Raw genomic sequence first — 58,806 nt, 5'->3', positions numbered from 1 at the left:
GTCTCTGGATTTCCCATTTGTCACTCATCCACACAGATCCTCCACGGCACTGAAGTATTCTTTTGAGAACCTAATGAAAGCTGTGAGTTATTATTCCCAAAAACGTAAATGGAAACAACACGTAAAATTCTGCCTACAATGTCAGTGATTACTCAGACGGCCTAAAGTTCATTCACGGACCTAAAGTTAACAACCCCTCATCTAATCATTTAAATACCCACCAGCGTGGAGTGTTATACAAAATGAAGCAAATATTTAAACTGACCCAGGCTGTGTCTGAATTTTTCTAGAACTCAATAACCTTGTCTTTGGGCAAATGAGTCTCAAACACATAAAAGCTTCGAGCTTCTAAGTGTGTTTCTCTTCCTTCCAAAACAGCTCAGTACTAAAAAAGTTAACTTCTGGAGACAGTATGTGTACTAGTCAAGTGACATCAACAGACAGACTGCTGCATTTCACAAAGAGAAAGACCAAACCAGAAGTTTAGATGATTTCTTTCTTCCATAAACATTAGAGACTGGGGGTAAAGTAGAAACAGCAGCAACCACACTTCACAGAAGCCAGACATTAGAAACACACATTCCCAGCTTTGAGGAATGATTATTATAAAGCTGTTTGTCATAATAACTTTTGCTGATGCCTTCAGCTATCTCCCTTTCATCTTTCATCTTTCCCCTGGGTTCAGCAGCTTTCCACCCGGAGACCCGCCTAACAACCGGTTTGATAATTACTTAAAGATAAGCTCTAGCGAGCACAGGGAAGGAAATGACTGTGGGTTTTTGGGAGTGGATGTGGATTTGCATTCTAATTTATTCACAAACTAGAAACTTATGGGTGTTATTTAAAGATGTGTTTTGGAAAAACTGACACAAAAAAGATCAACCCTGAAGTTATATGTCTAGCACACTTTGGATATCATTTCAATGTGACTGTCTAGGGCTGTGCTCCCTCCAAGAAGCAAGGAGGACAGTTTCCCAGAAGACAGAAGCTTCAGCACTTCCATGGGTGGCTGCTGTTATTCCTCCTCCTCAGGAAACCTCCTCCTCAGGAAAAATGAAAGAAAGAAATCCTGGTAGAGACTATCTCACTGTCTTGGATCTCTAGGGCTTTCTTTCATATCCACCCAATGCCCAACTATGCCAAGTCAGCTACTTTCAAGCCAAGTTTATGAAATGTAACTTTCCCTTTTAACAGCAGATTCCAGAAGACATAGCTTTTGCTTCCGTTTGGCAGTTTAGGAATCGTCCGTGCCAAGTGTATATATTGTTGTGATAGATCCCATCCTGGTTCTAAGAGTTGTTACCTATCGCAGTTTCCCAGAGGATACATTTGTTCAGTAACAATTGAAGTGAACACACGTACCACGCACTGTTCCAGGCGTTAGGAAAACAGTAAAAAAACATCAGATCTAGTGTTCTATGGCAGGTCATAATAAGCCCTATAAAGGAACTAAAGTGAATGAAGTAAGAGAGGGAGAAGGGATGTTGCAAGGGTCAAGGAAAGCGCTCTGGGGAAGCGCCATATGAATGCAAAGATTTCAAAACTGAGAAGTTGAGAACTGCCAAACACACACATTAAAAAAAAAAAAAAAAAAAAACTGTGTGCTGAATAAGCTAAATAACTTACTCATTTGCTCAGAGGGGAATATGCAACCCACAATTAGAAGAGAACCTGATGCCTCCCTGACTGAAACATTTCCAGTCCAGTACTCCGTGCTGCTTTCTGCCACATTCTGAAGCACCTTCCTAGTCATGGTGTTAAACAGGTGGGGGTGTCGGTTCAGAGCCAGTGTCAACGAAATAAAAATAAACCAAAATTCATTAATTAATTAAACAGGTGGGTGGGGGGAAACATGTAAATTAATGTAAATTAACCTGCACTCCGTGCCTGGTTTCTTTAGAACTTGAAAACATTACTTCTTATACAAGTGCCAAACAGCAATATAGCATGGCAGTTTAAATCCCAATTCTGCCCTTTCTTGCTTGTGACCCTGTTACTTAATCTCTCTGTGCCACAGCTTCTTTATCTGAAAACAACAAGACGAAAAAAAAATAATAACCCCAGCACTCGGGGTTAAGAGAAGTAATAAAATTCAACATGTAAAACTTACAACAGTGACTCACACATTTTAAGAGCTCAGTAAATACTAGGCATTGTTGTGCTTTTTAGGCTACTGATGTATATAACATCAGCTGTCATCATAATTACTAAAAAATTAATTATTTGTGTAATATTTGTTTAAAATCTGCCTCCCTGCTAGCCTATAAGCTCTGTGATGGCAGGGATGACATTTTTCTTACTTCAGTATCTCTAGACCCCAGAACGGTGCCTGACACAGAATATGAGCTAATAAATATTTACTAAATGAGTTAATGAACTAAAAATGGTTAATTTCCATAGTCATGGAAAAGAAAACAAAGATGATGAAAATTTTGCCTATAAAAACCTCCAACGCACACTGACTTAATGAGGCTTTAATCTAGAATTTAGTGCTGCTTGTCATAAGAGAGGGCTTTACGTAGGCAGTAGCCTAACTTTACTTTGTATAACCAGCTGTGTGTATATGCTCTCCTACTACTGATTGTCCATAATCACTTATCATAAGAACCAAAGTTAGTTAAGTTGTTGTGATTGATCTTCATTCATTCAGCTAACACATTTTGGGTACCCACTAGGCCCTGGCACTGTATGGCACTGTACTAGCCGCTAGAGACAAAGTGATACCATGATGATGAGGAAACCTAGACACTGTGGTAAATGTTACCACCAGAAAAAGGGCATGCAGAGGACAGAGAAGCTGACCCTGCTGGGAAAGAAGGGGGAAGTTTCACAAGAGGAGTGGATTTTTGAGCTGGCTCATAAAAAATATAGGGGAGTATTCCAAGTGGAAGAAGTAAAGAGGGAATTCTAGGCTCAATAAACCACAAATGCCGAAGGACAAATATGTGGAAAGATTCAGAGAATTTGGAGAGGGAAACAGAACACTATGACAAGAGTATCAGCATATCAGGGAAAAATACGTGGTGTTATTTTGAGGAAAATAGGAGGAAGCTAATGGTGACCTGCATGCCAAGCTAAGAAGGTTGCATTTTGTTCTATAGCTCCCAGGGAACCATCAGGGGTGTTACAGGATTACTACTGGTTTGGGGAAAATTAATCCTGATGGTACATGGAGGACTGGAGGGTGTACTTGGATGAGCCACAGCTAGAGTTATGAATCCAGTTAGGGCTGTCTCTATCCTCTGTGTCTTTGTTCTTGTCTCTGTCTTCTCTATCTCCCTGACTCTGTGTGTGTGTGTGTGTGTGTGTGTGTGTCACACTTTTATTCTCACTCTCTATCTCACTCTCTTTCTCTCTCTCTCTCTCTCTGCTTCTCCCTCTATTATCACCTGGTGTACTGAGTCTCAAACATAGAATGTGATATGTCTTAGGAATTTCTCAAAACAAGATATCATGTGGTGAAATGAACAATAAATTGAAAGTCAACATCCCCACTAACCCTAATCAGTGGTGCATACCCTAGAGAAATTAATCTCTCTAGGCCTTCACTTCCTTATCTACACAATAAAAGGGCTGAGTTACCAGGTTTTATTTAATTCCACAAATATTTACTGAGCACCTACTGTGCTCTAAGTGCTAGGGTTACTGTAGTGAACAAAATAGACAAAACTCCCTGCCTTTATGGAGCTTATGTTGCAGTGGAAAAAGACAGACAACAAAATTTAAGCTAGAAAAATATGTGTTAATTGATGGTGAGTGCAAGGGAGAAAAATAAAGTAGGAAAAGAGATTTAAAAAGACGATGAAGCTATAATTTTCATGAGGTAAGCCCTCACTGAAAAGGTAAATTTGAGTGAAGACATGGAGGAGGCAAGGTAATGAGCCATACAGATTTTGAGAAAAAGTGTTCCAGACAAAGGGCACAGCCAGTGCAAGCATCTTGAAGCAGTTGCATGCCTGGTATGATCCAAAGTAACAAGGCCCATGTGGCTGTAGCAGAGGAGGGATGGAGAGTAGTAGGAGCTGGACATCAGAGAGGTGAGATCAGATTCCACAGGGTCTTGTGGGTACTGTAAGGACTGGCTCTAACACAGGCTAAGACAAGGAGCCACCAGAGAAGAGTCATGATCTGACTTATGTTTTTAGAATATCACTGGCTGGGGATTTGAGAATAAACTGAAGAGAGGCAAGAAGCAGAGGAACCAGGAAGGTGGTAAGATTGAACTACAATGCATGGAGATGCGCAAAGCGAGCTGATCTTGAAGGCAGAGCTAACAGGATTGCCCAGGAATGACAGTAGAAAGAAGTCAAGGATGGCCTCGAGGTTTGAAGTCTGTGGAACTGAAAGGACAAACACGGCTCTTTAGATGACCCTTACATTTTCTTCTGACTCTGAGATTCTACAATTTGGAGAAGCTTTTTCTCTTTCTTTTTGGTGGAATCTTCCACTCATTTAGATACTAGTTCTTAAAAAACGAAATGTAGCTGGGCTCTGTGGCTCATGCCTGTAATCCCAGTACTTTGGGAGGCTGAGACAGGTGGATCACTTGAGGTCAAGAGTTCAAGACCAGTCTGCGCAACATGGTGAAACCCTGTCTCTACTAAAAATACAAAAATTAGCCAGGCTTGGTGTCGTGTGCCTGTAATCCCAGCTACTTAGTAGACTGAGGTGGGGGAATTGCTTGAACCTGGGAGGTAGAGATTGCAGGGAGTTGAGATAAAAGAAAAAAAACTAAAAGTATATGTTACCTCTTTTAAATATTTTTCTCTCCTCAGATAGCTTTACAATACGGGAAAAATCTATGACAAAAACCTTAAGAAAAACCACTGAAAAAACGTGCATTTGTTTAAAAACCTAATCTTTTCCAGTTACTTATCTTTTGAATACTAAATTGTGTTCCATTCCCACATTTCTTGTGGATAAGGCAGTTATCGAATTTTTGGTGAGCTCAGAATGGTCCCATCACCAGAGAAGGCAGATGAACTGAGAGGGGCCCAAGCCCAGAAACAGGGAAACTGTCAGCCGGCTGCAGCACTCTATGGTCAAGCAGTGATCCTTGTGCTGGTGCTTGCCTAGCCCTGTGCTGAAGCTATTGTATAACAAGTGGAAAGTAGAGATAGACAGATTTTGGTACAAACCCATGCTCCATGGATCCTAAGCCCACGTTTGTTACGTCATCACCCTGAGCCTCAGTTTCCACATGTGTTAAATATCTATTATGAGGAAAAAGACAACATATCTGAAGTATGAAACCTTGGAGTCTAAGGATACATTCGCCTAACATCCTGAGAGGGACCTTATGAGGTCCACTCCCTGTGAATGGATTAACTGAGGTGATTACTAGTGGCTCGTATAGTTTGGCTCTGTGTCCCCACCCAATTCTCATCTTGAATTGTACTCCTACAATTCCCATGTATTGTGGAAGGGACCTGGTGGGAGATAATTGAATTATGGGGGCGGTTTCCCCCCCATACTGTTCTCGTGTTAGTGAATAAGTCTCACCAGATGTAACGATTTTGACTTATCAGGGGTTTCCGCTTTTGCGTCTTCCTCGTTCTCTTTTGGCCTGTGGCCATCCATAAAAGATGAGACTTGCTCCTCCTTGCCTTCCGCCATGATTGTGAGGCTTCCCCAGCCTCATGGAACTCTAAGTCCAATTAAACCTCTTTCTTTTGTAAATTGCCCAGTCTTGGGTATGTCTTTATCAGCAGTGTGAAAGTGGAATAATACAGTAAATTAATACCAGTAGACTGGGACATTGCTGAAAAGATACCCAAAAATGTGGTAGCGAGTTTGGAACTGGGTAACAGGCAGAGGTTGGAACTGTTTGGAGGGCTCAGAAGAAGACAGGAAAATGTGGGAAAGTTTGGAACTTCCTAAAGACTTGTTGAATGGCTTTGTGCAAAATGCTGATAGTAATATGGACAATAAGGTCCGGGCTGAGATGATCTCAGATGAGACTTTGAACTCTGGATTTTTTAGTTAATGATGAAATTAGTTAAGACTTTGGGGGATTGTTGGGAAGGCATAATTGGTTTTGAAATGTGAGGACATGAGATTTGGCAGGGGCCAGGGGCAGAGTAATATGGTTTGGCTGTGTCCCCACCCAAATCTCATCTTGAATTGTACTCCCATAATTCCCAGGTGTTGTGAGAGGGACCTGGTGGGAGATAACTGAATCATGGGGGCAATTTCCCCCATACTTTTCTGGTGGTAGTGAATAAGTCTCACCACGTCTGATGGTTTTACCAGAGGTTTTTGCTTTTGCGTCTTCCTTATTCTCTATTTGCCTCTTGCCATCCATGAAAGACGAGACTTGCTCCTCCTTGCCTTCCGCCATGATTGTGAGGCTTCCCCAGCCTCATGGAACTGTAAGTCCAGTTAAACCTCTTTCTTTTGTAAATTGCCCAGTCTTAGGTATGTCTTTATCAGCAGCGTGAAAATGGAATAATACAGTGGCGAAAGGACCCACACGAGGCAAAAGCCATAAACTGAGGGCTGCTCCCACTATAAATGGGCCTATTTAAGAAGAGGGGCTTGAAATGTATGCATTGTTTGAATGTAGATGTGTCAGTATAGGTGCTAACAGTTCTGGAAAAAATGATTAGATGATGTCTGGTAAGAGATGATGCAATTAACTCAACAAGCTTCAACTTACTCAATTATCTAGTCTGCTGTAACTATTTATTTAAAAGTTGATTCATCCGGCCCAGCATGCACTTCATTACCAATACCAAGAGAGTACTTTCTTGACTTCAAGACAAGCAAGGCTTTTTTTTTCTACTTTCCATGCAATTGGACTTTTAAAAAAAATCATAATTTATGTCAGTCTTCAGAACTGAAATTTCTCAAACCCATTTCATTTAAGTTCATACCACACTTGATTTTTCCAAAAAAGAACTTTACAGAATATTGGTCCTGGTGTCCTGACACCTGGAAAAACATAGATCTTGTATATGTCTACACTATTGATAGTGAAGAATGCGTATGCGGATCTGAGTTCAAATTCCCATTCTACCTCTTAGCCTTGAACAAGTCATTTAACTTCATTAAGATTCTATTTATTCAATGGCAAAATGTTGGTGGGGGATCACAGTAACTATCCCACAGGGTTTCTGTGAATTTTAAATGAGTCTTCTAGGCACTTAGCACAGTGCCTACCACATACTGAATGAAGTTATACTTGTTATGCGTTCCAAGGTGCTTTTTTATAGGACAATAGTAATTAGGAAGGGTTATTGTCACTGCTTTATTTTATTAATTAAATTATATTATACATGTATATACATAAATGCATGTACATAATGTAAGTTATATTATTAATAACATAACTTACTAATAATAGGAAGTTGAGATGGGGAGACATTTAGTTTGGGTTTAGTGGGATATATTTATGCGATTCACAGTCAACTTCTGTATATAGTTAAAATATTGCTGGACCTCCCTCATCTAGGAATGGCTTCCAGAAATATTTCTACCTCCCATGCCTAACTTTCAATGCCTGCTCATTCAACATGCATCCCGAAGGTGCAGGATCAGGGCTCATATTTCCCTATGAATGTGTCCGTTGTAGCTGGCACTAAAAACATGTGAGGTAGAGGGAAATTAAGACTTGAAATGTATAGAATCAGATGTTATTATAGAGGTGCATCAGACAGTTAGAAAAAATATTAAGCTGCTTTTCTGGATTTTGTGATATTTGTACTATTTGTCACCTTTTTAAAATCTGAAATTTGTTACTGTCGTATGAAAACAAATATTAAGACTGTACTTTCAGGGATCATTTCTATAGTTCATCAAAACAAATATTTACACTTGTACCTAATTTTGTGTTCATTTTCTTAAAGAGATCCCTTAAAATCTAATTAGCTTTGGCTCATATAACCTGGATCCACTGTTAATTAGGCATCAAATTTAGCTCTGAGTTTCCTAGTAACCGGAGTGACAGGAAAACACAGAATGTCACATACTTCTTTTTATGGCAAAGGAAGAAATAAACCATAAAATTGTTGTAAGAAATGTAATGAGATATAATGTATTATTTTCATGATGAGATGACACCTAACCCATCTGAAACACTTACTGGGTCAGGCACTGTTGTAAGCACAGTGTATATATTATTGAGTATTTCCAACCCCAACGCCTGTTTTCTTAACCATAGGGTTTTATTTTCTCCTCAAGGTGAAGAGAGAAAGAAGCTGATCTTGAGTACATATAAGAGAGTTCTTATTGCCAGAAGCCCAGGAAATAAACACCACCTCTGAGGGTGATTCAAATATTAATAATCACCACCCAACAATAGTTACTCACTGACTTCACTGAGCAACTTTCTTATTAGTAGACAAAAAGTAGAATTTAAATTAAATAAAATCTGATAAACACTGTGATCTAGTTTGCTTTTTTCTTTTCCTTTTTCTTTTTTTTTTTGAGACAGAGTTTTGCTCTTGATGCCCAGGCAACCTCAGCTCACCGCAACCTCCACCTCCCAGGTTCAAGCGATTCTCCTGCCTCAGCCTCCAGAGTAGCTGGGATTACAGGCGCCCGCCACCACGCCTGACTAATTTTTTTGTATTTTTAGTAGAGACGGGGTTTCACCATGTTGGCCAGGCTGGTCTCGAACTCCTGACTTCAGGTAATCCACCCGCCTCGGCCTCCCAAAGTGCTGGGATTACAGGTGTGAGCCTCCATGCCCAACCTAGTTTCCTTTTTTCTATACTCTATGGAGATGCTCAGTTTTTCTTTGGGAGGCTTTTTGTTTGCTGTCTTTTTTTAATGAATAAGTAAGCACAATGATGAGAAACATTCTTCAGAAATCTTTAGGAAATGTGACTGTGGGCAGATAAAACAACTATTGAGAAAGCTCTAATGATAATAATAGCTAACATTTATCAATTTATTTATATTGTTTAGTTGAAGTATATATTAAGAACTTTAAATAAGTTATCCCACTAAATTCCTTTTTTTTTTTTTTTTTTTTTTTTTTTTTTTTGAGACAGAGTCTTGCTCTGTTGCCCAGGCTGGAGTGCAATGATCTTGGCTCACTGCAACCTCTGACTCCCTGGTTCAAGCAATTCTCCTGTCTCAGCCTCCCAAGTAGCTGGGATTACAGCCACCCACCACCACGCCCAGCTAATTTTGATATTTTTAGTAGAGACAGTGTTTTACCATGTGGGCCAGGATAGTCTGGATCTCCTGACCTCATGATCTGCCTAACAAACCCATGAAGAGAATGTTATCTCCCATTTACAAATGAGGAACTGAGGTTTAAAGAGATTAAGTCGTTTGACCAAGATTCTAAAACGAGTAAGTTGTAGGAGCCAGAATTTGAACCCACCACTGAGTTCTGACTCAGAAAATTTGCTATCCTAATATTCTATGCAGGCTGGGTGGGCACTCAAGTCAGGGCTTTGCATGAAGAGAAAGCTCAGGAAATGTTTATGGAATAAAGCATTATTAACCCTTTAATTTGTGAGGGATTAAACTGCACCTCCTCTTCTCTTTTGATAGAAGGATCTCTCACATTTACAGCCTGAGAACAGGCTATAGGAATGAATGGTTTCAGAAAGAATTCAAGGTTGTGGATGCTTAGACACTATTTGGCACCAGTAATGTATCCCTAAGACACTACTTTATCTCAGGTGCTTCATTCAGTGATCCTGCAGTGTTGGAGTGCTCTGCTAATAATAATCCACATAACTTTACCTTCATAGTTGTTCTTAGAAGAGGATCTCTTTGCTCTGAGAGCTATGAGAACTATGGCTGCGTTTATTGTTCTTAAATCCTTAGTAAATAATTATAAGGTGTAATGTGGAACAATAAAGTACCTTTGTGTATTGATCAGTCACTGATAGTCAGCTACTAGGAGTCAGGCATTTCACTTTTTTTTTTTTTTGAGACAAGGTGTCTCTCTGTCTCACCCAGGCTAGGGGGCAGCGGTGCGATCATGGCTCACTGCAACCTTGACCTCCTGGGCTCCTTGAGGAGCCCTCTCAGCCTCCCGAGTAGCTGGGACTACAGGCACACACCACTGTGCCTGGTTAATATCTTTTTTTGTAGAGATGGAGTCCCACTTTGTTGCCCAAGCTATATTTATTACTTCATTCATTTCTTAGAGGAAACTTATGAGGAAGGTAATATTACCCTCATTTTACTGAACAGGAAATTGAACAGCTGGATAATTTGTGGAAGGTTTAAACTTAGATCTGGCAATTCCAAAACCCAGCCTCTTTCCTTCACATCTAGAGTATGAAATTAAAAGACTTTTCTGCTCCTGCTGGCTTAAAATCTAGAGCAATTAGAGGATCTTAAAAAGTGGAGGCAAAGAGAAGTAAGAAGTTCACAGGCCCCCTGGAGAATACGGGTTCTTTTTCAGGGGGAGAAAAAAAGGAACATTTACACACAAATGCACAAATTCTTATATGCAATTTCTTAGGTTTCAGCTCCGAGGTTAACACGTCTTGTTTTAAGACTGAGAAGGGTAATGTAGAGAAAAAATCAAAGAGATACATTTTTTAAAAATTTAAGCCAAATCGTAAACATGTTTCACAAACAGTTATAATTGTCTGAAGGGAAAAATAATTTACAGAGTAAATAGAGATAAAGTGAAGGGGAAAAAAGTCATAAAGGACTGATTTCAAAACATTTTATATGTCAGTCATGGTGGCTCATGTCTGTAATCTCAGTTACATGAGAGGCTGAGGCACGAGAATCGCTTGAACCCAGAAGGCAGAGGTTGCAGTGAGCCAAGATCACGCCACAGCACTCAAGCCTGGGTGACAGAGCCACACTCTGTCTCAAAAAAAAAAAAAAAAAAATGTATAAAGTTTGAGCACTTCTTTTTTTTTTTTTTTTTTCCATGAAAGAAAATTTGGTAATTCTCCCAATCCAATCCAACACTACTAAGAATTCACTCATTCAATAGCTTGGCTGGATTTTAGAAACATAAATTATTTCATGACAACTAATCACTCTTGTGGCCAAGAGAACAAGGGTAAATAGAGGAAAGTTATCAAAAGTGAGGTTTAGTGGCAACTCCCAATAACCTATATGGGTAAAGCCAAAATCAAAAATTACCCTCTACATGAATGGGCACAGGATAGGCCAGGTCATCCAGCATCAGAACTCCCATTTCACTTCCAAGAACACACTGTAGGCCACTGTTCCATAAGTGTCCTACCATTTGCAAATTCATCTCAATGTGCACACAGCGTGATAAATACTACTCAGTTTCTACAAAATCAGACAAAGGCAAGCAGGTACTTGAAGCACATTTAACTTTGCACGTCTTGGATACATGTAGAGTTAAAAGATAGTCCTAGCTTCATTTAAAGTCAAATATTCTAGTACATTTTTATTATTTGTGGCACTAAATACGTGGAGCAGGGAGGCACTAAGAAATACAATGTTATTTGGCCCAAAACGAATGACACAGCACTTCTCTGTCCTTGGAAGAACAGCACCATGGGCAACCACTGGATTAACATACATACACAATCATACCAGGTAGGAACCAGGTTTCGCCATCAAATCCTATCTTTCTTGGTTTTTAAATCCCAACATTAAAATAAGCAAACATCACCACAACAAATGTTTTCTCTTGTAAAGCCATAACAGAACAGGAGAATCCAAGTTAAGCAAAGATAGCAAAGCTTGCTCTTGTCAATTAAAAGTGTAATTGGCACATTTATTTGAAAGTGAAATCTTTATTATGGAAAGTCAGATTTCAGAAAAAAAAATCCATAACATAACCACTTCAGTGAATTTCTCAAGTCCTGTTTTCATTAGGTTGTATTATCATGATAGCCGAGATTTCATTTGCCATTGTACTCAACTCATCTAAAAGTCTGAGTGACTGGATTATATTTGACTTCAAAAAGAACACTATGTCCTGCTAGCTTTATGTAATACAAATTAAATCAAGTCGCTGAGTTGCCATCCATAGTTATAACATTCCAGTTCATTTTAATTACATAAAAAATGTATATTAAGTAAATATATATATTAGTCTGCCTTTTGATGAAGGCAACTGACTTATGTAAATAGCATACAGATAATATTCGCCTTTGTTCCCAAAATATCTTTGTTATAAACAAAGTTTCTATACCTCAAAGCCCAAATTCACCAAGGGAAGCATCTTCTAAATCTCACTGCTGTAAGCTCATTTTCCTGGACTGTTATTATACATAATAAGAGACTTGACAGCTCCTATAATAACACATTCTAAATTTTAAATTTGATGTGTGTTTTTTACTTTAAACTCTTGTGATGGCAAAACCATTTTCCTCAAAGCTGATTGGTTATGCAGGTCTACAACAGTGCTTAAATGGAACCTTGCTGGGCCAAGCTTTCTGCCAAGGAGGAATCTTTTTATTTTGAGCCTTTTTGATGCTGCACATGATATCTGACTGAAGAATTTTTGTTTTATCATTAAGAAATAAACGTGTCTTGCTTCTTGAGATCTCCCTGGCTTCAGCAATTTGTAGTCATTTCCACTATAGACCATTAAGAATATATTTCAAAGGCAAGCTAACAAAGTTCAAGTAAAAATTATTTTTTATATATTACAGCTTCTAATTGGCATTGGGTAAGTATTAGAGATTATCAACATAAATTACATATAGTGTCAAATAATGAATTTAATTCCTAGATGTTGGTTAATTCTCCTTATTTCATTCATTGTTGTTGGTTGTGTAGTCATTGTATGCAGACTAATCTTCTGATAAAACTTTAAACTCCTCAGTTTATTTGGTGCATTTATTTTTCTTATAAGTTTTTTCCAGCCTTCTTAGACCTCCTTTAATACTGTGACTTTGTACATTTCCCCATAGTGAAGTCTAGTTTTGTCACCATTGCCCTAGAAGTATCTCAAAATACAGTGCCTGTGTCATTTCCTCTCTGATTTAGCTTTCATCCTACTTTTAAAGCAACAGGAGATTAAACTTGATTTTGTGGCCCCCTAATACAGGTATGACTGGATAAAATAATTAACATGACATGTGCTGCCTTAGAACTGAAGCTTTGCTATTCATTTCATTTATTTGTTCCATTTCTATAATTTAGTTTCTTCTCATGCTAAAGCTGTATTTTTCTTAAAGGCTTATAAAAATTTTGCTGAAAAAAAAATGTTGGTGCTTCGGTGCAGGCATGGAACCTCTTTTCCTAAACTAGACAACTTGGTGAGTACTTTCATTTATTTTTGCCAATACATATAGGTTCTCAAACTAGATACTGTCAGAAATACACTTGACAGGGCCAAACACTACTGAAATATATCAGAAGAATTAAAGAGCGTCTGCTTTCACAGATGGAATGGAAGAAGAACTTACAAAGTCATTGTACTTTGTGGCAATCATTATGAGTGTTACTTTCAACTCAAAAAATAACTGATTATAGATTTTAATCATGAACTTTTAGAGATGGAAGGGATCTCAGTCATCCAATATAATACATTAATTTTACAGAAGAGAAAATGAGTTTTCTATTTGCAAATATAAAGGCTATATATATTGTCAAGAATCACTGTGACAGCTACTAGAGAGATGAGATGAATGATTAAGCAAGGCAGAAATTAACCATCCAAAAGCACCCTTAAATCTTGGGCCATAATCTTAGAAACATTTAGCAAAGGAAACTTTCATCAGTATTCTCTTTATTAGTTTCCACATATTGTTGTATCCTATACCAAGCACACTAGTTTCAGCTGTTGTTTTTCATTCTCTATGATATTCTAACTCTGAAAATCTTTAAACAGTAGGAAAGGTATTTACATACCACTGCTTCCTTTGTTTAATTACATTCTACCATTTTTTCTAATATATGAAAGAAAACTCATTACACCCACAATTTAGGAAAATGTCCATTATAAAAATGCTAAAGCATCATTTACGTTGCTCCTATAGGAAGTAAACAGAAGGGTAAGCATCGGCTCCAATTATGCTAGATGCATTTTATGTCCAGAAAAGGAAGAAAGAACGAAAGGAATGAATAACAACTGGGTGTCTACATGTTGGTTACTATGCTAGGAAATGGGCTATATCTGATATACAATGAAAATGAATCATTCTGATTAAAATCTTTTATTTTCCTCTCTTGTATATGCAAATAGAAAGTTTTCTTAAGAAATTACTCAAGTAAGTGTTTCAGAATAAACCTTGTTCAAAGATGTAAATACAAGACTTAATTTTACAAGTCTTTCATAATTAACTAGAGTGGGATAAATGAATGAACCCCGTTAAAAACAATCTCCAAACTTCATACATAAGTCTATATGTTTAATCAAGGTATCTAATAAAGAGATAAATTTACTATTCTGGCTATTTCCTATTTCTTCCTATTTTCCTAACCACTTTAGAACATAAGTGAATTTTTTTTTTTTTTTTTTTTTTTTTTTGAGACAGAGTCTCCCTCTGTTGCTCAGGCTGGAGTGCAATGCCACAATCTCGGCTCACTGCAACCTCCGCCTCCTGGGTTCAAGTGATTCTCCTGCCTCAGCCTCCTGTGTGGCTGGTATTGCAGGTGTGAGATACCATGCCTGGCTAATTTGTGTATTTTTAGTAGAGACAAGGTTGTTCACCATGATGGCTGGGCTGGTCTCAGGCTCCTGACCTCAGGTGATTCGTCCCCCTCAGCCTCCCAAAGTACTGGGATTAAGGTGTGAGCCACCGTACCTGGTCACATAAGTGATTTTTAAACGAAGTGATGATGATGATAATAATAATAACAATAGGAACAATAGAGGAAGCCAGGAAAAAAAATAATTCTGAATATTCCAGTTTACTTAGTCTCTATGTAACAGAATATTATCTACAACGTCTTAGAAAGTAGCACAAAGTTTTGATTTTGTAGTGCGCCCTCCTTGAAACTAAGATTATTCGGTACAATGAATGTAGTTGGACATCACTATTCCTTTACAAATCAACTAGTAACTAGAAACTCAACTCCATCAATATTCCTATTTGGGGGATAACCTCCTAATTTCCAATTTTCACATTCTGGTGCTATGAAATCTCTCTCTTTCTCTCTCTCTCTCTCTCTCTGTTTCCCTGTCTCTCTGTCTCTCTCTCTCTCACACACACACTTTTATATTTCCTTTTAATCTGACTCTTTTGGCAGCTGATAACTATCTAATAGTTTCTTGACATAAAATAAAAATGGCAGCAGGGACCTTATCTATTTCCATACTCTCCTTGACAGACAAGTAGGCTAGTAGCTAGGTAAGTGCAGAGTGCCCTAAGCATACTTATTTCACAGACCAAAAATAAAAATCAGTTTTTTATTCTAGGTACCAAAAGGAAAAATGAAGATTCTCCTGGTCTTTCTAGGGCTTCTTGGTAATTCTGTTGCTATGCCAGTGAGTATTTTTTAAATGTTAGCTCTTCTCTTTGTGTTCTATCATTGTATAGCTTAGGAACATTGTTGAACTTATTTCAGCTGATGTTCTGCATTTGTCACTGGCATTCTCTTACTTCCAGATGCACATGCCCCGAATGCCTGGATTTAGCAGTAAAAGTGAGGAGGTATGTATGTTCAGTCTCAGGGGAGACGTTATCCAGAGTCCTATCTCACAAGTTTATTAAAAAGGAGAACATTGGAAAATTGTCTGATATATAATATTTCTTATGAAAGAGGTAAAAAGAGGGAGAGTTGGAAGTCTTAAACTCTCAAATCAAGGCAAAGTAGTAATTTCCCCAGCCATCAGCCTACCTATGTACTTCAATGTTCCTTTTCAAAGTAAATGTGGATTTGTGTTAAAATCTAGTTGATGTTACCTTATTTGCTAAGTTTTTTAGCTAGCAAAAGTGACCAATAGTATCAAGGGTTATTAGAAGGTAGATGCTTAAAAATATAAATATCTTTTACATGACTCATAGCCCAGATCATTAATCAAATTCAATACATATCAGAAAGATGAATCATCTTGTCACATAATTCTCATGTTCTCAAATCCTGAACTCTCAAAGGATAGAACAGAACATTCAAAAACTTTAGAGTAGACCAGATTTTTATTTGCTGTGATTCTTTATTGATTCTTCTCAAAATAAAAATCTGACTTAAAAGTTAAAGTGCCTGAGAAGCTTCTTAAAATTTAATTGTACACTTACTTAAAATTCAAGCATAAGTAGTAAAAGGTAATATGACTGTTGTGCATTAAAATCGGAAATTTTTACACTGGGAAGTTCTCAGGTTGAAAAAGAAATTTTACTTATTTTTTTATGATTTGTGCACTGATTTAATAAAAGTTTTACTTTGTATCATATTAATGGATTCCTTTGGTTGCAGATGATGCGGTATAATCAATTCAACTTTATGACCCTCCCACATGTAAGTTTTTCTTTATGTTATTTCTGATGATTTCTTGTTTATCTAGATAACTCCATTATAAAGTTTGCCTTAGCCAATAGAGACACCAATCCAAATGTTTTAAGTATAATGCAATCATTACAAAAGTTTCAAGATGGAAAAAGTATTGCCCCATCCTCTCACACCAAATTTTCTTCTTATTCATTACTATTGTTCTTTCATGTAAATCCAAATAATTACTAATTAGAAATGTTATTTATTTGAGACTGAGTCTCAAATGGATAGTCAAGAAAAAATAGTTCTGTGAAAATATCACATAAGATGTCACAAATAATGACAATAAAAATAACAGAGTAAGTACTGGTGGGGGGTAAATTTTACTTGGATTATCTTGAAAGATAACACTACAGTTACAAAGCAAATTTTATGTTCTTTAAATAAATATAGGTTATTCTTGTCACTGTATGCTAATTATCAGAACAAACTAATAAATCAAGTATCAGGTGGTTTCTGACATAGAATTTTTCTGATAAAATTCTATGTTAGCACAATAACACTACACATCACTTTTGATTTCTGTGAAATGATCATGAGGGCCATTTTGAGGGGAAAATCAAGGACTACATCCATTTTTTTGTAATCCTTTTTATTCAAGTCATTCTCTTTTAAAGTTCTTTGATTAAAATAATCATTGTAAATTTCCTCTTCCTCAGCTTTTGATTGGCTCAACTTTTTCATACCCTTGTTTTTAGTTTTAGTGACTTTGCCTGTGTTTTGAAATTTTTACCAACTTAGTTGTTTGCAATTTTGAATTTCATCAATCCACAAAGCATGGGTACATCATCCAAGAGATAGCAAGAAACTAATTAATGAAGACTGGGGATAGAGACAGGTGTTAAACCAGGGAGGAAATATTTTGATGAGAACTGATGTTGCAAGACTGACCATACATAAATTATCATAAATTTAGAAATTAGCATTTTTATAAATTATCATAAATTTATAAATTAACATTTTTAGATTATAACTACTTTTGCTTCCCTGCCCAACCTTGTAATTGTGGCGATTTTGATAACAAAAATGGATTTAATGAGGATCCACCTGTAACCAAGAAACGCAGACACCATATAAATGTGTTTACACAGACTGAATTTTTATCCTCTCTTTTCCTATTTTTCTTGTTTTTTATTTTTTGCTTTACAATCTCACTTACTTTATCCTATTTTTGTTTTTTCTCTTCTTCATCCAGCCTTATAACAAATCACATGGGTTCTGAATACAACATTAAATTTTCTGTAACTTGACTTGTATACTTCCGACCTGAGTTAGAGTTTCAGAGTTAGAAACTCATCAGTCAAATTCTTAAGCTGAGATTTCTCACCTAGTTCTGCCTTTTAGTTTGTTTTGGTTGTTTGGCTTTCTAGAAGACTGAAGTTAATTCTGTAAGACTGTGTGTAAGGAAAATCTAACTAAAGATCTCAAAGCTTCCATAGTTAAGTCAAGTTCCATAGGACTTTTAAGCTCTTTGACTGAGTTTTGGACGATGACATTAGAGGATGGAGAGAGACTGAACCTCAACTCTATTACGATTTCACTATTATTTGCTACCCTTTCAGTTGGCACACCTGGGACCCTTCTTTGGAAACGGTCTCCCTCAGCAATTTCCACAGTACCAGATGCCCATGTGGCCTCAGCCACCACCATGGCACCCACAGAAACCCTCAGGACAAAAACGTCATAACAAGACTGATCAGACCCAAGAAACCCAGAAACCAAACCAGACTCAGTCAAAAAAGCCACCACAAAAGCGGCCTTTGAAGCAGCCATCGCATACTCCAGCCCAGCCCGAAGAGGAAGCTCAGCCACCTCAGGTGAGACTTGCACAGAAAAATTCCATATCTGTAAATGGCCTCGGAGAGATTTGGAGGGCCATGCCACCCCCATATACACACTTCAATACAGGTGCTATGTTGCAGTACCATCTTTTGTTTTGACATGCATCCAAAACTGCATGGCAAGTCAACTCCAATCTTGTTTGGTTCAAATTACCCAAATACTGTTGCCTTTTAAAAGCTCCTTTTAAATTACAGAGACAACATGGTGTAATAACATGAGCACTAATCTAACATTTGAGAATCAAAGATTCAAGTCCTATACCTAGTCCTTATTAGTCGTATGATATTGAACAAGTTACTTCACCTTTCTAGGTTTCAGTTTCCCCATGAGTAAACCAAATGGTTTCCAAGTTTCATCCAGATCTATGCTTTGATGCTCTAAAATATTGCTCTTAAATTAACATTGCTTCCAGTACTAGTATGACACAAGGTAAGAAGATGTGCAAATGGTTTCTCAAGAGCTCATCCAGTGTGGGGGGAGCTTCAAAAATACTGGCTTTTAGGCCAGGCACAGTGGCTCAGATCTGTAATCCCAACATTTTGGGAGGCCAACGTAGGCAGATCACCTGAGGTCAGGAGTTCGAGACCAGCCTGGCCAACATAGTGAAACCCTGTCTCTACTAAAAATACAAAAAGTAGCTGGGCTTGGTGGCACACACCTGTAATCCCAGCTATTCAGGAGGCTAAGGCAGGAGAATCGCTTGAACCCAGGAGGCAGAGGTTGCAGTGAGGCAAGATCATGCCACTGCACTCCAGCCTGGGCAGCAGAGAAAGACTCTGTCTCAAAAACTAAAAAGAAAACACTGGCTTTTGGTCAGTTAACACTTATTATCAGACACTATTACAGATGTAGGGAACACAAAATTGAATGAAAAGACACTCCTGGATTGGAATCCTGGCTTCAATCATTTACGAACTATGAGATTTTGGGCAAGTGATCAAACTTCTCTGAACTTCATGTTCTTAAGTCAAATGGGAATAGTAATAGTTTATATCTTCTATGGTTATATGAGAATGAAATGAGTTTAACAATATAAAATGCTCAGCACAGAGCCTGGAACGTGTGTCCAATAATACTAATTGTTATTATCATTATCATCTTTGCCCTATAAAAAACACACAGTTTAATGCAAAGTGAAATGTAGACTGCCAAGTTTCAATTGTATTTAGTTGGTTTGCTTCATTTTTTTAATGTATTCTTCTCAATACCACATCACTCTGATTCTTTCTTTCTCTCTAGGCATTCCCACCATTTGGAAATGGGCTATTCCTCTATCAACCACCACCATGGCAAATTCCACAGGTGATAAATTGTTTTTTTCTTTACACTATAAGTGAAAAATAATATTAGTATGTTATAGTTTAAATTAATATAAATTCATACATTCTAATGGAATACCATATACCAATCAGTAGATGGTATGAAACAAAACCAGTGCATCAGTAATCATGCAGAAAAGGAACAGAGAATTTTTTGAATTTCATACTCAAATTAGTGACATAAATACAACCTAAATCACCAAACAGATACAAATAACTTAGCTAATAAATTAACATTAAAAGGTTGTGCTACTTCATTACTATTTCCCCACATCCTTAAGAAATTTTAAAAAAAAATTATCTTCATTTAATGTAATGGGGAAATTGGGACACAGGACAAAATGGAGTTTGAAAACCATAGGGTGAGCTATAATTAGACTAAGACATTTTCATCCTATCTTACTGTTTCTAGCCACAGATATATCATTATAAAGAATCTTGGGGCTGGTCACGGTGGCTCACGCCTGTAATCCCAGCACTCTGGGAGGCCAAGGTGGGTGATCACTTGAGGTCAGGAGTTCAAAACCAGCCTGGCCAACATGGTGAAACCCTGTCTCTACAAAAAATACAAAAATTTGCCAGGCATGGTGGTGCATGCTTGTAATCCCAGCACTTTGGGAAGCCCAGGCAGGCGGATCACCTGAGGTCAGGAGTTCAAGACCAGCCTGACCAACAAGGTGAAACCTCGTCTCTACTAAAAATACAAAAATTAACTGGGTGTGATGGCAGGTACCTGTAATCCCAGATATTTGGAGGCTGAGGGAGGAGGCTCACTTGAGCCCAGGAAGCAGAGGTTTCAGTGAGCTGAGATCGTGCCATTGCACTCCAGCCTAGGTGACAGAGCGAGACCCCGTCTCAAAAAAAAAAAAAAACTTGCAAAATATTATTTACAAAAAGCCTCAAAGAATCTTAAACATTTAAAATCATTAAAATAAAAGATAACACTGAAATTGCATCATAGGCATTAAAAATATGAATGGCAAAATAAACTTTTTGAACTAAAGAAATATTAACGACGAGTTACTGCTAAACAAACAAAATAACAGGAAATATTTGTTGACTGTTCATTCAGCTATGACATAGGTTTTCCTTGTCTACAACTCTATAACCAGGAAGGCTTTTTATCAATGAGGAACAATTCATTTTAAAGAGTAAGAGTTCGTTACATTTTTCTTCCTTGAAAGAGTGACTTTCTTTTACTACCTATGCTGAACTAAGGAAATTAAGGCAGTATAAAGTAAAGATTTTAAAAACAGATAAACATGATTGTAATGCTGAAGTAACTATTAATCTCATCTACATAAAACTTGAGAGGCAGAAACTCGGCCTCCAAATTTGATTAGGAGAATTAACTTTAGTCAAATAAAAATATCATAGTAATAATCCAAGGATTGTCAGTTTGCAGTTTGTCTCCCTAAACATGAAGCCACATTCTAAAAACAACATTGTTACTTAATCTCTATTATTAGATGCTCTAATATGGATGCTTGGATTCTAACAGCACTCAAATTTCTCTCTCTCACCCTCTCTCTCTGTATGTGTGTGCATGGTGTGTGTTTGTTGGGGGTTGTGGAGGGTACGTTTTGAGTGTTAGAGGTGGTAAGGAGGATTGCCAGGAGATGCAGCCATACAGAGTATTTTAAGTAGGATAATCTGGGATCCAGCTGAAGCCTTTGTATTTACCAGTGTTCACTGTTAGATCATAATTCTTAGCAGCTGGACTGTGAGAGCTAATAATTCAAAAGCTAAAAGCTCAGAGTACTAACTGAGCTCGATCACTGACTTGAGCTATTTTTAGACACCCTGAGTCTTACAAAGGGCAGCATCGAAAGTGGTTTTCTCCTGTGTTCACTGTGTTTTTCACTTCTCAGAGGTTACCGCCACCAGGTTATGGACGCCCACCAGCCAGCAATGAAGAAGGCGGGGTAAGTACAAGTAAAACTATATTCTCCACTAGAAATTACAATCTATTCACCACTGCTTTTTTATCCACATCTAATAAAAAAGTTAAAATCCAACACATGAACTTGTAGCTCAAGCTTCCGTGATTTTTAGAAAATAAAAAAGTGAAACAAATCAAGCTAGCAGTCCAAAGATTGATGCTGGACTCCAGACAGCGATAAAAAGAGAAAAAAAGTAAGAGTTTCTTAGAATGTTATCCTCAAGAGGAAATTAAGTGATATCTAACTTCCTGATTATATTAATACAAATAAACTGAAGCCAAGAAAAGATCAGTTACTACTCAATTTCACTTTTAAGTTATGGATAAACTGAACCCAGCACCCAAGTCTTCTGTTACTCTGTTCAATGGCCTTTTTACTATACCACACTAGGAGAAGAACCAAATGTATATCACAGAGTGATATACTCTTAATATTCCAGCACTATATCATCTAAAAAGTCATTTTAGTGATTGTGACATAGCACCCCACCCCCCTGGAACTTACTGTTTTTTCCCTGTATATGTGATATGTCTTCAGTGAACTGTGGTAACTTAATAGCTTTACTGGGGGGTGGGGGACAGACTGTTCTTTTCTTTTTTTTTTTTTTTTTTTTGAGACAGGTGGGACATCACTTGAGCCTGGGGGGTGGAGGTTGCAGTGAGTCATAGCACCACTGCACTCCAGCCTGGGTGACAGAGCGAGACTGTCTCAAACAAAAGAGAGGTTGGCATTACTTGCTCTAAGAGGTCCCTTTCAGCTTTAAGATTATGTATATATACATTTTGTAAGTAAGTCTTTTCATCTCTCACAATCTATTGTTAGCATAGCAGCCAGAGTGACCCTGTGAAAACAATAGTCTAATCTTGTCGCTCCTCTGCTCAGTCCCTGCAATGACTGCCACTTTCTTGTCTTTCTTTTTTTTCTTTTTTTTTTTTTTTTTTTTGTAAGACAGAGTCTCGCTCTGTCACCCAGGCTGGAGTGCAGTGGCACAATCTCAGTTCACTGCAACCTCCACCTTCTGGGTTCAAGCAATTCAATTCTCATACCTCAGCCTCCCGAGTAGCTGAGATTACAGGTATGTGCCATCACGCCTGGCTAATTTTTGTATTTTTGTAAAGATGGGATTTCACCATGTTGACCAGACTGGTATCTGAGGTGATCCAGCCACCTCAGCCTCCCAAAGTGCTGGGATTACAGGCATGAGCCACCGCACCTGGCAGAGATTATTCTTAAAATAACATTGAAGATGACTCTGTCAGTAATGGTATAAGGCGCTTGTTCATAAAATAACATTGAAGATGACTGTGTCGGTAATGGTATAAGGCGCTTGTTCATAAAATAACATTGAAGATGACTGTGTCAGTAATGGTATAAGGCGCTCTCCAATGTATCATGAAATAACCCCAAATAAAAATGATTCAGATAATTGTATGCAACCTAGAAACTGGCACTTCAAATTTTCATATGCGTAAGATAAGAAAGGAAGCCGAAAGATCCAGACAGTTATCATAGGCTTTAAGAAGCCTGTATTCAGGCCAGGCACAGGTGGCTCACACCTATAATCCCAGCACTTTGGGAGGCTGAGGCGGGTGGATCACTTGAGGTAAGGAGTTTGAGACCAGCCTGGCCAACATGGTGAAATCTACTAAGAATACAAAAATTAGCCGGGTGTGGTGGTGCTGGCCTGTAATCCCAGCTACTGTGGAGCCTGAGGCAGAAGAATCGCTTGAACCCAGGACGGGGAGGTTGCAGTGAGCTAAGATCTCAGCGTTGCACTCTAGCCTGGGCGACAGAGCGAGACTCAGTCTCAAAAAACAAAAAAGTAAAGAAATCTGAATTTAGATAGGCACAATGGCTCACACCGTAATCCCAACACTTTAGGAGGTTGAGACAGGAGGATCACTTAAGCCCAGGATTTCAAGACCAGCCTGGGCAACATAGGGAGACTAAAATAAATGTTAGGCAAATATGGTGGCATGCACCTGTGGTCCCAGCTACTCAGGAGGCTGAAGTGGGAGGATCACTTTAGCCTGGGAAGTCAAGGCTGCAGTGAACCCTGATCTTGCCACTGCGATCCACCTGGGCGACAAAGAGAAACCCTGTCTCAAAAACTAAGATGTCTGTATTCTACCGCTTGAGGGTACTACCTGATTTCCTGCATGATCTTGTTACTTCCTCACCTGTCTGTCTCATCTCCATCAACAAATGGGGATTAAAATACTTTTTCTTTATATTTCATTTGTTTTAAAAGAAAAATCAAACTATTTAAATGCCACACAAATGTCTAACAAACATACTGACTGACAGAATTCGTGATGATTAAATCATTCATTAAATGAAAATTTATTAAGAACATTCTCCACTCCTCGGTACCGGAAAACAAGGATGAGAAACATAATGTTTTCATTCCAAATCTTCACATGAGAGAATTAAATGGAAGAATCCCAGGAAAATAGGCAACTGAAATTCAGTGGGATGATTGTGATGACAGAAACCTGTACTGCTGTGGACTCCTAGGAATAGGACCTAATTCTGCCCATGGAAGTCAAGACACAGAAGGTAGAAATCAAACTGAGCTCTGAAGGACGAGTCAAGTTTGCCAGGGGAATAAATGTGTCGGTGGAAGAAGTTTCAATATGAATGAGCTGTGTGCAAAGGCACTGAAACATAAAAAGAATAGAGAACACAGAGAATTCAGAGTAGTTGCAATTTGCAACTGCATAAAGTGCAAGGGGGAGGAAATGAGGCTGAAAGTAATAGTTATAGCCCAGATTATTATTTAAAAATTATATTATTATATAATATATAACACTTATTAGGCACTAAGTACCCGGCACTGAGCTGTACTCATTTTGTCCCATTTGACCCTCATGACAACCTATGAGGTAGACGTTATTTTATTATCATCCCCATATTACAAATGAATAAACCAAGGTTAACCCACAATCATACTACTAATACTGGTGGAATGGGGATTTTAATGCACATCTGCCTAGAGCCCCACTCTTTAGCAGCATGTTGTACTGCTTTGTATGTTATGCTAAGGGATTTAAGTTTATTTTGTAAAGGAGAACTTTAAATACAAATTTAAAGAGGAAAGGGGCAAATTTCCATATACCTACTCTCAGCCTCTACTACTCTGATGGCAATGCAGAAGCAAGATTAAAGGAAAGTAAGACTGCATCCAGAGTAGCCAGTAAGAAAACTATTCTAACAGTTCAGGGATACTGTGGATTAAGGAAGTGGGAACAAGGATGAAAGCTTAGATTTTATAGGACCTGGTCATTAATAGTCTGGAGTACTAAGAGAGAGCAGAAACTTGAGAAACTGTACAGATAGTGGTGAATGTTGCTCAAATATAGAACATTGGAGGAGGAGATTTGGCAGGAGATGAGCCCAGTTCTGGGTGCATTCAGTTGGAGGTACTCATGAAATCTTTAGTGGAGATGTTTTGCTGCCTCAACCTTGGGTGGGAGTGTTGTGGGTTAGAATTATGCCTTTGGGAGTTGTTAGCATGTATGCCTATTGAAAGCATGGGCTGATGCAATAGAATTCTTCTTCTTTTATTTTTTTTGTTTGTTTGTTTTTGAGACAGAGTCTTGCTCTGTCACCAGGCTGGAATGCAGTGGCACTATCTGGGCTCATTGCAACCTCCACCTCCTGGGTTCAGGCGATTATCCTGCCTCACCATCCTGAGTAACTGGGACCTCAGGCACGCTCACCACCACACCCAGCTAATTTTTGTATTTTTAGTAGAGATGGGGTTTCACCATGTTGGCCAGGATGGTCTCAATCTCTTGACCTCGTGATCCGCCTGCCTCGGCCTTCCAAAGTGCTGGCATTACAGGAGCAATAGAAATCTTAAAAGAGATATGTAAAAAGAAAACAGAAAAATTAGGAAGATGGAAGATGAAATCATTAAAAACAAAACAAAAACCCTCAGATGTATAAGACCTAAAAAGAGAAAGCTGAGCAGTGGTCAGAAAAAAATACCAGAAGAGAGAACCAGAAAAAGTATGGTCATGGAAACCAAGGAGGAATCAAATTTCAAGAAAGAAAGTAAAGCTAATGATGTTAAAAGAAACATGTGACTGATAAGATTTCCCTGTTATACTAAAAAATTCCAAGCAACACCATGGTGGGAAACAAAGGGTAATACTGATTTCCATTTTCTTTCCTACAGAATCCTTACTTTGGATATTTTGGATATCATGGCTTTGGGGGTCGCCCTCCTTATTATTCAGAAGAAATGTTTGAACAAGATTTTGAAAAACCCAAAGAAGAAGATCCTCCTAAAGCAGAAAGTCCAGGCACAGAACCCACAGCTAATTCAACAGTTACTGAGACGAATTCTACCCAATCAAATCCTAAAGGGAGTCAGGGCGGAAATGACACCAGCCCCACAGGAAACAGTATCCCAGGACCGAACACTGGGAACAACCCTCCAGCTCAAAATGGGATTGTCCCACTCCCTGCAGTCAACACTTCAGGCCAGGGAGGGCCAGGAAGTCAAATCCCATGGAGACCAAGTCAGCCAAATATTCGTGAAAATCATCCAAATCCTAATATAAGAAATTTTCCTTCAGGAAGACGATGGTATCCCACTGGTACTGCCATGGGGCACAGACAGAATGGGCCTTTTTACAGAAATCGACAAGTTCAAAGGGGTCCTCAGTGGAACTCCTTCGCTTGGGAAGGTAAACAAGTAGTTCGTCCAGGAAATCCAGTTTATCACAAAGTTTACCGTTCTACTTCAAGAGGCAATTATCCCAATTATGCAGGAAATCCAGCAAATCTCAGAAGAAAGCCTCAGGGGCCAAATAAACACCCTATGGGAACTAATGTTGCCCCAGTTGGTCCCAAACATGGCCCTGTTGTTCACAATGAAAAAATCGAAAATCCAAGGGAGAAGCACCTGGGTCCAAAAGAACAAATAATAGTTCCTACAAAGAATCCAACCAGCCCCGGGAGAAACTCTCAACAGTATGAAGTTAATAAATCAAATTATAAACTGCCTCACTCTGAGGGTTATACACCAGTCCCAAATTTTAATTCTGTTGATCAACATGAAAACTCCTATTACCCAAGAGAAGATTCCAGAAAAGTACCAAATTCTGATGGACAAACCCAAAGCCAGATTTTGCCCAAAGGGATGGTTTTAGCGCCAAGAAGGATCCCATATGAATCAGAAACTAATCAGCCAGAATTAAAGCACAGCGCATATCAGCCTGCTGTACACCCTGAGGAAATCCCTTCTGCAAAAGAACATTTTCCTGCTGGAAGAAATACTTGGGACCACCAAGAAATCTCTCCACCTTTTAAGGAACATCCTGGGAGGCAAGAAGAACATTTACCCCATCCTTCCCATGGTTCTAGAGGAAGGGTTTTCTACCCTGAATATAACCCCTATGATCCCAGGGAAAACTCACCATATCGTAGAAGCAATACATGGGATGAGAGAGATGATTCTCCCAATACTATGGGGCAAAAAGAAAGTTCACTCTACCCCATAAATACCCCAGACCACAAGGAGACAGTCCCTTATAATGAAGAAGACCCAATTGATCCAACTGGAGATGAAGTCTTTCCTGGACAAAATAGATGGGGTGAAGAGTTGAGCTTCAAAGGGGGCCCAACAGTTAGGCACTATGAAGGTGAACAATATGCCTCAAATCAGCCAAAGGAATATCCTCCCTATTCTTTAGACAATCCATCAAAACCAAGGGAGGATTTTTATTATAGTGAATTCTACCCATGGAACCCGGATGAGAATTTTCCATCATATAATACAGCTCCTACTATGTCACCACCTACAGAGAGCAGGGGTTACTATGTTAATAATGCCGTTAGACCAGAAGAAAGCAATCTATTTCCTTCATGGAATTCCTGGGACCACAGGATACAAGCCCAAGGTCAGAAAGAAAGAAGGCCATATTTTAACAGAAATATCTGGGATCAGGCAACACATTTACAAAAAGCCCCAGCTAGGCCACCAGACCAGAAAGGTAACCAGCCCTATTCCAGTAACACCCCAGTTGGGCTTCAGAAAAATCCAATGTGGCATGAAGGTGAGGATTTGAACTATGGCATGCAAATGACTAGGATGAATTCTCCAGAGAGAGAACATTCATCTTTCCCTGACTTCATCCCACAAAGTTACCCATCAGGTCAAAAAGAGGCACATTTATTTCACCTAAGCCGGAGAGGCTCTTGCTGTACTGGTAGCTCCACAGGGCCCAAGGACAATCCACTAGCTCTACAAGACTACACTCCATCCTATGGTCTTGCACCTGGGGAGAACCAAGACACCAGTCCTCTGTATACAGAAGGTAGTCATAGCAAGCACACAAGACATATCATCTCCCCAACAAGCACCCTACCAGGCCAAAGAAACAGCTCAGAGAAGATGGAAAATGAAAACCCTTTTAGAGATGATGTGTCCACTCTGAGGAGGAACACACCATGTTCTATAAATAATCAACTGGGCCAAAAGGGAATTATGCCATTTCCTGAAGTCGGTTCCCTTCAAGCAAAGAATACACCTTGTCTCAAAAATGATCTTGGAGGAGATGGGAACAACATTCTGGAACAAATTTTTGAAGACAACCAGCTCAATGAAAGAACTGTTGACCTTACTCCTGAGCAGCTTGTTATTGGTACACCTGATGAAGGCTCCAATCCAGAAGGCATCCAAAGTCAAGTCCAAGAAAATGAGAGTGAGAGACAGCAACAAAGACCATCTAACATCCTGCATTTGCCATGCTTTGGCTCCAAATTAGCAAAGCATCACTCTTCCAGCACTGGAACTCCATCTAGCAATGGAAGGCAAAGCCCATTTGATGGGGATTCAATTATGCCTACTGAAAATCCTAACACATTGGTTGAGTTAGCTACTGGGGAACAATTTAAGAGTACAAATGCAGACCCACTTGATGCAGGTGAACACAGTCCATTTGAATTCCTTCAAAGAGGGACCAATGCAGAAGACCAGGTACAAGACTGCTTACTACTTCAGGCCTAAGGGTTATCTCAACCAAGCATTCTTGGGGGGAAGAGAAATCACTGACATTCTATACCAATGGTTCCCAAAATTTTTTCCCCAAGACTTAATTAAGTATCTGACTGTCTTGGTGATCCTTAAGTTTTCTCCCCTCTCAGCAATAGGAGTAGCAATCCAGGTGGAGCTAGGAGTAGCAACCCAGGTGGAGCTGAGATGGGGCCTCTGGGGATCACCAGATCTAGCACTTTCACAAATTAGTGCCGACCTTAAAAAAGCAAGAAGGTCATGACCATCCCTGCCTTGAAACTTGGAAGTTACTTGTCTGAGTTAGTTTCCTTTTGCCTGATGACTTCTCCTTTTGCTCTCAAAGTTCCATTCTTGCAAAATTGGTTTTTCAAGACTGAAAGGCAGATTAACTTTCCATTCTACACATGGAGATCCACAAATCAGTATAGTCCTAATGCACTGTACATTTTTTTCTTGTGTTGATCTTGTCAGGTTTTTTCCTACTCAATATTCTCTTCAAGCATTTTTTTCTTCCACTGCCACTCTCTTTACCTTTATCATTTCCTTTTCTTAGCTTTCTTCCTTCTTTTCTCTCTCCCTCAAACTTTGTATTTAGCTTTCTATTCCTCATCTTTTTCTCCCTATGTATCACTTCTTACATATTAAGCTCGCTATTTTAACCATTACTAGTCTTTTCTTTATGTCTACTTCCTCCATTATGTCTTCCTCTCTTCCCACCTACCTGTTTTGTCTCCCAATGTACCATTTGTCAACTAATCCCTCTCCTCTCTGACTCCTTTCTTCCCTTCAGTTTATCTTTTTCCCTGCTACACCATTTTCATCTTGACTGCATGTCACTCTCTTCCTTTTTGTATCCACTCTCTAAATCGTACCCTAATTTTTTATTGACCCAGCTTAACCATCATTATAGAATTTATTTTGGAAATGGTAGACACTGATAGCTACTTTTTTTTAGTTATCTTAGGGTCTCTACCAAGTAGACACAGTTCAGTTAGAGAGATGTATTTAAGGAGAAGGGAAGATAGGATACCCAGGACTAGCAGCCTAGGGAAAAGGCTTAGGAAGGTGGAGAATGAGGAACTGAAGAAACTGCCGCTCTGAGACTGCACATCCAGGAAAAAGGACTAGGACTTGCCATACACCACCAAGTTATAATCCGCAGGATCTGTAGAAGACATTTTGGGAAACACTCTCTTAAATAAAAACTCAATGTTTAGTTGTGGTTTTTTTTGTTTTGTTTTGTTTTGTTTTACTAGTTCAACATAAGTGATTCTACCAGTATGTGCTACTACTAAACATTCTTCAAGTCCATGCAGAATTATTTACAGACACTCTTTCTTGGTATCTTGAATAAATTGTGTAAATTATTTTGAAAACTGGATATTTCTATATATCTTGCTTATAATAAATCAGTGATTATTATTCTTATTAATAACATGTTGGCCTATTATCTGGATATCCCTTGCCTAGAGCAGGAAACATTCTCAGAATTGCCTAAAAGCATACCTTATAACTTTAAGAGATTTCTTGGGATAAATGTTCAGGGGCAGACTTCATAAGAAGATCTCAAACATTTGGGGAAACACAATGTTGAAAACTTCCTGAGAAAAGGAATCTTGCCCTTGAAGCTTCTAAAGCACCTAGCACAGTGTCTTGAACATAGAAGGTACCCAATAAATATGTATCAATTGATTTTTTAATGACTTTCAAAACTCCCATGAAAACACCATAGTCTGCTTTTCCTGAAAGGCGACCATCTGGGATGCTGAATGAGCCACCACTCTGTAGCTTTATATATTCAGCAACATTTCCATCATAGAATTTCAGTGTAAGAAGGGACCTTAGAGGTAGATTATCCAGGCCATCCCCTAGTGCTTACATTCCCCTCCCCCTGGCCAGTTTTATATTTTAACCACACATTGAAAAATTCATTAACTTATTCTGTATAAAACTGTCTTTTAAGAATTATCCTTTCAAAATAAAAATGTTATTGTTTCACTAGTTTATTTTTCCAAATGATTTTTTTGAAATCTCAATATGAGTACTTTCATTACAAGATACTCACTTCATATTTCACCAAAATGTATGGGTTCACATAATTGTTTTGGCAGATATGTTGACATATCTGAATTTATGAGACGCTGCTGCTTAAACTGCCATCTGAGATCGCTGCAATGTAAAATGTAAAAAGTATAGTATGACCCTTCTGAGCTGTCTTGAGCATAGGTAAATCTTTTTTCTAAAAAAGTATAGTGTGACCATAAGAAAACATATTTTGAATTTGGAAACACACCGTAAAAAGAAGGGAAAATGTCTCTCCAGAAAATAACTGTTTTCTTTTTTTTTCTTTTTCTTTTTTTTTTTTTTTTTTTTTTTGGTGAGATGGAGTCTTGCTCTGTTGCCCAGGCTGGAGTGCAGTGGCATGATCTCGGCTCACTGCAAACTCTGCCTCCCGAGTTGAAACAATTCTCGTGCCTCAGCCTCCTGAGTAGCTGAGATTACAAATGTGTGCCACCAGGCGTGGCTAAGTTTTGTACTTTTAATAGAGACAGGGTTTCACCATGTTGGTCAGGCTGGTCTCAAACCCCTGACCTCAAGTGATCCGTCCCCCTTGGCCCCCCAAAGTTCTGGGATTATAGGCATGAGCCACTGTGCCCAGCCCAGAAAACTCTTGATGTCATCAGCACAGGTATGCATTTGCAAGCCTGGATACCAGATATGAGTTCCTTACAACCCAGCTTCCCTGAAGGCTCACAGTACATGATCTTTAATATTTATTTATTTATTTATTTATTTGAGACAGTTGTGCTCATCTGTCTCATCACAGGCTGGAGTGCAGTGATGCGATCTTAGCTCACTGCAACTTTCGCCTCCCGGGTTCAAGTGATTCTCATGCCTCAACCTCCTGAGTAGCTGGGATTACAGACAAGGGACACTACACCCAGCTAATTTTTGTATTTTTAGTAGAGCAGGGGTTTTGTCATGTGGGCCAGGTTGTTCTCGAATTCCTGGCCTCAAGTGATTCACACACCTCAGCCTCCGCATGTGCTGGGATTACAGGTGTAAGCCACCACACCCAGCCGATCTTTCATATTTAATCACAAATGTGTCTTATACTGTGTGCTAATTTTTTCCTGTGTTAGTTTTGCCTATAGAAGAAATAGGAAGATTGAAAAAGTGAGACCCAGTTCTTATTCTTCTTATGTGGCCCTCATAGCACTGTGCTGAGTACAGAGTAGATTCTAAGTAAATACCACTCTCTTTATCTTATGCAAATGAATAAAAATACAGAATTTCACCAAAATTAGTATTAATGTATTAATTAATATTAAAAGTTTAATAATGATTAACACTTTTCTAATTATAAAATATACAGTCTTTGTAGAATATTTGGAACATTCTATACTAAAATGTAAAAGGAAACAAAAAAATAACATTTTGGCCTATTTCCCTCAAGTCTTTTCCCATGTATGTGTAGGGAATTTTCTTTTTTTTTTTTTCTTTTTTGAGAGGGAATCTCGCTCTGTCACCCAGGCTGGAGTGCAGTGGTAAGATCTTGGCTCACTGCAAGCTCCGCCTCCCAGGTTCTGGCCATTCTTCTGCCTCAGCCTCCAAAGTAGCTGGGACTACAGGCACCCGCCACCACACCTGGCTAATTTTTTGTATTTTTAGTAGAGATGGGGTTTCACTGTGTTAGCCAGGATGGTCTCGATCTCCTGACCTTGTGATCCGCCCGCCTCGGCCTCCCAAAGTGCTGGGATTACAGGCATGAACCACCGCGCCCGGCCGGGAATTTTCTTAAAGTCACTCCTTTATGCAAAATCCTACATTTTCCTCTTCCCATTGTATATCAATTTCCATAAATTTTAAAAAACATGATATTTCACTTCAGTTGTCTGTAAAATATTTTGAAGTATCCCTATATTACCAATCCCTTGATGATGGACTTAAAGTTTCCTGTGAATTTTCACTATTATAAATCATATTATAATAGATATCTCGATCTCTCTTTGTCCGTATTTCTGGTTATTTCCTCAGAAGTGGAATTACCGAGGAAAGACGGTTTGAAGGATGTTTAGACAGGATAACATACTGACTGAGAGCTTTGGCTTTGGAGTGTGACAGCCTTGAAGCTAATCATCAGTTCTCCAGATACCTGAAAAACATTAGGCAGGTTACTTCATCAACCTCACAGCTCAGTTTTACCATTTGTAAAGTGAAGACAGTACTTACTTCACGGAGTGTTAGGAGAATTCAATGAAACAATGCGTGTTAAAACTGTATATTCATTGTATTTTGTAACTCAACCACTAGATGGAAGTGGAGCTTTATGATTATAAAGTAGTGGCTCTCCTGCAATTCCCAGCCTCAGTAGCACCTGGGGAATTTATGCGACCTGCAATGTCTCCAGCTGCATCTCTGAGCTACTTAATCAGTATTTCTGAGGTGGGGCTCAGCAATCTACTTTCATGAGTCCTCCAGGTAATTCTTATATACACTAAAGTTTGAAAATCACTGATCCTGCTGGGCACAGTGGCTCACACCTGTAATCCCAGCACTTTGGGAGGCCGAGGTGGGGGCAGATCACTTGAGGTCGGGAGTTTGAGACCAGCCTGACCAACATGGAGAAACCCCGTCTTCTACTAAAAATACAAAAAATTAGCCAGGCGTTGTGGCGCATGCCTGTAATCCCAGCTACTTGGGAGGCTGAGGCAGGAGAATCACTTGAACCCAGGAGGCAGAGGTTGCGGCGAGCCAAGATCGTGCCATTGCACTTCAGCCTGGGCAACAAGAGCAAAACTCCGTCTGAAAAAAACAAAACAAAACAAAAAACAGAAAATCACTGATCCAATATATATTCACATATATTTACATTCTTTTCTTATTTGTTGCTTAGGCAGGGAGCAGAGCCAAAGAAAATTAACACATAATAACTGTAATTTATGGATTGTTGCTAATTGGTACCACAGTGGTAATAAGTGATATACACAGCATGCATCCTTATTTTTACAAAAATCTATGTAGTTATTTTTGCTCCCATTTTTCAAATGAGGAAGCAATCTTTGAATTAACTTGCCCAATGTTACTTAGAGTATGTATTTCAATATAGACCATGGATTTATTCACTAGACTATACTGCTACCCCAAAGCCAAGACCTGGAAATCCCATTAAAGGACTTTACTCTTATTGCTAATTAATATAATTTTAATCTGGCTGGTGCTGAGTGTGCTTACCTGAGCAAATGGCTAACTTGTCAAGAACTATGCAGAAGAAAAACATTTCTTACCAATTGTACCTATTTATGCCTGTCTTTTTTAAATGTCATCCATTTAATTCAAATTGAAAAGTGGGGGCAAAAAGTACAAAAATTATAATAGACTTATGGCAGGTCAATGAATTGGTCACATTAACCTCAAAATATCTCATGAGGTTTAAGAAAATGTTACAGTGAACATGATTCTCTAAGAACCTCAACTGATATTTGTTAAGACTATCGCAGAGTGATTCAGACTTTTCATTGCCATTTACTAGATAAATGAACCACTCAAATGGCTAATTATCCACTTAGTTGGTTTTCTCATTTATACTATGAAATACCCAAAAAGTTATTGTAAGGATAAAATGAGATGACATAGATAAATCATTTGGTACTTGAAGAATGCTGTCATTATTATCATCACTAAATCAGATAGGTCATAATTAGTATTGTGTTAATTTGGACCCTGCAGAATTGCAAGATGAGATTAGTGGGTGCAAGAGATTTATTAGGAAAACATCTGTGAGGGAAAATGGGAAGGGAGCTGAAGAAGGCTGAGTCATCGGATCCTGATGCAGGTCTTACCCATGTGGAGCAAAGAGGATAGGAAGGATGACTGGACAGATAATGTCTGGAGGTGCAGTGCTAAGAAATTTTCAGCTAAGATAATGAGCCCCCAAGTCAGTGCCCCATCAGAAGAGTCCTGTGTCTCCCAGGAACTGACCTGTCTTGGTGTCCCTTGCACAAACACAGTGGATCTCAGAACTATAAGTCAATTACATTCCTTGCAGAGAACTGAGAGGCTCCTTTCATGGCCACCACATCTTACACTGATTCCTTAGTGTGTCCCTCTAAATGTTCCACTAATACCAGCAAATGTTTGAATACAACTTTTAAAAAAGGCTTTAATGTATCCTCAATAACTCTCATTTAAGAGTCACCAGCTACTCTGGATTTATATTGAATCAGTTAATATTTATAAAGCACTTACATTGGTACCTAGCACATAGTAAGTACTAAATTGTTACTAATATGGTAGTATCAGAGTTTAACTGAACTTCTGAAAGAAGGAAGACTTGTGGGACTACAAATTGCAGTCTTCTTCCAGCTAGCATTTAATGAGGTAATAATGCTGGAATAGGGGTCTCTCCTATAAGGATCTGCAATGTGGATCTACAATACTTTTTCTACTGAGTACACCGAGAAACTAAGGCAAAGATGAGGAGAAAGTAAGGGGTCTCTTCAGAAGCAATCTCCCATGAATTATCATAGCTCTTTGGAAGCTATTTCTTTGCCTTCAGCAGGCTCTGTCAAATAATAATTCTTTATGTGTATGTCTTATCTCTTCACCTAAGCTATACTCATGTTCATTCATTCAACAAATATCTATTGAGTACCTCCATGTGCCAGACACTGTTCTAGATGATGAGGACACATTAATGGGCAAAAGCGTATGCCTTTGTGGAGATTACACTCTAGTGAGGGGAGACAGACCATAAACATGACACATAACTGAATTACATAGTCTGCTAGAGGGAGATAAGTACACGGGGGAAAGTAGACTAAGATAAAGAAATCGGGTTTGAAATATTTAAAAAGTAGTCAGGGTGGGTGTCACAGAGAAGATGACACCTAAGCGCGGTTCTGGGGAGTGAGCAGTGACAGTGACTTTCTCGAGGGCGCTTACCATAACTTCACCACCACAGACCAATCCTGTGCATTTGGTTAATATTTAATTAATGTTTACTGACTAAATGAAATTCAAAGACTTGGCTAAAACCACACTCAAGATTAAAGATCAGTCAAGAATGGATGTATCTTTAATACACCAAAACTGGGGTTTCTACCAAAACTGGGGTTTCACCAGAGTGTCCTATGCATATCCCTAAAGAAACACTGAATAATCGGTGGAAGTCACTAAAAATGACTATTACCATTTTTTTAAAAGAAGGAAACAGAACAATTCCTTTTCAGGAAACCAACTCTTACTAATCATTCTCCCACTGTTTAAAATCCGAGTTAGCATTTACTTTCCATAGTACCCTTAAATATATATGTCAATTGGCCTTGGCTTTCTGCCATAAAGAAGTTTTATGTACCATGATAAACATGGTATTTATCAGGAGGGATTTTTGCCCTTTTATTTAATTATGGGTATAAAATGGCAAAGCCACCTCAAATATGTACATGTATGAGTTCTGTAATTAATGCATCGTTACATCATACTTACAAACCGTTCATCAATAGCAAGTTAACTTACATAAAGTTAACATGAGCAAAATTTGTCCAACAAATTATTTCACACAGGTATATGCTTATGAATCTATTTAATTGCTCAGACTGTGCTAGAGAATACGTACCAAGAAATACATATATTTTACAAGGTTCAGTTACAAAATGGATGGTTTCAAACGGGAATTTCTTACACTAACCTGATTATGAAAAAAAGAAGTCTGTATCATCTGCTTCCAAGTCTATTATGTCCAAATATATTTTTAATTATGCATTTATTTAGCTAGTTTTATAAATATTAGAGATTTCATCTTAAATTATTTTTGTAAATAGTTCTAGAACATGTTTTCCGATTATTATTTTCCTAATAAAGACATATATTTGACCTATGTTTATACATATGTATTCTCTACACAGTAAAACTTGTTTTAAAGAGAATAGTAAAGAAAATGCAGAAGCTCTGACTCTCCAAGACAAAGGCAAAAAAAAAAAGAAGGGGGGGGAAATGTGAGGAACATTTTATTACACCTCCTGATTTTTACTCCTTGAGTTTTATTTTCTCCCCTTGTTTATTTGTTTAATGCTAGAAACTGTATTCCTAAGGAAGCATACCTCTTTCAGGTGAGCATGATAATTGGCAGATTTTGATACGTAGAGTGTGAATATATAATTAAGAAGTGATTACCTAATAAAGATAACAATGTGACTATTTTAATTATTTTGGTGGCAAGGAGTTGGTTTTACATCATCCAAAAAAAAAACAAAAAAACAAAAAAACCCTGGTTTCAAATTCATTGGTAATCAATATGCTAACTTTCTGAATCAAAATGGAGAGCCTCTCAAGAAAAAGAGCTATGCAGTCAGCAATGACTTAAATTAGTCAGGATAGCAGGAATCTGGGGTTAAGGCTGTTTGCACCATTTTGGTCTCACCACGATATGTGAGTGGGACCACAGCTGTGTAGCACTTGTTTCTGTCATAAGTGTAGCAGGTCTCTGTAGCACTGTCTTCATCACAGATATTGCTCTGGGTAGCAGTAACTATCTGATTATCCAGCTCCACTTCTGTAGGATCACATTTTTTACAGCTGAAAAGCAAACACATGCATTAGACAATCCCCTCAAATGCTGTCTCAAAATGCAACTACACATTTCAATCCAAAATCAATTAGTTCTTGCAGCTCTGACATGACAGCAAAGGACGACTCCTTTCAGACATAAGAAGCTCTACAATACAGAAGAGCTTATGGGATTTTCCAATCTTTAATGTATATTAGTTGAAAATAAGCAATATGATTAATGATGTGATAATACGATTATTTTATCTATACCATACAGCAATTTCTACTGTGTTAGGCTTATTCCCAACTGTATACCTGTTTAAACAAGTTATTTATAGCGACAAGAACGGGAGAATTTTTTTTAAAAAATTGATGTTGGAGTCTGTCATTTCCAAAGAAACACCTGCCTGTTCATAAGATCAAATCTACTTATTGAACTATTAAGAGAAATTGGCCTTTCTATGAATGCCAATAATTTTTTCTTTAGAAAAAATGTATAGATAAATTTTATCTGTGACAAAGTTTTATGAATTTATGATACCTAATAATTAACATAGGAATTAATGTATTCAAAAGTTCAGATTATATTTGTAAATGTTTATACTCCAACATATTTTGAAAAACATTCTTACAAGGAAAAAATTAAAAGCTATTAACTTCCACATCTATGTTACTATGGAAAAAAATATAGCTTACAGGTCAGACAAATGGTACACAAATTTGGTTCTCAATGGTGAGGTGGGATCAGAGATATTCTCCCTGTTGTTCAGAGGAACACTAAAAGAAAATAAACAAAACAAAGTTAAAACAATGAAATACAGATATTGTTGTTTTTGGTAATAGGTATACCGCCACTATTTCATCAGAACAGTACTTATCATTGTAGTTAGCACTCTATAAGCACTCTAGAGTAATACCATTACTCAGATTTTTATAGTAACTTGCTATGTTTTAAATATGTCTCATTCAAAATAAACCTCACAGCAACTCCGCTGTCAACTATCTTTGCTGACTTGGCAAATTTTTGCTTTTCCTTTAAAACTCAACTCAGGTTTTACCTCTGAAATAATTATATTGATGTTATCCTCACCCTTCAACAAACTTCTTCCTCTGCAGTCTCATTAATGCTCATATATATTTATTATATTGAATACCATATCATAGTTGCTTGTCTACAGAGTGGTTGCTTCCTTGGGCTATGTAAGTTCCTTGAAGTAAAAACATTTATATATTCCCAGTGCCTAGCTAGGTATGTGGCATATGGAATATGTTCAATATTTGTGAAATGGACAGACAGATATTATTATCCAGATTTTAGAGGAGAGGAAGTCATAAATAGGAGAGGTTAGTGGTCCACCCAAGTTCACACAAAAATTAAGTAGCAAAGCTGGAACTTTTTCATTGTGATGTCCTATGAAAAATTAGATAATGATTGTCAACGAGTTCAGGTGATTTCATTAACTTTAAAATTTTTTTCATCTAAGTCATCATTCCTTCTCATATGCCCCTCCCTACCAAAAGGAACAACGAAAAACTTGTGTTTCCTAACTCAGTATTTAGCAATACCATCCAAGCCAGAAACCTGGTTATCATACCTGAATCCTCCTCCGTCACATATCTACTCAATCTCACAGTCCGGTTGATTCTAATTATTTTCATGTGTGAAATCCATCCACTTGCCTCTCTTCTCATTATTACTGCCTTAATTCAGGACACCACTATCCTCTCCTAGATTATAACAATGTCTTCCTTTTGTCTTGACCCCTTCAAAGCACTGGTCACATTATGGCCAAACGTCCTTTCTAAAATGCAAGCTTAATTTCCTTCTCTGCTTAAAACCTCTAGCGTCTCTCCACAGATAACAGGGTATCCTCAAAATAGCATAGAAGGCACATCCTAATATGCCCCTAACTCTCCAGCTTCATCTCTCACAATGTCACTCTCCACAATGCATGCCAGCTGTAAACAATCACTTGCAATTCCACAAACGTGCCATGCTTTTCTCATCTCCCATCTTAACAATAACAGTTCTAACATATAATACTGGTTACAGTGTGCCTGGTACTATGCTAAGCATATTATGTGATGATCTCATATAATCCTCACAGCAATCCTGTTTCCTTTTCCCGGAATGACCTGCCCCACCTATTAATTCTCTCACTCCCCACACACATTTAGCCAGCAAACTCCTATTGGGCTGACAGCCATCATCCATCCCACCACTTATTCCAAACACCCTTTCCTGCTTCCCACTGCCACCCTTCTCCTCTCCCTGAGGATTGGACTGGGTACCCCTCCTCAGTGCTCCTATAACAACCCATGCCCGTTCCTATCATAGCACTTACAATACAGAATTGTAATTGCCTTTTTAATTGTTTAAGGTTTCCTGTTAGACTATAAATTCTCTTAAGAAATGGATTGTATTTTAAATAAACTGTTTTATCCCCACCGCCAACCCTTAATATTTGGCAGTTACTAAATAAACATTTGTTGAATGAATGAATGAATCTATTCTTAACAAGACTGTAAAGACTCTAGTAATATCAGAAAAAGCTTTAAATAATGAGAAAGACAAGGTAATAAACATTTTTGAGAGGCTACTATAAGCCAAATGCTGTTCTTTTATGAATTATTGTATTTAATCCTCACAATCCTATAAAGTGTATGTGTATATATTCACACATACATACATAATTATCCCTTTTTTTAAAGTTTAAGAAAAAGACTTAGTTAAGTAACTTGCCCAAAGTCACATCATTTTAGTAAGTAATGGAGTTGGGAATAATACCATAATGGCAGGCTCGGCATGATGGCTCATGCCTGTAATCCCAGCTCTTCGGGAGGCTGAGGCGGGTAGATTGCTTGAAGTCAGGAGTTCAAGCCCAGCCTGGCCAACATGGTGAAATCCTGTCTCTCCTAAAAATACAAAAATTAGCCGGGAGATGTGGCACGCACATGTAGTCCCAGCTACTCGGGAGGCTGAGGCAGGAGAATTGTTTGAACCCGGGAGGCAGATGTTGCAGTGAGCCAAGATCATGCTACTACACTCCAGCCTGGGCAACACAGTGAGACTCTGTCTCAAAAAAAAAAAAATAGCCAGGCATGGTGGCTCATGTCTGTGCTTTGGGAGGCCAAGGTGGGCAGATCACCTGAGGTCAAGAGTTTGAGACTAGCCTGGCCAATATGGTGAAACTTTGTCTCCACTAAAAGTACAAAAAAAAATTAGCTGGGCATGGTGGCACGTGCCTTTAGTCCCAGCTACTCGGGGAGGCTGAGGCAGGCGAATTGCTTGAACCCAGGAGGCAGAGGTTGCAGTGAGCCAAGATCGCAGCACTGCATTCCAGCCTGGGTGACAGGGGGAGACTCCATCTCAAAATAACAATAATAATAATAATAATAATAATAATAATAATACCATAATGGCACAGCAATGGTAATATACTTTCAGAAATCAGAACAGGGAAGATCAACACATCAGGCAAAGTGTCATGAAGTATCTAAATTATCTGATTTCAGTAAACAATGTAATATAAAAAGAGTCATTTCATAAAATAAAAAGATGAATTAGAAGATCATGGAGAGCCATTTTAAAAATCTCCTGGAGGTTTAAACATAAGATAGACACTCTTCAACATGGCTTAAGTGCCAATGTCATGTATGCCATTCTTTCCAATTACCCACTACTCCAGCTGTTCTGTCCCTAACACGAAGCTATGTGGGCAGGATCTCAGTGGTCAAAGAAAACCTGCTAGAGGAAGTGATGGCTGAACTAAGACATGCACATTGAGAAGGAGTTAACTAGGCTAAGAGGGGTGGGACAGAGTTCTTCAAACAGAGGAACTAACAAGTATAAAAGCACTGTGAATGTGGGGAAATAGAGACATTACAGCGGTCCTGAATTTATTTATTTTTTTATTTTTATTTTTTATTTTTTGAGGAAGTCTTGCTCTTGTCCCCCAGGCTGGAGTGCAGCAATGATGCGATCTCGGCTCACCGCAAACTCCGCCTCCCAGGTTCAAGCAATTCTCCTGCCTCAGCCTTCCGAGTAGCTGGGATTACAGGCACCTGCCACTACGTCCGGCTAATTTTTGTATTTTCAGTAGAGACGGGGTTTCACCATGTTGGCCAGACTGGTCTCAAACTCCTGACCTCAGGTGATCTGCCCGCCTTGGCCTCCCAAAGTGCTGCGATTACAGGCGTGAGCCATCACGCCCAGCCCCAGTAGTGCTGAATTTTTAAACATAAAGTAAAAGAAAAGTGGCAATGGATGATCTTGAGAGTTATGCTAAGCTTTGTAGGTCAGGCTGAGGCATTTGTAATACATCCTAAGATCAATGTTGGGGAAACCATCACAAGGCTTTTAAGCAGGATAGTGACAATAATTGGCACATAGATTAGGTGAATAAATAATAGTAAATATTTTTTAATATGTCCCAGAAATACATAAGCTCTAAAAGGAATATTGTCTATTTATTTTTACAATAATCCTATGAGTTAAGTGTGATTTTTTTCCTCATTTAAAGATGAAAAAGTTGAAGTTCAAAGTAGATAAGTAACTTGCATACAAGAACACACAGCTATTAAGTGTCCCAGACAGAACTTAAAACAAAATTCTTAAACACATTATACTTTTCCCATTGATTGAAAGGAATGGAATGCCTTGTTCTCTTTCTATAGGAGATTTGATTGGGGAAAAACTATTAAGGTAGGAGTGGTTTACAAGGAAAACTTATAACTGATTGGATCCAATAGAAATCTAATTTCTCAAATAGTATCAGCATTCTTGCTATTGAAAAAGAGCTATATAGCATATAACTCTGGACTGTGTGTGAAATGAAATGAATATCTGAAATCCAATCTAAAAGTGAGATTGAATCAAATTAGTTAATGTGATCAGTCTGCCTTATCTCGATGCAGACATCTGATTACAGTGTAAAAGACTCAGTTATCTATATATGGTACAAAATAAGACTTTAGTGTTATCTGCAGTTTCAGTTTGAACTGATCAAGGGCAACTGATTCAAATGGAAATAACTTGGCCAGCCGTGGTGGCTCAGGCCTGTAATCCTAGCACTCTGGGAGGCCAAGGCAGGAGGATCGCTTGAGCTCAGAAGTTCGAGAACAGCCTGGGCAACATAGTGAGACCCTGTCTCTAGAGAAAAATAAAAAATTATCCAGGTGTGGTGGTGCATGCCTGTAGTTCCATCTACTGAGGAGAATCACTTAAGCCTGGGAGTTCGAGGCTGCAGTAAGAGTGATCTTGCCACTGCACTCTAGCCTGGGTGACAGAGTGAGACCGTGTCTCAAAAACAAGCAAACAAAAATAAATAAATAGAAATAACTTCATATAAACAGTGCATGCTGATGACTAGATAACAGCCTTTGTTTATAATTTGATGTAGCCCACTGATTTTAGATTGCCTATAATCTTTCATTCTTACCTCTAATTTCAATAAAATTGCCTCAAGCTCATTCACAAGATTCAATTCTTTACTGATGTAAAGTGCTACACAGCAAAAAGAGGAGTAAAGATGTAGGTATTACATTCAAACAATGCTTAGTGTCAGAAAGCATCTCTGCTTAGAACAGGAAAAAAAAGAATATGGAATGCCACATACATAATTCGGATGTTTCTCTCCACAATGTCCTCATTAGGATCTTCGGAAGAACGGATGATCCTGGAAGTAATCCGGGCACACTTACATTTGTTGTCAACAAGAACAATCCTTTCACCTTCTTGAGCTTGAAAGGTAAACGTATTACAAAGAAAGGAAAACAAATGTCAATTTATATATTTTGTATTGAGTTATTTTATCTTTCTTGCCTGCAGAAAAATAGTTTTATGGTTGGTTTGTCTCAGCTTTATCCATTTGTTCTCTAAGCAGAATCTTACATCACAGTGAAGGAAATCCAAAAGTACTCTAAAAGGAATTTTCACTTTTTTCTTGAACCAGGGTATGGGAATCTGGGATGAAATAATTCTGATTTTCACATCCTTCCTGAACTCTCATTTGTACTTAAAATTTTTTTGTATAAATTGTATTATAGTTAAGAACAGGCATGTTTTCCTCCAAGATAACCTTATTTTGTATGACTTTTAAATACTCTCTACCACAATTATCTGCCTTTTCATAACAGATTATCATAGTACATAATTCAATAAAAAATAATAAAGACTAAATTTCTTATAAGAATTATTTTAAGCAGGGTGCAGTGGCTCATGCCTGTAATCCCAGGACTTTGGGAGGCCGAGGTGGGCAGATCACAAGGTCAGGAGTTCAAGACCAGCCTGGCCAACATAGTGAAACCTCATCTCTACTAAAAATACAAAAATTAGCCGGGCATAGTGGTGAATGCCTGTAGTCCCAGCTACTCGAGAGGCTGAGGCAGGAGAATCACTTGAACCCGGGAGGTGGAGCTGGCAGTGAGCCAAGATCGTGCCACTGCACTCCAGCTTAGGCAACAGAGTGAGACTTCATCTCAAAAAAAAGGAAAAAAAAAAGAATTATTTTAAAAGATAGAGTATGTATGACATAAAGTGCTATAAATTTGCAAAAGCAATTTAGAAATATTATGAGGTACAATCTCAATTGAATATGCCTGTATACATAAAAAAAGAATAAATGAATAAATATACATATGACCATTAAAGCCTTAACTTTGAATGTCAAAATTTATTGTCTAATCTGAATATTAGACAAAAAGTTCTGATAAGTTGTTTGTTTGTTTGAGATAGTGTCTCACTCTGTCACCCAGGCTGGAGTGCAGTGGCACAATCTCAGCTCACTGCAACCTCTGCCTCCTGGGTTCAAGCGATTTTCCTGCCTCAGCCTCCCAAGTAATTGGGACTACAGGTGTGCACCATCATGCCTGGCTAGATCGTTGTGGTTTTTTTAGCACAGATGGAGTTTCACCATGTTGCCCAGGCTGGTCTTAAACTCCTGACCTCAAGTGATCCACCTGCCTCGAGCCTCCCAAAGTGCTGGGATTACAGAGCCACCGCACCCAACCTTGATAAGTATTGCAAGGAATAAACAAAGGAAATTTTGTATCATCTGGATTTGGACTACCAGATTTTATTTTAATTTTCTATTTTTGAGACAGAGTTTCACTCTTGTTGCCCAGGCTGCAGTGCAATGATGCAGTCTCAGCTCACTGCAACCTCTGCCTCCTGGGTTCAAGCGATTCTCCTGCCTCAACCTCCCAAGTAGCTGGGATTACAGGCATGTGCCACCATGCCCATCTAATTTTTGTATTTTTAGTAGAGACCGAGTTTCACCATGTTGGTCAGGCTGGTCTCGAACTCCTGACCTCAGGTGATCCACCCGCCTTGGCCTCCCAAAGTGCTGGGATTATGGGCGTGAGCCAGAGTGCCCAGCAAATTACCAGATTCTAAAAATTCAATAATAGCTTTACATAAGTAATGCTATTAAATAAGAGTGCTAATTAATAATAACAATGATGCTGGCCGGGTGCAGTGGCTCACGCCTGTAATCCCAGCACTTTGGGAGGCCAAGGTGGGTGGATAATGAGTTCAGGAGTTCCAGACCAGCCTGTCAATATGGCGAAACTCTGTCTCTACTGATAACACAAAAATTAGCCAGGCGTGGTGGTGCACACCTGTAGTCCCAGCTACCAGGGAGGCTGAAGGAGAAGAATCGCTTGAACCTCAGAGGTGGAGGTTGCAGTGAGCTGAGATTGTACCACTGCACTCCAGCCTGGGCAACAGAGCGAGACTCCATCTCAAAAAATAATAATAATAATAACGATGATGTTAAACATGCTTTATTCGTATAATTTTAGCTAAGTGACCTTTAACAATTCCTCTCATTAAGCCTCAACCAAAAAAAAACACAGATTTAGCACACGAATTCAAGTTATAAAGTTTAAATGATCAGAATAGTTATAATTTTAACTGGAAGTCTGTTCCTGAGACGATTCCCAGAGCAGAGAGGACCTAGTGCAGTATTTCAGTCTTAATGATAAGAGCCACTACAAAAACATTTTAAGACCATTGTTATTGTACTTGTAATTGTTTGAAGCACTTTATAATGCATTATTATACCATTATTCATAAGTTCCTAATGAATCTTCTGACACAGTCTGTGTAATATTGGAAAGAAACATTATGGAGTCAATTCAAGGTAATGAAATAACTCATTATCATCTGAAAAAGGTAAAATGACCTAAATGATGTCCTCTTTTCTACTTGTGTATCCATGACTCTTAAATGTTTTTTCTCAGTGAAACATAAATAAGCACATAATGCCTGACCAAAAATACAGATTGTTGAGGAGTGACTTAACTATTAAGTCTTAAATAGAAAATGTCTATATTCTATTATGGCATATAATTATTTCCTTACCAGAAACCTGGGAAGTTAATATATAAAAATATTAGGCAGCCTAATATCTATCAGAAATACATAGCTGTCAGAAAATTTACAAATACTTTCAATTCACCAAGACTTAGAGTCTAATATTTGATCTCACCAATAGGCAGTATTTTTCCTAACAAACCTGATATTAGGGACTGTGCTTTACTTTATTCCAAGAGCATCTGACACATAGTAGCTGTTCAATGAATATTTGTTAAATGTAATTCAGTTCAAACAAATAAGAAAATAGATTTAACAACATATGCTAGATATGACCATAATGAGTTTACTAAAAAGTGATTGCCTTACACAAGGCAGAATAGGATAGTAGGAGTGCGGGCTATAGGGTCAGATTGCTGGGTTCTACTTACTCTCTTGCTTGCTGTATGACTTTGGTAAGTTGTTTCACCTCTGTAAGACTTAACTGGCTCAACTGTATGTCAGAAGTAATAATAGTATTTATCTTCACATGGTTACTGAGAGAATTAAATGGAATATTATATGTAAAGGAATTAGCATGACACATAGAATATCATATTCAGTAAGTGATAGCTATTTTTTATACAGATGGTCCCCAGCTTACCATGGTTCTACTTACAATTTTCCTACTTTATGATGCTGTGAAAGTGATATGCATTCAGTATGATCCTCAGCCACAATGGGGCTACCTCCCTATAAAGTCATTGTAAGTTGATATCATACTTTTGATATTTTCAACTTTCAACTTTGTAGGGTTTATAGGGAAATAGCCCCATTATATATATCATATATTTTTAGATATGTACATATACTTATGTTGTACATCCTTTAGTACTATTTTATATTTTAAATCATTAGAAAGTTATTCTTGATGCTAAATTAGTATAATATATATATATATATATATAAAATGCCTATTCCTAATCACATTTCTGTCATTATTTGTCTTGAAATAAGAACCACAGACTCAGTGATAGGAACAATCCAGACAAATTTTAATGTGCCCTTCTAAATGAAAATTATTTAATACTGTACCTCTAAATTCAGAATGTATTCCATTTTCTGAAGTTGTTTGAAAGATCAATAAACAAAATAAAAGTTCAGTCATCAATTTATAGGCAACCTGTGTAACATTAAACATTGCTAAAGGGTCATAATTAAATCTGTGGGCTCAGATCCAGGAAAGCTGTTAAAACCAATACCAGCCTCTTTGGGGAAATAAAATCCCAATGCATTCCATGTTGTACTTACAGTAATTATTATTTCACTTCTCCAGAATATTAATTTAAGAGACTCAAGGGAAGGATTACAGATTTTTAAGATTCAATGTGGACATTCATATAAGTAGGACTATCTGTAGTTAGCTAATTTCTTATTCTCTAGTTTGTAGTAGGCAAATAACTAATAGAAGAGAAAAAATAATTAAAAGATTCTTATCTGTGTAAAGACAACTGCCATAGAAAGATGAAAGCATGTTAGGAAAAAGAAGCTGGCCTGCTGGCCAACCAAAGCATAGGCATAAATGTTTAAAACTGAAAAAAAGATCTGTCCTATATTTTTCCTTTGATTTTCTAAATATCACATACCTTTTACATGAACAGCCTTAACAAAAATGGCCAGGACTCCCCAGAAAAGCAAATGGTTCTTCATCTTGACTTCACTTCTTCTGAAAAACTGGAGCAAAAAAAGTCAGGGTTAAGGTGTGTGATCTATAAGGAGTGTGCAAATGATGGTGCTTCTGCTTTCTTAAAATAACACTCCAGGCAGCTAACAAACTAAAAACAATCACAACTGTGGTTGAAGTCTGAAGTTTAAATGCCGAACTGGAAAAACGTATGACTCACATTTAAGTATTTTCTTGCAAAGCATCCAAAAAAAAAAAAAAACCCATAATTTGATGCAATCATTTTTATTTTGCATTTACACTATATAAATGTTTAAACCAGAAGACTAATAATAATTTCAAAGAAGGATTCCATTAAGAATGTTGAAATAGGGACTTTCCATTTTATTACCTAGATATATTCATATTAGTCTTCAAATCAGATATCTGACATTTGCCATGCCTAGAATAATAAATGAAGTGAAGTGAAGGAGGAGAGATGAAGGGAGAGAAATGAAAGTCCTTTAAGGTCCCAAGTGTACCTTATGCTAATTTTTTATACTAGTCCTTAATTAACCAAGCTATCAGATTTAAATATATATTTTGTATATACCTTACAAAATATATACGTTGTATATACCTTACAAAATATATACATTGTATATACCTACAAAATATATGCATTGTATATTTCTTACAAAATATACGCATTGTATATTCCTTACAAAATATATACGTTGTATATACCTTACAAAATATATATTTTGATTACTTTCAGTTATTTTATAAGCTGAAACATGGAACTGGAATTAGAAACTGGTAGATACTCAGCTGCGCACAGTGCCTCACACCTGTAATCCCTGCACTCTGGGAGGCCCAGGCAGGTGGATCACTTGAGGTCAGGAATTGGAGACCAGCCTGGCCAACATGGTGAAACCCTGTCTCTACTAAAAATACAAAAATGAGCTGCACACAGTGGCGAGCGCCTGTAATCCCACCTATGCAGGAGGCTAGGGCAGGAGAATCACTTGAATCTGGGAGGCAGAGGCTGCAGTAAGCCGAGATGGCATCACTGCACTCTAGCCTGGGTGACAGAGGGAGACTCTATCTTGAAAAACAAGCTGGTAGATACTAGATAAATAGGTTGTCATATTTTAATTTGATAACATTAAGACAGACCTTGTGTCTAGTTACACCTTTCAGAATTGTAAACCCATAAGATGATTTGTATTTGAGATGCCTCAACAGAAAACTGAATCACTGCAGTATTTTGTGTAAAAATTTTTTCACTTAATTAGTGTCATTTTTTTCTAACCGAGCTTTTGGGGAGCACCCCCTGCACTCCCACTCCAACATGCTAGAATTTCCTCTCTCTTAGGCAAGGTTGGTTCCAAGAATATGCTGGTTACACAACAGCATCAAATCTGTGTTACTTTTGGTTCTCAGCTCTAATTTTTGAAGAGACTCCTAGAATTTTAAGAGGTAATTAGGAGTACTTCAGAATCATAAGTAAGCCAGGCTGACTTCAAAGCTAGAAGTACGAAATGACAGGATGAAAGAGACATTAAAGGCTAGCACATGATTGCACTTCTTCAAAGAGTATGTATTGAAAGTCTGTAAGAACAAAGTGCCAGGCACTATCACACACAATATTACTATACTGTCAAAGTTTATCCTTATGTTAATTTCTACTATCAGTGGGACTTAGGAACTACTTGAGTTTAGGGAAAATATACTGGCATCACACGAAGAGTTTATTAAAAAAAGAAACAGACCTGAAAGCACATTATTTTAGTTTGTGGTCAGGATGTCAAAACAACTATCAACCACCCTAAAAGATCCTCACCCCCAGCTGAAGTTTCTAAATAAATGACTTATTCAATTACTCAAAAAAAAAAAAAGCGTAATTAATAGTGAGCTAGATACCTTTTTAATTCTTGAAAAATAAACTCAAGCTAGACTGCCTTCCCAAAGCAAGTTGGAGAAATCCTTGGGAACAAATTAAAGCTTCTCTAAAAGTTTCTTTTTTTTATAACAGCAAAGATTGTTTAACTTATAATTACTAACCTAAGAAAAGCTCTGTATTTGATATTTTCATTCTTCCATTCTTGCTTTTTTTTTCTTCTTCTTTTGAGACAGAGTTTCGCTCTTGTTGCCTAGGCTGGAGTGCAATGGTGCGATCTCAGCTCACTGCAACCTCTGCCTCCTGGGTTCAAGCGATTCTCCTGTCTCAGCCTCCCAAGTTGCTGGGATTATAGGCATGTGCCACCATGCCCAACTAATTTTGTATCTTTAGTAGAGACGGGGTTTCTCCATGTTGTTCACGCTGGTTTCAGACTCCCAACCTCAGGTAATTTGCCTGCCTCGGCCTCCCAGAGTATTGGGATTACAGGCATGAGCCACTGCACCCAGCCAATCTTTCATTTTTATATTTTGATTACGTAAACTATAAATCTAAAATAAATTGTGTTAATAAAAATAAGGTGTGACACATTTGTTATTAGAAGAGAATTACCTATGCTGGCAACACAGGATCCGGACTAGTGTTTTGCCTTGTGTGCTCTAGGGATCATCTGACTAGAACCACTTGTAGTACTGATTAAAATATGGATTTCCTGGCAACACTCAGAATTTCTGGAGATGTGGCCTTGGAATATATATTTTCAAAAAGCATCCCAGTTGATTCTGATGTGCATTGAAGTTTGCAAACTAATGGAAAAAAAGGCTGGCCTGGAGCAGGAGGTAAGGAGGTGCAGAATAACTAGCAGCATTAACTATTTATGGAAGAACAAAAGGTTAATAAAGGTAATTTTTAAATAAATAGTCATACTGAAAAGTTAGCTGAAGTTTGTATTTGCTTATAACTCTGTGCTGTAGGTAAGCTGTTGCATATTCTTTTTATAATTAACCTACTATATACAAATGCAAGTTCCAGTTTAATTTTTAAACCATTTCTTTACCAGTTTTAGTTATGTTTGTGCCACTAAAAAAAAAAGTAAAATGTGAATAGTAGAACTCTTTACATGTGTGTTAAGTGATTGAGAACTTAGCCATGTGTTCTAAATTCTTAGCAAAAAAAAAAAAAAAAAAAAAAAGCCTTATTTTTCTACACTTACATTTAAGATTTGTGTAGTAAGAGATTCAGTGATAGACTTAGCCGGATGAAAGAGATCTTAAAGGTAATTTAGTCTCACCTTCATGACTCTCAAATTTTTTTTCAATGTTCTATACAGCTAAATTCAGCATTTATTTGAAAATCATCCAAAATAGTTGGATGCTTCACTCCCTCTGGACACAGCTCATTGTATTTTGGGATATTCAAACTGTGACAAGACTTTATTCTCATGGGACACAGAGAATATTACTCCCTGTTTTCCTCCTGTCTCACTGGTGACTCCTTCTGGGTCTCTTGCTAAATTTTCCTCTGAATATTGAGGGCATCAAGGCTTAATTCTCATCTTTTCTATTCTCTTAGCCTCTCCCTAATTAATTTTACCTTATTCCATGCCTTTAACATAGGGCACACTGAGGACTCTTAAATGTATTACTTTAACTTTGACCTTGCCCATTGAGTTCTAAATGCCTATGTCCAACTTTGTATTTTATATCTCTATGTAGCTATCTAAATGGGTATCTAAAACTTAACCATGTAAAACGGTACTCTTGATGACCAATCCACCCTCACACTCACATACCAATCTCTTTCTGTCTCAAGTTTTCCCCCATCTCAGTAAATGGCACCTCCATCAGTTACTCAAGCCAAAATCCTCTTCTTCGGTTCCTTTCCTCTCCTCTCCCCTACATCCAATTTACCAACATGACCTGTCGGCTTTCTCTCCAAAACATGTCCCAAATTCATCTGATTCTCTCCATTTTCACTACCAACCTAGTCCAAGCCTCCATCCTCTTTCCTAGACTACCATAATAATTTCTATAATTAAAAAGTAACTTTTCCTTTCCATCAGCATTGGTGACTAAGGCACACAGATCATAAACAAAAATGACTAAGTACCACAAATCTAAAGCAAGCCAAATACTTCCTCCAAGGTTTGTTAAGAGGCAACAAAGCCAAACACAGTGGTGCATGCCTGTAGTCGCAGCTACTCAGGAGGCTGAGGCAGGAGGATCACTTGAGGCCAGGAATTGAAGGTCAGGCTAAGGAAGGTAACAGTAGTTTTCAATGTGTAACTATTACGTGCCCATAAAAATTTTTTCTAAAAAGAGGCAACAAAACTCAATCTACTTCCATCAACCACCACTCCACCACTCCCATACACTCTCATCTTGTCTTTAGAAGACCAGGGAGGGAAGAGGGGGAATAACAACAGCTGCTACCTTGTTGAAATCATAGTGTTTGTAATAAGAGACTCCCACACACATATCCCACCTCGCTTCACCCTTAGGAGAGTAGAGACTAAAGGTGGGGCACTTTCCTCTCCCCAGATTCAAGTGAGGGAGAGTTTCAAGAAAATCCCTCAAGAGATCAGGGACCTTAAAAGAAGGGGAGGTTGAGAAGCAACATAGCATAATAGTTAAGAGAAAGGGCTCTGAGCCTGACTGATGGGGTTTATCCCCCAATTCCACCACTCTCTAGCTAGGTAACACTGGACAAACCTTGAACACATCACTTAATCTCTCTTAATTTCCTCTATCTGTAAAAGGGGGAAAATAACAATATATGCTTCATAGGATTGTTGTCAGGGTTAATATTTATTACATCTATTACATCATGTGAAGAAGTTAGATCTTGGCACACAGTAAGCGTTATGTAAGTACTAGTTACTTATTATTATCATCATTGTCATCATTATGTCTTAACTCCTTGTGGAGTTGCAGAAAATGCAGCTACCAACTGCAATGAAGTTTGGGGAAAGCATTCCTGGGAGAACTTGACATGGTCCCTTGGGTTGTGGATGTGTAGGAACATCAAAAATGATACATGATCATGCTGTATAAAGTATAAATGAAAATATGCAGTTTCCAACTTAGGATGGGTGAGGAGGAAGTACACTTGGAAGATATGTTAGCTTTATTTGTAATAGCCTTAAGCTGGAAGCAGTCTAAATGTCCAACAACAAATTGGATAAACAAATTGCGGCATATCCATTACCCAATAACAAAAATGAATAAGCTACTAATAGACACAATATGGATTAATCTCAAAATAATTATTCTCAGGGAAAGAAGCCAGATAAAAATTTTTTTAAGAAAGTACAGGCCGGGAGCAGTGGCTCACACCTGTAATCCCAGCACTTTGGGAGGCTGAATTGGGCAGACAATGTCAGGAGTTCAAGACCAGCTTGACCAACATGGTGAAACCTCGTCTCTACTAAAAATACAAAAATTAGCCGGGTGTGGTGGTGGGTGCCTGTAATTCCAGCTACTCAGGAGGCTGAGGCAGGAGAATCGCTTGAACCCGGGAGGCAGAGTTTGCAGTGAGCCAAGGTCATGCCACTGCACTCCAGCCTGGGTGACAGAGCAAGACTCTGTCTCAAAAAAAAAAAAAAAAAAAAGTACATAGTGTATGATTCCATATTTGGATATATTTATAATTTTTTCTAGAAAATTCAAGCAAATGCATAGTGACAGCACATTAGTGATTATCTGGGAAGGTAGGGACAGAGAGAAGGGGAAGTTGGGACTATAAGACTATAAAAGGACATAAGGAACGTTTGGGAGATGATGAATATGTTCTTTATCTTAGTGGTGATAATGAATTCACAGGTGTACACATATGTCAAAATTAATCAAATTGTATAGTTCAAATGTGTGCAATCCACTGTATGTCAATTACATCTCAGTAAAGCTATTAAAAAGTTCACATCTTCAGAATTCAGTTTTTTAAGTATGATGTTAGGTTTTTCTTGGATACCCTTTATCAAGTTGAGGAAGTTGCCTTCTATTCCTGGTTTGCTGTGAGTTTTTATCAGAAATGAACATTGAATATTTGTCAAATATTTTTCTCTGTCTATTGAGATAACTATATGGTTTTCCTTTTTTTGTTTAATATGGTGAATTACATTTATTTTTAAATGTTAAACTAACCTTACATTCCCAGAATAAACCCCACTTAGTTATGATATAACATCCTTTTTATAAATTGTTGAATTTTATTTACCAACATTTTGCTTAGAATTCTGCTTTTACATTCATGAGGGATAATTGGTTTAAAATGTTCTTTTCTTGTAATGTCTTTGCATGGTTTCGTTACTACAATAATGCTGTCCTGAAAAGATGAGTTTAGAAGTATTTCCTTCTCTCCAATTTTCTGGAGGAGTTTGTGTAGAATTAGTATTATTTTTCCTTAAATGTTTGGCAGAATTCCTCCAGTGAAGCCATGGCCTGGGAACTCTCTCCAAGGCAATGTGGGGCAATGGTAACAGTCTCCTTATTTGTTTCCAGTCTCTCCGAAATCACTGTCCTGCATTGCCTAATGTCTTGAAAACCAGTGTTTCTTCCGCATGTTCTCACTCATAGGTGGGAATTGAACAACGAGAACACTTGGACACAGGTTGGGGAACATCACACACTGGGGCCTGTCATGGGGTAGGGGGAAGGGGGAGGGATAGCATTAGGAAATATACCTAATGTAAATGAGGAGTTAACGGGTGCAGCACACCAACAAGGCACATGTATACATATGTAACAAACCTGCACGTTGTGCACATGTACCATAGAACTTAAAGTATAATAATAATAATAATAAGAAAACCAGTGTTTCTTAAATTTTGTCATTTTTTTCTAGTTGGTTCAAATGGCAGGGAAAATCTCCACTGTTATTCCATCTTGTTTAGCATTGGACACTTGAAATTAAGAGTGAGTTTGAGATACAAGCTTTTAGACTGAACTAGACTTTTAAAAAATAAGCGTTACTATTTATAGCAGTTTTACAATCACAGCAAATAAACTAGATTTTTTAATAATGAAAAATATTTTTAAATTATGGAATCTTCTTAAAACATTGTCAAAAAGGCAAAGAAAAACTCAATTACAGTAACTGAGAGGCAATAATTGGACAAAAATATGGCTTCATGTTATAACTCATTAAACTGTTCACTGTTCCAAACTCTTCTCTAGTCTTACCTGCCACAATTCGTTGTCCACTTACCATGAAAAATGATCTTTTCAAAAGGTAAATCAGATCATATCTGATTTAAAACCCTCCAGTGGCTTCTCATTACACTTAGAATAAATTCAGAGTCATTAGCCTTCCTGATTTTCTGCAACTCCCCCTTCCACTCAACACTCTCTAGCTACTCTGCTCAAGCCCTTCGTATTGTCTTAGTCCCTCTGCCTGCAACAGTTTCCATAGCCTTGCATGGTTGGCCCCTTACCACCAAGTCTCAACTCCAATGTCATTGCCTCAGAGAGAATTTTCTGGCTGATAATCATGCTGACCAATCACCAATCACTATCATATTGCCCTGTTTTATTTTCTTCATAGTTTTTATTAGTTTGAAATTCTTTATTTACTTAGTTGTAACTGTCTCCTCCTCGTTAGAATAAAAGCTCCTTAAGAGCGGCACTGTCTTGTTGCTTACTTCTGTTTCCAAGAACAAGGGCAGGATTGCCTCAAGTATATTGATTGAATGAAGGATGAATGGAGAATGTTTTTACAAGGAGTTGAAAACTGCCTCTGAGTTTCTATCTTCTAACAATATTAGTTTCTCTTGTGGATAGGCTCCATATTGTCAATGTCCTATTTAAAGAGTAGTATCTAGATACATATTCAATAGTCAAGTGTTATCTGGCCAGTACAAACAACAGCTGAACTTAACATTTTTCAATAAATGCCACTTAAGATGATAATATCTCTTTTTTGGCAGCTATGTTACAATTAAAGTATACAATCTCGTTTAAAAAAAATAAGTGTTTCTATAAAGTAATGACTTTCCCATATTTGATATTTAAACAAGTTAGGATTTGGGCATGAGATTTAGCATTGGTCCCTAAGTTTTATCGTGCTAAACTCAGACCAACATTACAATGTCTTAGATTCTTTTTTAATCCAGATTCAGAAACCTAGCACATTAGTTATTTCTCTCAGCTTTACAGTATCTGCAAACTTGACACATGCCATCAGATCCTTATTGAAGTCATTAAGAAAAATGTTTAATGGGATAGTGCTTAAGACAGACTTTTGCAGCATACATCTAAAGTCCTATCTCTATCAATACCAGTCCATTAATAAGCACATTTTGGGTACAGCAGTTCATCTCAAGTTAACTCATACATCTGTACTATCACACAGACTCAAAGTCTGGGTTTCATCCATAAGGTAACATGAATACTTATCATAAAAGGCCAATCTCTCCTTTGTTCTCTATTTTAATATCATCTCATTTCTCCCCTTGAAAGCCTTCCCTAATATAAAAGGAGTCTTGATAGTAGCCTGGCATTTTGCCACTTAAACTCTTAAAAGAGATGATGATATTTTTTAATAGCCTTCTTGGCCTTAAATCTGAGATGCAGTTGAAATCTCTTGATTTTCCTCTTAATGGATTAATTTCTACATTTAGTGTAATAATTCCCATTTCCCATTTGGCCTTGAACTTTATACGGAAAACAAATTTTACTAATAAACAATATTGCTTAATCAGCTCTAAAAATTAGGAGGGAAAATATGAAGTCTACACAAAACCTGGAATTGAATGTCAATCTGTAAATTCCAAGTAACCCCAAAATCTTTTAGATTTAGAAATAACTTATCAGTGTTCCCAAATGTGCTAGAAAAAAGAAATCTTTTGTGTGTGTGTGATACCCTAAATATATCTGACAGAATCTTTAGTGTTATTATAAGTGTTAAGTGAATTGAAAGAGCATCATCAGTCCTGGATTTCCCTAAAAAGTATCATCTTTCATTTCCTTAGCACTCTCATGGATATATTCCAGAATCTATTTATTTCAGAGGACATAAAAAGAAATAATTTTAAAAGAATACTGTAAAATGTATACTTGAGATAAGCATTTTATATCTGACAAAGTTACAAAGTCTATTACAGAGGAACTTCATGACTACTTTTACAACCAGGTATATATAACAATCCCAGAAACCCAGAATTAAATGACACATTTGCAAGGAATACAGGGAGGAAATGGAGATATTTATTTCCCTAAAACATAGCTTCTAAAATATGTTAAAGGGCCATCAAAAGCACAGCCTTTAAATCTTCTCTGTATATACCATCTCTCTAACTTCTATACGTTTGAGACACTGAACAATACAAAAGTAACTTTTGAATCAACCCAGAGAAATAAACTGAGGGAAGATTCTATTAGCACTGGAGGAAAGATCTGCTGCCAAGAGAAGCTAACAGCAAAAACCATGTCCAAGAGAAGTGAAGCAAGACAAAGCATTCAGAGTGGAAAATTCATCTCGTGTGTGTGTATATATACTTATCATGAATATATAACTGCTATTAATTTAATACCACAAAACTAAAAGTCCCCAAATATCCCAGAATTTCACAAGTCATGCATAAAGTTACTAACGAAAGACAACGAGAAAGAGGGTTTTTTTTTTTTTGTTTTTTTTGTTTTTTTATGAGATGGAGTCTCTTTCTGTCCCCAAGGCTGGAGTGCAGTGGCACAACCTCGGCTCACTGCGACCTCAGCCCCGCAAGTAGCTGGGACTACAGACATGTGCCAACACGCCTGGCTAATTTTTGTATTTTCAGTAGAGACGGGGCTTTACCATGTTGGCCAGACTGATCTTGAACTCCTGACCTCAAGTGATCCGCCGGCCTCAGCCTCCCAAAGTGCTGGGATTACAGGTGAGAGCCACTGCGCCCAGCCTGGTTGTTTTACTATGACAAAACTGAGGTATAGCCCTTGATCTGACAATCGGTCCTCCTACCAAGATCCTTGCCGGGTTGCTCTGAACTTCCTAAAACTCCTGTAGGGCACCCTCTGTCCAAATTCACAAGAGCAGACATGACTTATCCAGAATCATTATCAATAAAAGTTTTAAAATATGTTGAATAATATTAAGGAGTACAGAAGCAATTGCAACTATATTTGCAGTGTTTGGAAGGGACATTCTGCCTGACCTAGAGTCACGCAAACACTACTCCAAGAAAGGAAACAGCAAGTAAAAAGCGCAAAATAAGAAAGAGCTTGGCCCACACAGGATGAGGAGCAGGAAGGAAGGCCCTTGTAGCTGCAGCAAAGTGAGGGGAAGAATCGTAGTAGATAAACAACACCATGCACTTTATAGGATCAACTTTTTTCCCCCATTTCTTTTTTCCTTTTGAGATAGAGTCTCGCTCTGTCACCCAAGATGGAGTGCAGTGGCATGATCTCGGCTCACCGCAACCTCTGCCTCCTGGGTTCAAGCGACTCTCCTGCCTCAGCCTCCTCAGTAGCTGGAACTACAGGCGTAAACCACTACGCCTGGCTAATTTTCGTCTTTTTCAGTAGAGACGGGGTTTCGCCATGTTGGTCAGGCTCATCTCAAACTCCTGACCTTAAGTGATCCACCCGCCTTGGCCTCCCAAAGTGCTGGGATTACGGGCGTGGGCCACCATTCCCAGCCTTTTCCCCCATTTCAATTGTATAAGCTTAGAATCTATTTTGAACTGCAGAATCAATCTTAGTCATTCTAAAGCTAAAGGTAGAGAGCCTAAGCCTCTTAACTTCCAGTCCATTTTACCTCTCACAATACCAAGAGCCATTAATACTATTTTTTCACATCTATATGGAGAAATTTCTTCTAATTGGCATTTTTTGGGGGTGGGGGAATTGAAACATTAGACTTAATCATTTCACAAGGTATGCATACATCAAAACATCACATTGTAACCCGTAAATATATACAATAAAAAACTTAGAAATCCATAACTTAAATAAGTAAATCCATAACTTAAGTTAAATAATAAAAAATGATTTTGTCTAACAAAAATGCTTTAGCTGGCTGAACAAGGCGGCTCATGCCTGTAATTCCAGAACCTCGGGAGGCTGAGGCTGATGGATCACCTGAGGTCAGAAGTTTGAGACCAGCCTGACCAACGTAGTAAAATCCCAGCTCTACTAAAAATACAAAAATTAGCCAGATGTGGTGAAGTACATCTGTACTCCCAGCTACTTGGGAAGCTGAGGCAGGAGAATCACTTGAACCCAGAAGGAGGAGGCTACAGTGACCCAGGATCACACCGCTGCACTCCAGTCTGGGCAACAAAGCAAGACTCTGTCTCAAAAAAAACAAAATCTTTAGCTTATTTTTGCAGAGGTATACACTGAATGATTTTTTTTCTGATATTGTATAAGCATTAAATGATTAAAAGTCAACGGAGCATTTTTACTCAACTTTGATACCCTTTGATACCCTCCTTCCTAATCTTTGTGACTTCCTACCTCATTAAATGTCTGATAATACTAACTGGCATTTTTTAACCCTAAACATTTTTGTTCTTATATGCAGAGTTTCTTCAAATATTGATCTCTATCCAAGCACAGTATATGTAAAATTTATATTTAGGTATCAGGAGGCAAAAGCTGGTCAGCTGGGTGCAGTGGCTCACACCTATAATTCCAACACTTTGGGAGGCCAAGGCAAGCGGATCATTTGGGGTCAGGAGTTCAAAACCAGCCTGGCCAACATGGTGAAACCCCATCTCTACTAAAAATACAAAAAGTAGCTGGGAATGATGGCACATGCCTGTAATCCCAGATACTCAGGAGCTGAGGCAGGAGAATTGCTTGAACCTGGGACACAGAGGTTGCAGTGAGCCAAGATCATGCCACTGCACTCCAGCCTGGGCGACAGAGTGAGATTCCATCTCAAAAAAAAAAAAAAAAAAAAAAAAAAAAAAAAA

At 38.0% G+C, this 58,806-nt stretch overlaps 2 protein-coding genes across 5 annotated transcripts; one reads left to right on the top strand and one right to left on the bottom strand.

Annotated features, from left to right (window-relative positions):
- The first annotated feature begins 12,362 nt into the window (after nt 1-12,362).
- ENAM (enamelin) lies at nt 12,363-30,485 on the top strand. Its single transcript, XM_025384934.1, has 9 exons — nt 12,363-12,583; nt 13,060-13,175; nt 15,281-15,349; nt 15,471-15,515; nt 16,279-16,320; nt 17,916-18,170; nt 19,435-19,497; nt 21,386-21,439; nt 25,641-30,485. The coding sequence occupies exons 2-9, from the start codon at nt 13,122-13,124 to the stop codon at nt 28,476-28,478; spliced, it is 3,420 nt and encodes a 1,139-aa protein (XP_025240719.1). The 5' UTR covers nt 12,363-12,583; nt 13,060-13,121; the 3' UTR covers nt 28,479-30,485.
- Nucleotides 30,486-36,052: 5,567 nt separating this feature from the next.
- Nucleotides 36,053-47,527, bottom strand: JCHAIN (joining chain of multimeric IgA and IgM). Of its 4 annotated transcripts, XM_025384936.1 has the most exons (6): nt 47,406-47,441; nt 46,977-47,064; nt 46,426-46,452; nt 42,653-42,776; nt 37,731-37,811; nt 36,053-37,061 (listed from the first exon to the last, which is right to left on the bottom strand). In XM_025384936.1, exons 2-6 carry the CDS (start codon nt 47,038-47,040, stop codon nt 36,851-36,853), a joined length of 507 nt encoding a protein of 168 aa, XP_025240721.1. In that variant the 5' UTR covers nt 47,041-47,064; nt 47,406-47,441; the 3' UTR covers nt 36,053-36,850. The 4 variants fall into 4 exon arrangements, with proteins under 4 accessions (XP_025240721.1, XP_025240723.1, XP_025240720.1 ...); XM_025384938.1 differs by lacking the exon at nt 46,426-46,452 and having other exon boundaries at nt 47,406-47,527; XM_025384935.1 differs by lacking the exons at nt 46,426-46,452; nt 47,406-47,441 and adding an exon at nt 44,655-44,702 and having other exon boundaries at nt 46,977-47,141.
- Between the last annotated feature and the right edge of the window lie 11,279 nt (nt 47,528-58,806).

This window comes from Theropithecus gelada, chromosome 5 (assembly GCF_003255815.1).
Source record: "Theropithecus gelada isolate Dixy chromosome 5, Tgel_1.0, whole genome shotgun sequence".
NCBI lineage: Eukaryota > Metazoa > Chordata > Mammalia > Primates > Cercopithecidae > Theropithecus > Theropithecus gelada.
Note: the sequence above shows the minus strand (reverse complement) of the source record. Positions and strands in the feature narration are given on the sequence as shown.

Coding starts and splice junctions, on each gene's coding strand:
- ENAM (XM_025384934.1), top strand. CDS start 13,122: ATGTTGGTGCTTCGGTGCAGGCATGGAACCTCTTTTCCTAAACTAGAC. Junction 15,350..15,470: donor GTAATTCTGTTGCTATGCCA/GTGAGTATTTTT, acceptor TCTTACTTCCAG/ATGCACATGCCCCGAATGCC. Junction 15,516..16,278: donor TTAGCAGTAAAAGTGAGGAG/GTATGTATGTTC, acceptor CTTTGGTTGCAG/ATGATGCGGTATAATCAATT.
- JCHAIN (XM_025384935.1), bottom strand. CDS start 47,040: ATGAAGAACCATTTGCTTTTCTGGGGAGTCCTGGCCATTTTTGTTAAG. Junction 42,777..44,654: donor CCTGGTAGCTGGGACTACAG/GTGTGCACCACC, acceptor TTACCTTTCAAG/CTCAAGAAGGTGAAAGGATT. Junction 37,812..42,652: donor GAGAGAAACATCCGAATTAT/GTATGTGGCATT, acceptor ATTTTCTTTTAG/TGTTCCTCTGAACAACAGGG.